This window comes from Bubalus kerabau, chromosome 19 (assembly GCF_029407905.1).
Source record: "Bubalus kerabau isolate K-KA32 ecotype Philippines breed swamp buffalo chromosome 19, PCC_UOA_SB_1v2, whole genome shotgun sequence".
In the NCBI taxonomy this organism is placed as follows: Eukaryota; Metazoa; Chordata; class Mammalia; order Artiodactyla; family Bovidae; genus Bubalus; species Bubalus kerabau.
This window is the reverse complement of record NC_073642.1, coordinates 23899834-23971748: the sequence shown is the minus strand read 5'-3', so window position 1 is coordinate 23971748 and position 71915 is coordinate 23899834. Positions and strand designations below refer to the sequence as shown.

The following is a 71915-nucleotide window of genomic DNA, read 5'->3' as shown; positions in this document are numbered from 1 at the left end:
AGCAACAAAGCTTTAAATTTTGATGTAGTCCCGTTTATCTATTTTTGTTGTTGTAGCTTATGTTTTTTTGTGCCATCTCCTAATCCAAATCATGAAGATTTATGGCTACAGTTTCTTCCAAGAGCTTTATTTTAGCACTTAAATTTAGGTTCCTGATAAATTTTGAGTTAATGCTTTGTAAACATTATATGCTAGGAGTCCAAGTTCATTCTTTTGTATGTGCATATTTAGCTGTCCTTCACCATTGATGAAAAAACTGTTCTTTCCCCATTGAATTAGTATTGTCACCCTTGTAGAAAGTCAATTGACATAGATATATGGATTTATCTCTAGACTTTCAATTCAGTTTCATCAATCTGTATGTCTATGCTATGTTAGCACCACATTGCTGTTGTTGTGACTAAGTCATGTCCAACTCTGCAATCCCATGGACAGAGTGAACTGCAGCCTGCCAGAATCCTGTCAATGAGATTTCCCAGGCAAGAATGCTGGAGTGAGTTGCCGTTCCCTTCTCCGGGGATCTTGTAGACCCAGGGATCAAACTCACATCTACCAGTTCTTTACCGCTGACCCACTGGGGAAGTCCATGTTAGTACCTAACTGTCTTGATTATTACAGTTTTGTAGTAAGTTTTGAAACTAACATGTCTGAGCCCTCTAATTTTGTTCTTTCTCTGGATTGCTTTGGCTGTCCTGGGTCCTCTATATTTCCATATGAATTTTAGGATCAGCTTGCTAACTTCTGCAAGGAAGCTGGGGTTTTGATAGGGCTTGTGTTGAATCTGTAGATCAATTTACTGTCACGTGAATATTGTCTTTTGATCCATAAATATACAATGCCTTTTCATTTATTTAGGTCTTCTGTAATAGTCCTTGTGCTTCCCTGGTGGCTCAGATGGTAAAGAATCTGCAATGCAGGAGACCTGCCTTTGATCCCCAGGTCAGGAAGATCCCCTGGAGAAGGGAATGGTTACCCACTCCAGTATTCTTGCCTGGAGGATGCCATGGATAGAGGAGCCTAATGGGCTACAGTTTATGGGGTCACAAAGGGTTGGACATGACTAACACATTTTCTTTAATGTCCTCAAAAAAGACTCTCTGTAGTTTTATACTGTTCATTTTTTAAAACTCTTCTTCCCTCTATGATTAACAGATTTGGGACTTTAAATTCATATAACATGGGTCTGTTTCTGTACTCTTATTATACTCCACAACTCATGTCTATTCTGCACTGATGCTGTACCGTTTTACTTACAACAGCTTAGCAGGATGCTTTGACATCAGATAAGGAAAGTCTTTCTATACTCCTAATGATATGTTTTTCTAAAAATCTCTTGTCCTTACTCTCCCATATGAATGTCAAAATTATATGAATTTCTGAAAAAAGAATTCTACAGCAATTTGAATTGAAAGTATGGGTTCCAGTTCATTTAAGGGAATGGGCTCCTTTATAGCACTCAGAGTGCCTTTACTTGTACAGATTTTCTGTTATATGTTTCAACAATATGTTCATTTTTCTTTATGGGTTCTGTGAGGATTAGTTTTGTGTGTCACTTCTCACCCATACCTGATCAGGTGACATTTTAATGAGATTTTAGACTTGGAATTGATGTTGAAATGGCTTAATAATTCTGGGGATGTTGAGATGTGGTGAGTGTATTCTGCACATGAGTAGGACATTAATTTTGGGGGCCAAAAGGCAAATTTTGGGAACCAAAATTTTTTGGACCAATTTTGGGGACCAAATTGTATCCCCTCAAAATTTATATACTGAAGTCCTAACCACCAACGTGACTATATTTGGAAACAGGGCCTATAAGAAGGTTACAAGTTAAATGAAGCTAAAGGGTGAGCCTTCATCCCATAGGACATGTCCTTACAAGAAGTGGAAGAGACACACAGAACTCTTTCTGTGTGTACAAAGAGAAGAGGTTATGTGAGGACGGAGACAGAGGAGCCTGGTGGGTTAAAGTCCTGTCCATGAGGTTGCAAAAGAGTCGGGGAATCATTCACTGGGACCTGACCCTGAGCAACTTGCTCCGCAATGAGAACCAGGTGAAGATTTCGGACTTAGGTCTGAGCAACGAGTAAAACCCAATAGAGAAGCTCGATACCTTCTGCAGCACTGCCGCCTACATGCCCCTGAGCTTGTCCTGGGGCGGAGCTGCATGGGCCCACCTGCGGACATGTGGAGCCTCGGTGTTTTCCTACAGTCATGGTAACCAGGTCCTGCCCCTTCCAGGGACATGATTTCTGGCAGCTCTGGCATAGAGTGCTCATAGGGCAATATCATGTGCCCCACACTACCTATCATCTGAAATAAGCTCACTGGCAAATATGCTCACCCTCAACCTTGTAGGGTTTGTCAACAGAGGTACTTTAACTGATACTTGGAAGCATCCATGGGTTAAGATGGGCCGGGAGCCACTCCTGCCACTCTGTGAAGAGGACTCGGGGGTGACAGCGGGGATGATTCTGGGCTCAAGGTGGGACCAGAGCCTGCACTTGAAGGGACCCAAGGTGGGATTCCAGACCACTGTTGTGAGGCCCTCCCTCCTCTTCCAAGAACCTTAGCAACTGAGAACTCCAGTCTCCAAGCCCTGAAGCGTCCACCCTCCTACTGGCCTGGCTATTCCTGTGGGAGACCATTCCAGGAAGGAGACAACCCATGATTCACAGGAGAAGACCACTGAGCCTATCACCGCCCCACCCTGCCCAGAGGCAAGGGCCGTCACCTTGGGGCCTCCCCCTCCACAAGTGGCATCAGCGACAGCTGCGACACCTGCGGCGCCCACAACACCTGCGACAGCAGCAGCACCCAAGACACCAGCAGCACCCGGGGCACCTGCAGAAAAGCCTCAGAGGGAACCAACTGACCCGTGAGTGTGGCCAACACCCTCAGAAGCTCCTCCCAAGCTGGGTAGCCCCACTCCCCAGCCACTCCCTAGAAATAGAAGGGGCTGTCTGGGAGAATATGAAATTTTATTGTGAAACATTTCTGTTGCAGGCTCCCAGTTAAGAGGCATAAAAATACAACAGTCCCAGAAACGACCCCTGGATGACTAATGGAGACAAAAGGTCAGATCTGCCAAGCTCCCTGGGACCCTGTCAAGTGGACTATGATTTTCAAATCCAGCACCTCCATGGACTTCAGAAACCCTGGCCAGCTAGAAGGATGCTCTGGAGTGGCCTGGGCGACCATGAGGCATCACCCTGGCCTGACCACCCCTCCTCCCCTGCTGAATAAAACTTCACAGACTGAACTATCCCCCCAGGGCATGTCCCCCTTCCTCCACAATCCCCCTTCGATGTTGGTGGTGGAGGGGCTAGTTTTTGCCAACTCCCTGGTTCTTCATAGTTTTAATAAACTTCATTTCTCCAGAAAGATGTATCACCCTCAGTTCTATATTCTCTCCAGTTAGAGAAGTGTGTAGTCATGTAGGACTTGGAGTTAATGACCTAAGAATTAGCACAATCATTCTCAAGAGAGACAATTGCTGCACCACAGAGCAGAAATGCAGAAAGAGTGTATTATCCTCCTGCACTGACAATACTGAACATTTTCAGAAGGGCCAAGGGGAACTTTTGATCTCTGCAGCCTGAGTTAATCAGGACCGGGAGGTCTAGGATAGAATAGTAAGTCCCCTGAACCAGCCAGTGTGCAGTGTGGTCAGCTCCCTGTGCAGATGAGTTTCCTGAATGTCCTGTAGGAGTTGGGCGCTCTCCTCTCCCCTGTGGGGTGTGGCCCTGATGGGTGGGGTTTTGTTAGAACATTGCTTCTGTTTTATGTTTTGATGTTTTGACCTCATAGCATGTGGTATCTTAGCCCCCTGACCAGGGATGGAACCCACATCCCTTGCATTGGAAGGCAAATTCCTAACACTGGACTGCCAGGGGAAGTCCCTTTTTTGATGTGTGGGTTTGACTGCAGGGACTGGAAGATTTGAAAACACTACATTTGTCAGAACTACCTAGTTCCTTCGTTCAGAGTCCTGACTCTGAGGATGCACACTCTCAGTGGCAACCCCTGCACCGTTCTGTTGGCTCTTGTGCGCTTACATGTCACTTGCCAACTGCGGAATCCTTCACCACAAGACACAGAGCACTCTGACCACATGCCCATGAGCCACCTAAGAACAAAAACTACAGGAGCTTAGTAGGTCAGACCCTATGGGGACTGTCTTCCAGAGGGAAAGCCCATCCTAGCATTATGATTGTTTCAGGGCCTACACACACATATCTGGGAATGGGCAGCAGCACATATAACTCCCAGCCATATTCTCAGATTTCCTTTCACTCAGAAGCAACAGAATTGCCATGTAGAGACAACAGCATGGAGGTGGGATAAAGTCATCCTCAGGGATACAAAAGCCATCATCTGTGTGGCCTCAGAGAGCAGAGCTAGGGCAAAATTAGGTGGAAATTTCAAAAAGGTGGACTTCAACTCATTGAAACCAAAGGGAAGGAAAAGAAAGCACATATGTGCTCCTTCTTGTTGTTCAGTCGCACAGTTGTGTCTGACTCTTTGCGACCCCATGGGCTGCGGCCCTCCAGGCTCCTCTGTCCATGGGATTTCCCAGGCAAGAATACTGGAGTGGGTTGGTATTTGCTCCTCCAAAGGATCTTCTCAACCCAGCAACTGAAGCTGTATCTCCTTCAGCTCCTACACTGATATATATAAAATAGATAACTAATGAGACCCCAAAGTACAGCACAGGGAACTCTACTCAGTGCTCTGTGGTGACCTAAATGGGAAGGAAATCCAAAAAGGAGGGGATGTATGTATATATGGGGCTGATTCACTTTGCTGTGCAGCAGAAACAAACAAACATCGTAAAGCAACTATACTCAAAAAAAAGAAAAAGTAAAATAAAAGATGTTTCTGCTTATAGAGTGAACAAGGCACTCTAGTGAAAGTCTCTCAGTCCTGTCTGACATTTTGCGGCCCCATGGATGCTCTCCATGTAATTCTCCAGGCCAGAATACTGGAGTGGATAGCCTTTCTCTTCTCCAGGGGATCTTCCCAACCCAGGAATCAAACCCAGGTCTCCTGCATTGCAGGCGGATTCTTTACCAGCTGAGCCACAAGGAAAGCCCAAGAATATTGGAATGGGTAACCTATCCCTTCTCCAGCGGATCTTCCTCACTGAGGAATCAAACTGGATTCTCTGGCATTGCAGGCAGATTCTTTACCAACTGAGCTATCAGGGAATTCTGAAGGCACTCTAGGAAGGAGACAAAACTCAGGAGGCTCCTGCCGAGGCATTCATGAGGAATGACAATGACAGTGGTAAACTGACAGGAATGGAAGCAAGTGAGAGGAAAGGGGGGTGGGTAGCTTAGGATAGAGTCATTGTGATCTGGAACACTAGGGGCAGATCAGATTTGGTGGAGATTATGAGCTTGATTTTGAATACCTTTAAAACTATTGATTTGTGTCATTTATGACACTGAAAGGTTATTAATGGTTTTACTCTTGGGGGTGAGGATGATACTACTCTAACGGCAGAAAGTGAAGAGGAACTGGAGTCTCTTGATGAGGGTGATGGAGAGTGAAAGAGCTGGCTTAAAATAAATAGTTAAAAAAAAACAAAACAAGATCATGTCATCCAGCCCCATTACTTCATGGCATATAGAAGAAGAACAGGTGGAAGTAGTGACAGATTTCCTCTCCTTAGGCTCCAAAATCACTGCAGATGGTGACTGTAGCCATAAAATCAGAAGATGATTGCTTCGTGGCAGGAAAGTGATGACAAACCTAGACAGTGTTGAAAAGCACAGACATTACTCTGCCAGCAAAGATCTGTATTGTCAAGGCCATGGTCCTCCCAGTGGTCACCTATGGTTGTGAGAAATGGACCTACAGAAGGCAGAACACCTAATAATTTATGCCTTCAAACTGTGGTGCTGGAGAAGACTCCTAAAAGTCCCTTGGACAGCAAGGAGATCAAACCAGTCAATCTTGAGGGAGATCAACCCTGAAAATTCATTGGAGGGACTAATGCTGAGGCTGAATCTCCAGTTTTGGTCATCTGATGTAACAGACAGCTCATTGGAAAAGTCCCTGATGCTGGGAAAGATTGAGGGCAGAAGGAAAAGAGAGTGTCAGAGGGTGAGATATCTGGATGGCATCACCAATGCAATGAACATGAACTTGGGCCAACTTGGGGAGATGGTGAGAGACAGGAAGGCCTGGCGTGCTGCAGTCCATGGGGTCACAAAGAGTCGGACACAATTGGGCAACTAAACAACAACAACACCCTAGGGGTAGAGTCTAAGGAATGGTGATTTTCACAAGCACCTCTTGTGATGCTGGCCCGCTGCCGTATCTCCTAGGTGAACCCTTGAAGTCAGTTTCCCTGTGCTCTTAAGGTCCATTGTGAGTGCAGGGAGCAGGTGAGGGTGCTAATTAAGAGCTACTGCTGCTGCTGCTGCTAAGTCGCTTCAGTCGTGTCCAACTCTGTGCAACCCCATAGATGGCAGCCCACCAGGCTCCGCCATCCCTGGGATTTTCCAGGCAAGAGTACTGGAGTGGGGTGTCATTGCCTTCTCCAGGTAATTAAGAGCAGGAACTCTAAAATCAGAATAACCCAACTTGAATTCTGTGTAGCCTAGAAGACCTTTGCCAACTGTATAATAGAGAATGAACAACACTGGAGACATCCCTGGAGGTCCAGAGGTTAAGACTCTGAGATCCAGTAAGGGGGCTCGGGTTAGGGAATTAAGATTGCGCATGCAGCTTAGTACAACCAAAAAAAATTTTTTTAATTTTAAAAAAAAAAAAAATGAATAATCTCAACTTGATAGGTGACTGTGAGGCGATTCACATAAACTACTTAGCTAAGCACCTCATACAGTCCTTGTAAAACAAATGTTAGTGGTTGAGTTATTCAGTCCAAATTACTGTGCATTTTAAAACAAGTGAAATGCTGGTAGCAAGCAGAGAAGAGTGACTGCAGACACCTCGGGGAGGGGGGGCAGTCCCGGATGTTACAAGGGTGGAATGCAGCTCTTCCGTGGCTTCCGGAGCTTGTCACAGAAGGCCTTGCTGACTTCCTGCCCATTGGCCGGCCATCAGGCACTGGGATCTCTGAATTTGGGCTTCCAAGTGGCTGCACGTGTCAGAACAATGAGTTCAGTTACCAAGCTCCCAGAAAGTGTCTTCAGAAAGAAAAGGAATGTCACAGATGGCCACTGGAGAAGAAGGGATGATGGGCTGGAGATGACCTGGCTAAAGACCACCATGAGCTGCTTTCTGATTAGTCCCCCGTCAACTTCTTTGAGTAGCACACAGAGAATCTGCCATCAGATGGTGCAACTGCTGCTGCTGCTAAGTCACTTCAGTCGTGTTCGACTCTGTGTGACCCCATAGACATCAGCCCACCAGGTTCCCCTGTCCCTGGGATTCTCCAGGCAAGAACACTGGAGTGGGTTGCCATTTCCTTCTCCAATGCATGAAAGTGAAAAAGTGAAAGTGAAGTTGCTCAGTCGTGTCCGATTCTTAGCGACCCCATGGACTGCAGCCTACCAGGCTCCTCCATCCATGGGATTTTCCAGGCAAGAGTACTGGAGTAGGGTGCCATTGCCTTCTCCAAGACGGTGCAAAGGGGTCCTTTAAATCTCATTTTCCCTTGACTAGCTCATTGTAATACCTGGCAGGGGTGGGGGTGGGGTGGGCAACCAGGATGGAGTCCTTGGACCATAGCCTGGGAGAGGGGCTGTCTCAGACCAGCTGGATCTGCCAGCAAAGTCCCAGAGAAGGAGGAGATATTCTGTGCAGTGGGCCAGCTCCTGAGGACTCTCTAAGCAGAGACAAGAGGACAGAAGAGGAGGGTCTTCCCAGGGGAGGCCCTAGTGGGTTCTCTTTCTCAAAAGTGGATCAGACCAAGAGAGATGAAAGATGATTTAGCAGGGATTAGGGATTAAGCAGACAGGTTCATTATATATTTCAATTCCATTCTTACTTCTCCACTAATTCTTTTTCTCAACTTCAGATGAGTCCTAAAGCTGAATAAATAATTTGTTATGGAGCCCTCTGGAAAGGTGAAAATGGGAGTTTCCTTTAGAAAAGTTGAAGCTGACCACCTCCAATAATCCCAGCTTGTTTTCCTTTTAGTCCTTGTTCCAAGCAGCCTTTCCCTTCCTTTTGACACTGGGTAAAAAGATGAGATAGGACATGATGAAGACCGATTTGTGTATGATCACAAAAAGTGCCAGATTTTCTTGTAATAATCACAAGTAAGTAATAGCTAACCAGCTGTGTCCACAGCTGTACTCCACTGAGTACACCTATGCCTTTAACTTAATTGTTTTCCGGTGCTTCCTTTTGATTTTGGAATATTTGTCCTAAGAATCATATGATATCATTTGCAAAGTAGAACAGAATGTATTTTTAGCTGCCCCCCCACCCTAGTGAAAGTGAAAGTTGCTCAGTCATGTCTGACCCTTTGCAACCCCACAGACTATACATATACAGTCCATGGAATTCTCCAGGCCAGAATACTGGAGTGGGTAGCCTTGCCCTTCTCCAAGGGATTTTCCCAATCCAGGGATCGAATCCAGGTCTCCCACATTGCAGTTGGATTCTTTACCAGCTGAGTCACAACGGAAGCCCCAAAACACAAAAAAAGATCAACAATTCACTTATATAAGAGCTTAAGAATGAGATGATAAAACCACAGAATAAAATGGGAAACTACAAAGCTGAGGAAACAAACTGTGAAACATAACATCGTTAAAAACTAACTCAGAACCAAGAGAAAAAATAGAAGAAACGTGGCTGAAGGTCCAATTAATGACACAGAAACAAGATTTGGAAGTGAATGCAGTGTTTGAGAGAGAGAAAGAAAAGTTTTAAAGCAATCAGAAGGGTGAACAGAGGGCTGGGCTACAAAGGACACTTCTGGGTGATGGAGATGTTCTGTATCACGAATGGGACTGGGGTTCTGTGGTCAGGTCCACCTGTTAAAACTCATCACTTTAGATTGACACAGCTTTTGTTTGTAAACAATACCTCTCTAAAATCAATTTTTAATGTAGTATTTAGAGATAAAATGAGAGAGAATCCAATATTGAGGATAGCTGGATTATTCAAGTAGAGGTTTCAACACATGAAACAGAAAAAAAAAAGTTCATAAATAAAATATGTGAAAAATGTGCCTAAAATACAGCCTGGAAAGGTTACACTGTCTTCTAAGAAAAAGTGATACAAAATGATTAACGTAAAAACCTAGAGCTTTCAGCAGAATGCCCTCCCTAAAGATACCCACACCCTAATCCCTAGAATATAGGAATATGCTGTTACATGGCAAAAGGGATTCTGCAGATGTGATTAAGGTTATGGACCTCAAGATAGGGCGATTATCCCAGTGGGCCTAATCACACAAGTCCTTAAAAACAGAAAGAATTCTCTGGCTGGAGTTAGATGCAGCAGAACAAGAGGCAAGAGTGAGAGCATGAGAGGTACTCAACCCGCTGTGGCTGGCTCCAGGATGGAAGGGGCCAGGAGTCAAGGAATGCAGGAGGCCTCCAGAAGTGGGAACAGCTCCCAGCCAAGAGCCAGCAAGGAAATGGAGACTTCAGCTCTGCAACTGCATGGATCTGCACTCTGTCAACTGTCTGAATGCCTAGAAGTGGATTCCACCCTGGGTCTCCAGAGAAGAGATTAGGCTGACAGATGCCGTGATTTTAGCCTGGTGGGACCTATAGAAATCACTGAATCTACTGGGTTTCTGACCCACTGAACTGTGAGATAATACATTTGTGCTGTCTTAAAGCACTAAGTCTATGTAAATGAATGTACTAAAAAATTAAGACTTTGAGGATGGAAAAAAGAATTGTATAAGCATCTAAGTACAAAAATCAAGTCCCTTATAAGAATAAAAACTCAGGTGGACTTCAGACTCAGCAATATTCAAAACCAGAAAAAGATGGAACAAAAGTTTTGAGAGAGAGAATTGGGGTCCCAAGAATATTATGTCCAGTCAAATTGTTATTCAAATATAAAGGCAATAATTTCCTGTCATATAGGAACAGTAATAGTACCAACCTCATGGGGTTTGGTAAGGATTAAATGAGCTATCAGAGTGAAAAGTTCAATAATTACAACAAAAATGACAACTAACATTCATTGCATTGTTATTTGTGTGAGATACTGTTCTATGTACTTCACATGTATTTTCTCATTTACTCATAGCAACAACCCCATTAGGAAGTATTATTATTACTCCCATTGTACAGATGAGGAGTGAGTTAAAGTTGCTCAGTCATGTCTGAATCTTTGCGACCCAATGGACTATACAGTCCATGGAATTCTCCAGGCCAGAATACAGGAGTGGGTATAGCCTTTCCCTTCTCCAGGAGATCTTCCCAATTCAGGGATCAAACCCAGGTCTCCCGCATTGCAGGTGGATTCTTTACCAGCTGAGCCACAAGGGAAGCCCAGAAATGAGGAAATTGAGGGTAATTTATCAAGGATAACATAGTAACTACCGGCATTATTTTACCCTGCCTCAGCAGTATCACAGATGAGAGATGGAATTTAAGATCATCCAAGGTAACAATGAAAGAATCCTAGGAAAATTTGAAAATAATATTTTGGGGCATGTATTTTTCTGATTTCAAAAATGAATAAATAAACACCAATATCCACTTGTTAAAATAATTCTTTGCTATTAAAGACAAAGAATGTAACATATATAAGTGAAAGGAAGGCATATTTTAGGAAAAATATTATCGGAAACAGAAGGAAATGTTACAGCATCTCCTTAAAATTTAATGACAATAAAATTCAAGGAAACGTTCTATAAAACAAAAGATAAATGATGAGACTAAAAAAGTCAGAATATGAACTTCCCTGGTGGTCCAGGAGTTAAGAATTTGCCTGCCATTTTAGGGGACAAGGGTTCAACTCCTGAAGATCCCACATGCTGCAGAGCAACTAAGCCCACGTGCCACAACTACTGAAGCCCGTGCACCTAGAGCCTGTGCCCACAACCGGAGAAGCCGCCACAGTGAGAAACCCGCACACCACAGCCAGACAGTAGTCTGCTCACAGCACCTGGAGAAAGAGCGCACAGCAATAAACACCACGGCAGGAAAAAAACAGGCAAAACACGGCCGGAAAAAACTCTCTGGCTTCATTGATAAAAGGCTAAAAAAAATACAGAATAATGCAAAGTTTGCTCTATGACAGAAGAAAATCCAAATGAAGAGTTGAAAATACATTCATGATAAGGACAGCAAGTGGTTTTGTTTGAAGGGGAGATGTGTGTCCAACACAGAGGAAAAAAACACAAACAGGCAAGGGAAGTATCATGTGTTAAAAACAGAGAAGAGAGTCAACAGAGAGTTGGTGAACCTTTAAAATAATAGAAAAACAATAGAAAAGAGGCACTAGTACAATACAAGAAAACTTTCATGCACCCAAGAAAGATTTGAATCTATGTCCTAAAAATTCTGCTTACCAAAATTTTTGAAAAGAAAATAATACCTGGACTTATTCTAGAAAAATCCTCTAATTTTAAGTATATGAAGAAAAACCTAATCTCTAAGTGGGGAAAAAAAAATAAGGCTCACAACAAAAGGATAAAGGACAGCTTAGGCACAAATATCTCCTCTTCATTATTCAGAGCCATGTGTTCAGATACATGTGTTCATGTGTTCTTTTTTAAGATAAAAAGAAGTTTATTAAACAAGAGTTCATACTTCTGCTCATTTGAGGGTATAAGAAAGGCATTCTTAAATACAGAGAGTCTTAGAGATTATGCCATCTATATAAGCTCCCAGAAAAAAAAAATGCAGAAAGATACACTCCCATTTAATGAGAATTTAATTTTTAAAATTACTATGGGAAGAAAACAAAAACAAAACAAGATTCAGTACTGCATGAACACTGTATTATCTTTTGTTTAAAATTTAAAAAGGAAATTTGACGATGGAAATTAAATGCCTTCAATGAACCCATCTTCTGGCCCCCAACTTCCAGCCCATCAAATGTGTCCTAAGGAGACAATTAGAGATGTAGAGAGGTGCAATTTGAGATTTGCTACAGTTTTATTTATCATAGTGAATAATTAGATGCAAATGGCAGACAGCCAGAAAGATCTTTCTAAAAATGTAATCATGATTACATCACTTGTTAAAAATCCCTAAATGACTCTCACTGCCTCCAGATGAAGTCCAAATTCCTTTATGAGCCATGAAAGGCCTCCAAGACTTGCCCACTTTCCCGGCTGCCATTACCACCTCCTCAGCCTCCAGCCCCCTCTCCTCACTCAGTACCTCAGTGTCCAGTGTGGTGGCTCCCATGGATTAGTTGGCCTACGTACAACCTCAATGCCTGACGTGCTGTTCTAACACCCATGTACATTTTAGGGCATCACTTCATGTACCAGCTCTCCCAGGAAGCCATCCCTGAGCTTTAAGCCTCACAACACAGCAATCCAATTGCTAAATTCTCTGTCTGCCCTATGAGACCGACCCAAGGATGGGAGAGCCTTGAATTCAGGTCTCCTAACATAAAATTGGAGCTCTTCCTCAAATCATAGGCCAGAGCACCACCATCCGCCACTTAGTAGATCTGAAATGCTAGGAGATAATTCCTTAATCTACACCTTTGTTTCCTTGTTCCCAAAATTAAGCTAATAATAACACCTCCTCATGGGGTCATTGTGAGAATTAAATCAGAATTAATCCACATACAACACTGAGGACACAGTCTGGCACAAAGTCCACAATATTAGTTGCTACTGCTGTTGTTGTGAGAAAAACAGCATAGCTAAAATATAACCTGATTCAATTTGAGCAAGTACAAATGGAGAGGCTAAAATGGCAGTGGAGAAAATATATAAAGTATTCTGAATCTGTCTCATTTCCTTGGTTCTTATACATGCAAAACAGGAGGGAAGGCAGCATGACTAAGGAAACTCTGAATCCCATAGAAACTAGGAAGGATATAGGGAAGAGTTTTTAAGACAATGATAAACCATATCAACTGTTGACACATTCTACAGCTGAAAGCTAAGAAGGTTAAAACTGCAGTTCCCCTGGCTTCACTTTATAAGCTGTAATTTTTATTTTCCTAATTAAAAAGAAAAGCCTTTTGAACACCCGCTGTCTATGTAAAGTCAGAGCTCGAGTCATGATAAACCACAGAGGCAGAAATATTTATCTTCTCCAGGCGGCTTTGGCAGACATTCCTCAAAGAATCCGAAATACAGCTATGTTCATCTTCTCACTCACTATCAACAGGCAAGGATCCCCAAACCACAACAGACAGGGGGAATAAAAGGATGAACTGGAAGCTGAGATATGTTGTGGTTTTGTTTGGAAATCAAGGGAATGACTAGAGTCAGAGTGGTGGGAGGAAACCATAAACTCCACACTAGACAGCGGGAACAGGGCAGAAACTACCAGGCAGCGTGAATTATAAAGGAAAACTGCAGAGAGACCACAGAGAGAGGGAGAGGCAGCCATTCAGGCCCAGGAACAGGTGCTGGAGAGGAAGAAGCAGTCCCACAGAAGGAGAGGGCAGATCAGCTTTGCTCAGTGAATGTGAACAGGAAGAGCCACCACCAAAGTCAAGTGCGGCTGACAGCACATGCAGGCTTGAGGATGAACATGGGGCCAGACCCTGCTGTAGCGTACACGATACGGCCCTTTTCCAGTTAGGTAAAACTTAAGAAAGAGCCTGGTTTCCCTGGTGGCTCAGTTGATAACCTACCTGCCAATGCAGGAGACATGAATTCAATTCCTGGGTAGGGAAGATCCCCTGGAGAAGAGAATGGCTACCCACTCCAGTATTCTTGCCTGAGAAATCCCAAGGACAGGGGAGCCTGGCCCAAATAGTTGCATATGACTGAGCGACTAAAACCACCACCACCAAGAGGGACCCTAGAGATTATCTGGTACAATAGTTACCAAATCTGGATGCATCCCTGCCTTCTCTGGTCACCCAGGGTGTTTGCTAAAACATGCTGCTGACAAATCCATAGAGATGGAAGTAGAACAGAGATGACCACGGGCTGTAGGGAAAGGGACAGGGGATCGGGAGTCAGTGCTTCCTGGGTACAGAATTTGTGGTGGGGATGATGAAAACTCCTGGAGATGGATTGTGGCGAGGGTTGCACAACAGTGTCAATGTACTTAATACCAGTGAACTGTACATTTAAAAAGGGTTAAGATGGTCCATTTTAGGTTATGTATATTTTACCACAATTGGACCCACTCCCAGAATGCCTGACTTAGGTGAGGTCCAGAAATCTGTATTTTAAATAGCACCATGCTGCTGCTGCTAAGTCGCTTCAGACAGCAGCCCACCAGGCTCCCCCGTCCCTGGGATTCTCCAGACAAGAACACTGGAATGGGTTGCCATTTCCTTCTCCAATGCGTGAAAGTGAAGTTGCTCAGTCGTGTCCGACTCTTGGCGACCCCATGAATCGCAGCATGCCAGGCCTCCCTGTCCATCACCAACTCCCGGAGTTCACTCAGACTCACGTCCATCGAGTCAGTGATGCCATCCAGCCATCTCATCCTCTGTCGTCCCCTTCTCCTCCTGCCCCCAATCCCTCCCAGCATCAGAATCTTTTCCAATGAGTCAACTCTTCGCATGAGGTGGCCAAAGTACTGGAGTTTCAGCTTTAGCATCAGTCCTTCCAAAGAAATCCCAGGGCTGATCTCCTTCAGAATGGACTGGTTGGATCTCCTTGCAGTCCAAGGGACTCTCAAGAGTCTTCTCCAACACCACAGTTCAAACACATCAATTCTTCGGCGCTCAGCCTTCTTCACAGTCCAACTCTCACATCCATACATGACCACAGGAAAAACCATAGCCTTGACTAGACAGACCTTTGTTGGCAAAGTAATGTCTCTGCTTTTGAATATGTTATCTAGGTTGGTCATAACTTTCCTTCCAAGGAGTAAGCGTCTTTTAATTTCATGGCTGCAGTCACCATCTGCAGTGATTTTGGAGCCCAGAAAAATAAAGTCTGACATTGTTTCCACTGTTTCCCCATCTATTTCCCATGAAGTGATGGGACCAGATGCCATGATCTTTGTTTTCTGAATGTTGAGCTTTAAGCCAACTTTTTAACTCCTCTTTCACTTTCATCAAGAGGCTTTTTAGTTCCTCTTCACTTTCTGCCATAAGGGTGGTGTCATCTGCATATCTGAGGTTATTGATATTTCTCCTGGCAATCTTGATTCCAGCTGGTGCTTCTTCCAGTCCAGCATTTCTCATGATGTACTCTGCATATAAGTTAAATAAGCAGGGTGATAATATACAGCCTTGACGTACTCCTTTTCCTATTTGAAACCAGTCTGTTGTTCCATGTCCAGTTCTAACTGTTGCTTCCTGACCTGCATACAGGTTTCTCAAGAGGCAGGTCAGCTGGTCTGGTATTCCCATCTCTTTGAGAATTTTCCACAGTTGACTGTGATCCACATAGTCAAAGGCTTTGGCATAGTCAATAAAGCAGAAATAGATGTTTTTCTGGAACTCTCCTGCTTTTCCCATGATCCAGCAGATGTTGGCAATTTGATCTCTGGTTCCTCTGCCTTTTCTAAAACCAGCTTGAACATCAGGAAGTTCACGGTTCACATATTGCTGAAGCCTGGCTTGGAGAATTTTGAGCATTACTTTACTAGCATGTGAGATGAGTGCAATTGTGCGGTAGTTTGAGCATTCTTTGGCATTGCCTTTCTTTGGGATTGGAATGAAAACTGACCTTTTCCAGTCCTGTGGCCACTGCTGAGTTTTCCAAATGTGCTGGCATATTGAGTGCAGCACTTTCACAGCATCATCTTTCAGGATTTGCAATAGCTCAACTGAAATTCCATCACCTCCACTAGCTTTGTTCGTAGTGATGCTTTCTAAGGCCCACTTGACTTCACATTCCAGGATGTCTGGCTCTAGGTGAGTGATCACACCATCGTGATTATCTGGGTCGTGAAGATCTTTTTTGTACAATTCTTCTGTGTATTCTTGCCACCTCTTCTTAATATCTTCTGCTTCTGTTAGGTCCATACCATTTCTGTCCTTTATCGAGCCCATCTTTGCATGAAGTGTTCCCTTGGTATCTCTAATTTTCTTGAAGAGATCTCTAGTCTTTCCCATTCTGTTGTTTTCCTCTATTTCTTTGCACTGATCGCTGAGGAGGGCTTTCTTATCTCTTCTTGCTATTCTTTGGAACTCTGCATTCAGATGCGTATATCTTTCCTTTTCTCCTTTGCTTTTCGCTTCTCTTCTTTTCACAGCTATTTGTAAGGCCTCCCCAGACAGCCATTTTGCTTTTTTGCATTTCTTTTCTATGGGGATGGTCTTGATACCTGTCTTCTGTACAATGTCACGGACCTCATTCCATAGTTCATCAGGCACTCTATCTATCAGATCTAGGCCCTTAAATCTACTTCTCACTTCCACTGTATAATCATAAGGGATTTGATTTAGGTCATACCTGAATGGTCTAGTTGTTTTCCCTACTTTCTTCAATTTAAGTCTGAATTTGGTAGGTGCTTCTAAAGAAAGCAATCTGAGGACCACACTTTAAAAAGTGGTATTGTGGGGACTTCCCTGTTGCTCCAGTGGTTAAGACTCTGAGTTTTCAATACCGGCAGCACAGGCTCCATCCCTGGTCTGAGAACTAAGATTCCACATGTCGTGTGGCATGGCCAAAAAAAATTTTTTTTATAGTGGTATTCTGGTTGTCAAAAACAAACCTTTCTCTTTTAGAGCTACACACTGAAATATTTATGAATGAAATGATATGCTCTCTGAGTGTGCTTCAAAAATGTCCCACTGGGGTGGAGGCAGCGGTGAAAAAGAAACAAGAGAGGCCCTGAGGTAACTGTTGCAGTTGAGTGACAGATACATGGGGGGTTGTCACACTGTTCTCTTTCATACAGGCTTGATATTTTCTATAACAATCAAAAGAAAAAAAAGATTTTTAAAATCCAGGTGGAGGCCATTCCCAACAGAGAGGAAAACATGGTTAAAGCAAAGGAGGTGAATGGCAGCTCATTGCAGGCAAGAAACAGCCAACAGCAGCGAGTGCTGGAGCACCCCATTCCAGTCTAAGCAGGAGGCGGGGGGTGTGTAGTCAGAGATGAGGCTGGGAGCCAGGAAGGGTGATACCCCGTTATGACTTGTTGGCTAGTGAATGAGCGTAAGTCTTCGGGAAATACTGAACATTGTAAGGAAAGATCAGACTTGTGCCTTAACCAGACTACTCTGGGTTAGAGGGTGGATTTGAGGGGATCGAGTGGGGAGCAAATCAGAAGGCTGTTGTAAGTGTCCTGGTATGTGATCTCAGGACCTGAACAAGGATGGCAGTGGGGATGGAGAGAAGGAGCTGCAACAGAGAAAGATTTTAGTAGATATGACTTCACAACTCAGTAGTTAATTACAGACAGGGGAAATATGAGCAAGAGGCAAAGAATGATGGCAAACTTCTAGTCTAAGGAACTGACAACAAAGCCTGGAACCATACTTGCATGGTTGAGATTCAATCAATGAGTAACTTGTGTTCAAGCAACTTTCTCCAAGGGGAGTAATTCTACCATTAAATTATAGAACTACTGTTCCTGGGCCAAGCTCTGTTCTCATACATGCGAGTCCCTGGGCACTTTGCATTTCATGAGAATGACAATCGCTCTTTATCTGGTCATCCAGGAAGGGTGTGGGTTTAGGAGCTAGGATAGGCTTGTTTTGAAGGGTGTTTAGAGCCTTGCAGGATCTTGGGAAATCAAATAGCTTCCTAAGCACTGACATTTATTTCATAATTTTTTAAGTTACAGTTCATCCAAATCTTGCAGCCAAAAAAAGCATGTGAAAACAGAAAAATAATATCTGAAAATATCTGATTGCCTTGTGATTCATAGGGGATAAGCCTAAACCACCCTTGAAATTGAGGGACTACTGAATATTGGCTCTCAGATCTCATCATAATCAATGATGAGCAACTTTTTAAGAATTTCCAGAAGTATTTTCAAGTTCAGTGACTTCTCCTGAAGATTGCTAGCTGTAATGATTTAAAAATCACTAACTGATAAACACATCAATAAAATTTATTAATATCCACATAGCCAATTTGTATAGAGCCAGGCATAACAGAGTCTAAATTAATAAGATGGGATTCCTATTTTGCAGTGCAGTTGATGACACAAGTTACACAAGATAGGGGATAATATAAATAAAAATTTAAGCTATATGGTCAGGGCTTTGGGGAATAAATACTGATATATAAATCATCACTTCAGTGAAGGATTATTTCATAGTTCTGGCCTATGATTTCTTAATCTGTTCATAGAAGTCAGTGTTTAAATAAGGGTCTTTACTCCAGATGAAGCAAAGTGTGAATTTCCAAAGCAGTCAAATTTAATCCTTCAAGAAACAAATAATTTTTTGAGTCAACTTCTGTTTGAGATCTCTGAAAACTGAATTCTACATTACAAAACATTCTAAAATTTCTGCCTGAAAAATCAGAGTATATGGAGCTATGGTAGTCATTAGGAATATTCATAAATAGTTTCTCCCTTCAGCCCTTGGAGGACTGCACTTTCCCACTCACTTGGAAATTAAATGTGATCATTGACTATCTTTGGCCAACGAAATATGAGTCTAAGTATCTCTGTCACTTCTGTTAGAAGCTTCAAGGGTCAGCGTGTAAGTCACACATTTCCCTCCTCGATACTGTACTTATTATGCAAAATGTGTGTGCAAATAAAGCCTCCCTCAGATGGGGTCTCTGAGACATTCAAGGGCAGAGACCCCTGCTGACCCACACTGACAAAGTAGCATGAGCTAAAAGTTATCTTTAGTTGTTTTAAGCTCAGAGTTTTGGGGGGGTTGCTTATTACTGAAGGAAAACCTAGCCTGTATTATATTGGAATTCTATTTAACTATTAATGGACAGAGAAAGGTCTTTAACGTCATGGTGTTCTTTGAAACTGGACACTTCACATTAAAATCTAGATTTCTAGTGCCTGTTGACAAAAAACCTGACATGTTTATACACGGTTGATCCCTTGGGCACATCAACAAGCAGGTATATACGCTCCAGCTCATGACAGCCCTCGTGACTCACTATGACTATACCTGAGCAGTCTTCCTCCCTGAGCGGGGTGTAGATATTTCAGTTTCAACCTCTATCCTAAACTGTCTAAGCATCACACACCTATTGTGCTGACTGTTGTCTACTAGAATTGCATCTCATTTCCAGTTACAAACTTCAGTGATACTTGTAGCAACACAAAAAGTACAAATATCATCAATACAGCACAACAGTTAAGAAAATAGATTTTGGAATTCAGTTTTCTAGGTTCAAATACCAGCTCTACCATTTTCTACCTGTACCATCAGGGCAAATCACTTAGCCTCTTCAAATTCCAGTTTCCTTATGAACAGAGTGAGGATGACTGTCCCAGCTTCAGAGCGTCTGATGAGCTAACACAGTCAAGGGCTTAGACAGTGCCTGACCCCGAGTAAGCATCCAGTATGTGTTGGATGGTGTTCTTTTTACTAGAAACAGAGAGTGATTTCTTCGTTTACCCAGTCGTCAAGGAATTCAATAAACCTGAAAGATACAATGGACTTGTTCTGCAGATCTGGTTCCAACCATGTCCTGTTTCTGGTAGAAATCAGGGCCCCAAAGCAGAAGCAAATTCCACTGAGTTTTGTTGTCTCATGCTAGATGCTGTGCTCACTCTCATTGTAGGTTGTTCCTAGGAGCATGGTGACACACTCATGTAAAAGAGCAAACTGTAAACACACTTGCAAAGATTGTCTGTAGTCTTTGCCAAGTGAACACCAGTGCTCAGTTCACTGATCCCGAGGCAATCAGAGAGAATCACAGAGTTTACTTTTCTCCCATTCTGACAACTGTGGACGGCCATGGCCACACTGTCCAGGAAAGGGAATTTATGTGAACACTATCCCGCAGAAGGAAAGATCCTGAATTCAACTGAGAAGCATGTGAGTCACTCCTGAAGAAGTGCATACAATTCTTTTGACCTGAATGGCCTTGCCAGAAGAGCACTCAGCTTTCAACAAGGTAGCATCTGCCCCAAAAATCCACTTGTCCAACAGACTAACAAAAACATGTTAAGAAGCACACGTTCTACCTTATTTTTTTTTTCCTTTTGGATCCTAGTTCCCCAACCAAGGACCAAACCTGCGCCCCACCCTCTGCATTGGAAGCATAGAGTCTTAACCCTTGAACTGCCAGGAAGTTCCCAGGAATCACACATTCTAGAGGGACTAATTCAGCACTGAAAACAAGCTTTATCCTGTGCACCTGCTCAGTCACTCAGTCGTGTCCAACTCTTTGTGACCCCATGGACTGTAGCCCATAAGGTTCCTCTGTGCATGGTGTTTCACAGGCAAGAATACTGGAGAGGATTGCCATTTCCTACTCCAGGGGATCTTCCTGACCCAGGGGATTGAATCCAGGTCTCCTGCACTGACAGGCAGATTTTTTTACCACTGAGACACCTGGGAAGCTCTCTTGTTATCCCAACTTAACCTATTATTATCTGCTCTGACCCCATCTTCCCCAGATAATCTGCCACACTGCCACTTGAGCGACCTTCCCAGAGACAATTCCAACCAAGCTATTTCTTATAAAATTCTTCACTGGCTCCTCTTACAACTTTGAGAGTCAGTTCATGATTGGTTTCCACCTACGTCTGCAGCCTCAACTCGTAGCATTGTCCCACAGGTATTTTTTCACTTCAACTCTACAGAATGAGTCAAAGATGCTTAAACACACCTACTGTCACATCTCTTTACAAACTCTATTCTTCTGCCTGGTAATCTCTTCCTCATCTTGGTTTATGTAACTTTTACTCAAGTCTTCAAAGCCTCAGTGTCCAAACATTACCTGGATTGCATTGCTCCTCTTTAGCCCAGACTAAATTGTTTTTAGTGAATCAACAATTCACTATCAAAAACTTGGAAAACTAAAAAGTATAATTTCACTGACCAAAAATAGCTGCTATTATTATTTTGTGGAAAAGCCCAAAAGTTAACTGGTGGTTATAAAGGGAAATCATTGACAGCACATACAATAAAAGAATAGTCAAACTCCAACCTTTGGGAAGATTAGTCAACAGTAAACATCAAATAAGATGGTTTAAGAGTAGAAGAGAAAAAAAGAGTGATTGGTTAGGCCACCAAAGGAAATTGGCTAGTCTAGTTTTGGGGTAAAAAGGCAAAAGTGGGAGGGGGAAGAAAAGTGAAATGTGAGAAATTTGATAGAAGTACCAGGATAGAGGACATGTAAGCAAATACACTTGGTGACCACAACATGAATTCAGGAAGGTGACACTGAGAATTGTGGTGTCATAAAGAGAAACAAACAGAAATAGCAGTTTGAATAACTAGTGGATCTGGGAAGAACAATACTAGTTCATTTGAGAAAGGGTGAGGACTGGAGGAATTCCCATGGTGTATTGGAGGAATCTGTGGAATCTCCCAGAATGGTAATCAAATTTGAACCAGAAAATTCAAGATTTGAGGTTGAGACAGAAATAAAGGAGAGACCAAGAGATATGAACAACCTTTGCATTTTCAAATAGATAAGACTCATTTATTCAACCAGTTTTAACCGAGGACCTTTGATGGGGACAGACATTGTGGGAGTACTGGAGTATGGCAGTGAGTTGAAATGCACAAGTTAAAAAGATAAAGCATGTCACGGTAGTTCAAAAGACAAGATCCAACTATGTTGTCTGAGGGTAGAATTGACTCAGCAATGGATTAGATGTGTAGATTGAAAGAGAAGAATCAAGAATTATTTTTAAAATGGTACAGATGAGGCTATCTGCAAAACAGAGACAGAGACATAGAGAACAAACCTATGGAAGCCAAGTGGAGAAAAGGGGGTGGGGTGAATTGGGAAGTAGATATTGACATATATACACTACCATGTATAAAATAGATAACTAATGAGAACCTACCGTCTGGCACAGGGAACTCTACCCAAAGCTATGTGTGACGTAAATAGGAAGGAAATTCAAAAAGGAGGGGATGTATGTACATGTATGGCTGATTCACTTTGTTGTCCAGCAGAAACTAACACAACATTGTAAATCAACTATACTCCAATAAAATTTATTTTAAAAAAAAGAATGACTCCAAGGTTTTGTGATGAGCAACTGGAGGTTGTTTTCTAGATGAAGGGATGCAGGAAAGAGAAGCTCATCTGATGAGCAAGACCATGACTTCCTCTAAGCATATGAAGTCAGAGGTGCCTGGCAGGGTCTGACACTTAGTAGATGGTTAGGGTCATTTGCTACTGTTACTTCTGTTTTTATTATGAACATAATAGGGTAGATGGAATAGTAAGCATTCACTATGTTTACAATTTTTTCCAGTGATCAAAGGAATGGAGTAGAATTCGATCTTTTCCCTACAATCCCCACATTGTCTCAGCAACCTGTCATAGTCCCCTGAGTTCTCACCCCCATTACAAGCTGCAGGGGGTTATACCTCAGCCACATTCATCACAGCTCTGCAAAGTCCACTCTGGAAAGTTTACTGGAGTACAATCACACTAATTACTTAGTAAATAAGTCATTGCTCCCACAGGCCTCAAACGATGAATTTAACAAGAGAATTTAGAGAACCTATCGATACCAATAAACCAGTGGTTCTCAAAGTGGGGTCCCTAGGCCAGCATCAGCAGCATATCCTTGGAACTTGCTAGAAAGCAAATTTTGAGACCCTCTCCCAGAACTTTTGGGTCAGAAGCTCTGGAATTAGGGCCCAGAACACTGCTTTTAACAAGTCCTTCAAGTGATTCTGATGTACTTTCAAGTTGTAGAACCACTGATCTAGAAATATCCACAAGTCATACATTACAATCTTTTGACTTTATATGGGCAAAATGATGTCCAAAATATGGACATCATTGTAGGCTGAACACTGCTGGGCTCAGAAGTCTTCCGCATCCAGAGGGCAGTCCTGAGGCAGAGAAAAAGGGCCACAGGCACATCGCAAGGTGAGCTGGGCCAGCGCAAGGCTGAGCAAGTTTTCCCAAGTCCCGAGAGCAGACCCCACCTGCTTCTCTCCAAGGTCACTTCATTCCTTCGATTTTTTTTTTTTTTTAACTTCAAAACAGAATCTTCACTGTGGAATTCTACTGGTACCTCTCTGATTACGGAGGGGATCACCTTATTTATTCTGATTATTTTTCCACTCAGGTAGTTTTTTCCAGATAATTAAAGCTTACCCTATATAAATGGCAAATTCTGCTCTACTTCAACCATATTGAATATTAATTTTCAAACACATTACACAACCTCCTTCTTTTTGAAACAAGGGGAAATGGGATGTTTTTTGAGTTTTCCAGGTGACCTAAGGTCTTCATAGGAAATATTAATCATCATCCATGCTCTCAGGAGCCATTTCAATGTAAATGATTATTAGCCATTATTTTAACTGGCCCCGAACTGCTGCACTAATGTGGGAACTTGTGTTTGTTTCACTGTTTTTGTCGTCTCGTTCATCGCTCTCCTCTCTGGCTCTCAGGCCTCCAGCCATCACTCTTTCTTTACTGGTACTCAGTGCCTGCCTGGCACTGGCTCTAGAACATAGAGAGATAATATAGCTTTTTCAAATCCTGTCTACAACAAAAGCAAGTAAATGCACCCAAGGAGCTCTCATACTAATAGTAAAAAGTGTTTGTACAAGACTTGATAACTCAAAGATCATCTTCTTTAATTGCTAACCGATCTCATCACATAGTTCCAAAGATACTGAATGACAAAAACATCACTTTACTCTTCAAAACTGAGCACAGACTTCCCAATCAATGGGAATGAATTCACTTTCCAATTAAAGGAAACAGATACAGAAAGGTAATATTTTTTTTCGTATTGTAAAAGAAATAAATGTTCCCTGTAAAAACTCTGGGAATAGTTTCTATTTTAAAAAAAGAATAAATAACAAAGATTCTTATACATATATCTTTGAACAAACATTTTATTTCCCAAGGACAAATTTCTGGAAATAAAATTTCTGAGCAAAAGGGTATATTTCATGAGATTTTTCAACATATGACCTCATTGCCCTCCAGGAAGGTCTTATTATTATCATCAGGCAACCTAAGTTCCCTTTTCTCAGTACCTCTTCTCAGTTTGGATATAATTTTCTAAAATTTTTTCTAATCATAAGTATTAAATAGAGTTTTTTTTTAATTTCAGTACTTTAATTTGCTTTTATTTCTTACATAGGTTTAATATCTTTCCATGTAATTTGCTTTTTTGCATTAAGTCTTCAAAATTTTCTCGTTTTCTGCCCTTCATTTGTTTATTGGAATGTTTGTGCTTTTATTATTTTAACAGGTAAAGCTATTACATTTCATACATTTCATAGTGAAGTTATCAATTCTTTGTCATCTGTACTGGAAATATTTTCCCCATTTAATTTTTGGTTTTGGTGTTTTGTGAAGTCAAAAGTATTACATTTTTATGTAGTCAGTTCCTTTTAAGCTTTCTTTACTAATGAGATATGCTTTTCCCACCCTGACCTGAAAACAGATAAATACTTAAATATATTTTTCTAGTTCTTTTATAGTTTAGTGATTAAGTGTAACTCTTTACTCCATTTGGAATTTATTTTGATCTATGGGGTAAGGTAGAACTCAAACTTTATTTTTCTGCAAATAGTTATTAACAGATTACCAGCCAGAATTTTAAAATATAATTTCTTTTATCCCCTTTTCCTACTTTATTTTTGTATTTTACTGTGTTTATGCTTTGGGCCTTCATAAAGTACCTCAAATCCTTTTTGAATGTAGGTAGGGAATAAATTAAATATAATTAATAAGCTTTCCCCTGGAATTAGTTGTATTACTTTATTGTGAATCAATCTAAAATCTTATATTGTGTCCACATTTTTCTTTGCTTTAGCAAGATAAACCCTTAACCAAGGTCACACCTATGGAAGAAAGAATCAAATTAAAGAGGATTAAAATTGGATGACATTTTTCTCTTGGAGTAAGGGCTTTGTCTTCCATCTAGCCATAGAGAAGACTATCAGTAATAAAATTGTCTCACCTCCACTTTTCTCAACCATGGCCAATTTTCTCGATATCTGAGTCTTTGAAATCCAAACCAGAGGGTATAAGAGAGCAGGGTGAAAATAACTTCCCCTGCATCAGGCTCACTTACCATCCTAAGCATGCTCCAGGAACTTAAAGTGCTAGCTGTCTGACTCTTGAATCTTGAACATCTTAAACCCCCCAAACCAATCAAGCTTTACAAAATCAGCTGTGTTTAATTAACAGAAAGCAGCTAAGAAGGAACTTATATGCAGAGTACATCATGAGAAATTCCAAGCTGGATGAAGCACAAGTTGCAATCAAGATATTCAGGAGAAATATCAATAACCTCAGATATGCAGATGACACCACCCTTATGGCAGAAAGTGAAGAACAACTAAAGAGCCTCTTGATAAAACTGAAAGAGGAGAGTGAAAAAGTTGGCTTAAAACTTAACAATAAGAAAACTAAGATCATGGCATCCGGTCCCATCACTTCATGGCAAATAGATGGGGAAACAATGGAAACAGTGACAGACCTTAATTTAGGGGGCTCCAAAATCACTGCAGATGGTGACTGTGGCCATAAAATTAAAAGCCGTTTGCTCCTTGGAAGAAAAGCTATGACCAACCTAGACAACATATTAAAAAGCAGAGACCACTTTGCCAACAAAGGTCCATCTAGTTAAAGCCATGGTTTTTCCAGTACTCATGTATGGATGTGAGAGTTGGACCATAAAGAAGGCTGAGTGCTAAAAAAATTGATGCTTTTGAGCTGCAGTGCTGGAGAAGACTCGAGAGTCCCTTGGGCTGCAAAGAGATCCAAACAGTCAATCCTAAAGGAAATCAGTCCTAAATATTCATTGAAAGGACTGATGCTGAAGCTGAAACTCCAATACTTTGGCCACCTGATGCAAAGAACTGACTCATTGGAAAAGACCCTGATGCTGGGAAAGATTGAAGGTGGGAGGAGAAGGGGACAACAGAGGATGAGATGGTTGGATGGCATCAACCAAATTGGTAAGCCAGTTTATAAATATAGCCTGATTCATCAATTCTTGATGCTGCTGCTAAGTCACTTCAGTCGTGTCCGACTCTGTGCGACCCCGTAGACAGCAGCCCACCAGGCTCCCCCCTCCCTGGGATTCTCCAGGCAAGAACACTGGAGTGGGTTGCCATTTCCTTCTCCAATGCATGAAAGTGAAAAGTGAAAGTGAAGTCGCTCAGTCATGTCCAACTCTTAGCGACCCCATGGACTACAGCCCACCAGGCCCTCCGTCCATGGGATTTTCCAGGCAAGAGTACTGGAGTGGGGTGCCATTGCCTTCTCCGAAATTGCGGTATGGTTGACATTAATTCAGTCAGTACAGAACACTTCTATCACAAAGATCCCTCAAATTGCCTTTTACAGTCGTATTTCCTTTCCACCCACCCCCACTTCTTCTTTAATATCAGGCAATTGCTGGTCTGTTCTACATGTCTATAATCTTTGCATTTCAAGAATATTACATACAGTTCCGGCAAGGAGCGCGGTGAGAAGCGGATGGCGGCCTTCAACCCGGAGGTCCTCTGGCCTCTGGTGGGCAGGTGAATTAGGGGTCCCCAGGCCGGGACCTCCTGCGGGCGGGCGAGCCGGGGGCCCGTGGGCCGGGACCCGAGGTGGGTAGGTGAACTGGGGGCGCACTCACTGGGACAGCTTGGGCTGTGTCTTGCGGTGCCCCAGAGCTCTCACCACCGCCACCCACTGGAAGCCGCAGCAAACCTCACCCTCACCTCTGCAGCCTAATGTCGGCGGCCGCTCAGAGCCCGGATCTCGCTGACCAACCCACCCGGTTTCTTGGCCCAAGGCTGCATGGTTTAGGCCAAGCCTCCGCCAGGCCCTCACGGGTGGGTGTGAACGCCCTGGACCCGCGCGGATCCGGTACCTGAGGTGACCGCTCACGCGTGGAGACTGACGAAGACCTTAACGGCTCGGAAGGTGAGCGGAGCCACGGTGGGCAACGGGTAGAAATTAACGGTTCGGCAGTTGGTGGTGGTTCTACCAAGACCTTGAAGTCGAAAGATATTAATAGAAATGGTGGAATAACTTACCACACGCAGCCAATAGGAACTAACCATCGCCCTTTGGGAAGACTTCCTGTCCATTTATAGAAGGCCTATGTCTATAATATGAAAAAGCTGCTCTCAATTTTTCATTCAACCTTGCAAAAGGAAACTCACGCTATATCTAGGCCTTCTAGATACGAAGAGGTTGCTCAAGTATGATAAAGTCAAGTTAGAAAATCATATATCTTGTAAATGCCCCTTTTTTTTTTTAAACCATGGAAAAGACGTATCTTCTGGAAATAATTTTTCTAAATGGAGTTGTTTGACCACTGTAAAATAGTAAAAAAGTTATAGATTAAAAGTCACACAGACTTGATGCAACAAAGAGTGTCCTAGATGCATCAACCAAGGTAGAAATCCTAAAGGAAAAGACTGACAAATTTAATTACATTAAAATAGAAACACACATAGCATTTTCTATCTCACCTATAGATAAAGTGATAAGTATGTGAATATCCAGGCTTCCCAGGTGGTACTAGTGGTAAAGAATCTGCCTGCCAATGCAGGAGACATGAGAGGCCATTTCTATCCCTGGCTCAGGAACATCCCTTAGAGAAGGAAATAGCTACTCACTCCAATAGTCTTGCCTGCGAAATCCCATGGACAGAGCCTGGCAGGCTACAGTCCATGCAGTTGCAAAGAGACATGACTTACTGACTAAACACCACCAACAAACGTGGATAGCCACACGAAAATGCAGCGATAAAAAGCACAAGAGTATGGGCTGGAAGAAAACCCACCAAAATGCCTCTAAGGATGGAGGGAACAAGATGAGGAGTGAAGGCTGTTAGGGAAACACACAAAAGGAATACCAACGGAACATTTTATTCTCCTCCCACCCCTCCCATAAAAAAATCTGACACAAACATGACAAAACATTCAATTTGATGAAGTCAGGTGGTGATGAAGTCAGAATGGATGTTAGCTTTCTCCGAATTTCTATGGATTTTGAAATTTCTTTTTAAAAATTTGGGGGTAAAAGGCAATAATTAGAGAAGAATGTAAGCTTTACCACATTTAATACAGGTAAGTGTGTCCATACCTAAGAAGGGAATCAGAGGTTAATTAAAATGTTAGCAGCCGCTACCTCTAGGTCGAAGGATACTGAGCTATTTTATTTCTTTCATATTTGTGTCTCTGCATTTTGTAAAGTTCTTTTGTAAAGCCAACACTTTAATATTTTAACTGAAAACAAGCAAGCAAACAAACAAAACCACATCCTGTTGACATACAGAAAAGTTCAAGTCAGACAGGACTTCATAGGTGAGTTCTACATTAGAGGCCAGGAGAGTTTATGCAGGAAACCCTGACATCTAATAAACTGAAGCAAGGGACTCCACTAGATATTACGCAGATTTCCTTAAGCCTTTAGGCCAAGTTACCTCATCCAACCAAAAAAACAAAAACAAAAACAAATTAAGAGTGGGATCTGTAGAAAGGACCTTCAAATGTGAAATGAAGAAATAGTGACTCCTAGCAAGGAGGAGGTTTTCCAATAATTTTTACCCCGTCTCACCCATCAGTGGGTTTCTGGCTTCTTACCAAGTCATCTATTTATAGCACAGTAAGCAGCCCTTCTGGAGGCAATATTTCAGCAAGAGTCAAGTGAAAAGAAAGTATAAATATCTGGCAACTGACCAAGTCTGTCATTGGGAATAAGGGCTAATTAGATCCATATTATTTACTGTTCTAATCAGACCACTGTTCAGTTCAATTTTCTATGTCAAATGTCATCAAACAGGATTGTGTCCTGTCTATAACAATATAAAATAAATATTTTTATTTATTTATTTTTAATTTGAGAACTCATCTCTCTCTTCAATTATGTAGAATTATCAGATATCTCTTCAAATATTTCTACTCTTACTCCAGCTGGTCTCTTTTTCTTTAGCTCTGGTTTGCTAGAATATATGAAGCTGTCCTCCATATCTCTTAGTTTCACTCTAGAATATTTATATCTGTCTCCGCCTGTCCCTGCTGTGTGCATGTGGCTTCAGATGCCAGTGGAGTGGTGTCCACAAACTTGCACCAAACTCTTTTGTTCAACAGGCAACACTAGAGACGCATAGTTTATCACCAAACCATTGAGAAGAGCCCACTTCCCTTCTTATAATCCAAACGCTTATTACTATGGGAAGGATTAGATCACCTTTTGTATTTCTATGAAATAATTATTTAGGATGCTATGTAGTAGGTTAAAAATTGTTGACCTCTATGTAGTGACATGGAAAAATGGCTAAGACATCTTAAATAAAAAAGCAAATACAAGTAATGCATACAGTTGACATCATATGCACCTATACACACATACAATGTATGTGTATGTGTATATATACATATGTGGAGGAGGGCATGGCAACCCACTCTAATACTCTTGCCTGGAGAATCCCATGGACTGAGGAGCCTGGCAGGCTACAGCCCATAGGGTCGCAAAGAGTCGGACACGAGTGAAGTGACTTAGCATGTATATATATATATAAACTTTAATTGATATGCCTATTAGTCAGACTGCACAATTTAGAGCCAGCCATCACCGGAGAATTGATGTTTGCAAATTGTGGTGCTGAAGAAGACTCTTGAGAGTCCATTGGACTGAAAGGAGATCAAACCAGTCAATCTTAAAGGAAATCAACCCTGAATATTCATTGGAAGGACTGATGCTGAAGCTAAAGTTCCAATACTTTGGCCACCTGATGTCAAGAGCTGACTTGCTGAAAATGACCCTGATGCTGGGTAAGATTGAAGGCAGGAGGAGAAGGGACAACAAAGGATGAGATGGTTAGATGGCATCATTGACTCAATGGACATGAGTTTGAGCAAACCCTGGGAGACAGTGAAGGGCAGGGAAGTCTGGCATGTTGCCGTCCATGGGGTCACAAAGAGCTGGACACGACTGAGTGACTAAGCATAGAACAGCACAAACCCACCCTCATGCTCAGTAACTCCCTGGAAATGCTCACAGTTCCCTGGTCGGGGAACTAAGATCCCACATGCCACACTGCATGGCCAAAATAAAAGTAATAACCAGACAGTTTGGCAGATGGGAGGTTTAGAGATCAGGGAAGCACTCATATTTGTTGAGTACCTTCTGTAAACTGTGCTAAGAGCTGCTTATCTGTTATCTCATTTTGCTCTCTTGGCCATTTATATGGCAGGCCTCATCTCCCTCTTATAAATGAGGAACCCAAGGCTCTTAGAAAAATAATTTGTGAGGAATCATCAATAGTGTTGCCACAAGAACATACTATGAAGTGGAGAAGACATCATTTAGGCCCTAAGGAGAAATGTTTACTAATGGAGAAAATTCTTAAGCATGTGGTTCTCACCTAGGAAAATTTAGCAACCTCCTTTTTGGTCTCTAGAAGTATTAAGCTTATTTTTGTGATGGTTAAAGAATGGTTCTGCCCAAAGACAGAGGAGTTGGACACATGAGTTTGCAAAGTTTCTTCTAAGTCTTACGATACTATAATTTGGTGTTTTTATGATTTCAGATGTGTTCTTGTTTATTTCCTTTTCTTAGGGTGGATAATATAAATGCAGCTGTGTTGGATTGGAAAGAAAAGATTTGTATTCTAAGTGAAGAGGCCAAAATAGGAGCACATAGAAAACCAATGATCTTTCTCCATCCTAGTGACTGTGGTGGAGTCCTTGTGGAATTGGAGCAAGCCTGATGGATAATCCACAAGCAACTGATTGCCCTGAAAAAGTCTTATCACAGTGTGCTTTGACACTGAGTCCTTCCCTGCTTCCATCACTGAGAAGTCAGAACTAAATTACGGAAAGGGATTTTTTTTTAAAATTATATGTGTATATATACATATATATACACACAAAATATTTGCTGATTACTTTGGATTTTTTCTTAATTTGGAGAAAACTTTGACTACTGAATACTTATGGAATATTATTAAAATCATATTCATAGAAACAAATTATTCCTGTTCTGAAATGGGGTGATTGGGTACAGTGTGTCTGCTGTGTGGAAGTGGGTGCAGGATGGAGCCATAGAGGACACCTGACAGCTGCATGGCCACGTATCTGGGACAAGGGCTTCCTAAGGATGTTATGGAGAGTTTGTTTAGAGCAAACTATTTAAGGATAAGGAGTCTTTACCTCAGAATTTTTGTTCTTCTGCAGCAGCGCATGTTCACAATTTCCTTATTTTAGGGGCTAGTGCTGGATTATGAACAGGAAGTTTTGTGGCAAAACTTGGTGTCTAATCTAGTGGGTGCATGGATAGGTAATTTTTTTTTAAGTTGGTAGCCATAGAAAATTGGAAATATCAAAGGAACATTTCATTCAAAGATGCGCACAATAAAGGACAGACAGAACTGGTAATGACCTAATAGAAGCAGAAGAGATCAAGAAGAGATGGAAAGAATACACTGAAGAACTGTACAAAAAAGATCTTAATGATCTGGATAACCACAATGGTTATCCATTAACCACAACCACAGTCTCTCATTCAGAGTCAGGCATCCTGGAGTGTGAAGTCAAGTGGGCTTAGAAAACAATGCAGCCAATAAATCTAGTGGAGGGAATGGAATTCCATTGAGTTATTTAAAATCCTAAAAGATGATGCTATTAAAGTGCTGTGCTCAATATGTCAGCAAATTTGGAAAACCTAGCAGAGGCCACAGGACTGGCAAAGGTCAATCCTCATACCAATCCCCAAGAAGGGCAGTACTAAGGAATTTTCAAACCACTGGACAATTGCACTCATCTCCCATGCTAGTAAGGTTATGCTCAAAATCCTCCAAGCTAGGCTTCAGCAGTAGACAAACCAAGAACTTCCAGGTATTCAATCTGGGTTTAGAAAAGGCAGGGGAACAAGAAATCAAATTGCCAACATTTGCTGGATCATAGAGAAAGCAAAGGAATTCCAGAAAAACATCTACTTCTGTTTTATTGACTATGCTAGAGCCTTTGACTGTGTGGATCATAACAAACTGTGGAAAATTCTTAAAGAGATGAGAATACTAGACCGCCTTACCTATCTCCTGAGAAACCTGTATGCGGGTCAAGAAGCAACAGTTAGAACACTATAGGGAACAACTGATTGGTTCAGAATTGAGAATGAGGTACCACACAGCTGTCTGCTGTCACCTTGTTTATTTAACCTATATTCTGAGCACATTGTGAAAAATGCCAGGCTGGATGAGTTATAAGCTGGAGTCAAGATTGCTGGGAGAAATATAAACAACCTCAGATATGCAGATGATACCACTCTAATGGCAGAAAGCAAAGAGGAGCTAAAGAGCCTCTTGATGAGAGTGAAGGAGGAAAGTGAAAAAGCCAGCTTAAAACCCAACATTAAAAAAAAAATCACAGTGATTGTAGCCATGAAATGAAAGATACTTGCTCCTTGAAAGAACAGCTATGAAAAACCTAGACAGTGTATTAGAAAGCAGAGACATTACTTTGCCAACAGAGGTTCATGTAGTCAAAGCTATAGTTTTTCCTATAGTCACATTTGGCTATGATAGTTGGACCATAATGAAGGCTGAGCCCCGAGGAATTGATACTTTCAAACTGTGGTGCTGGAGAAGACTTGAGAGTCCCTTGGACTGCAAAAAGAATAAACCAGTCAATCTTAAGGAAATCAACACTGAATATTCATTGGAAGAACCAAAGCTGAAGCTGAACCTCCAATACTTTGGTCATCTGATGCAGAGACCCAAGTCACTGGAAAAGACCCTGATGATGGGAAAAATAGAAGACAGGAGGAGAAGAGGATGACAGAGGAAGAGATGGTTGGATGGCATCACTGATTCAATGGACATGAGTTTGAGTGAGCTCTGGGAGATGGTGAAGGACATGGAAGCCTGGTGTGCTACAGTCCATGGGGTCACAAATTCGGACACGACTGAGCAACTGAACAACAACAAAGATCATGGCATCCGGTCACATTACTTCATGGCAAATAGAAGGGGAAAAGGTGAAAGCAGTGACAGATTTCCTCTTCTTGGGCTCTAAAAAATCACTCCAGATGGTGACCACAGCCATAAAATTAGAAGACAATTGCTTCTGGGCAGGAAAGCTATAAGAAACCTAGACAGTGTATTAAAAAGCAAAGATATCACTTTGCCGACAAAGGTCCATATAGACAAGGCTATGATCTTTTCCATTCCAGGATGTCAATTCCAGACATCCTGGAATGTGAAGTCAAGTGGGCCTTAGGAAGCATCACTACGAACAAAGCTAGTGGAGGTGATGGAATTCCAGTTGAGTTATTTCAAATCCTAAAAGATGATGCTGTGAAAGTGCCACAATATGCCAGCATATTTGGAAAACTCAGCAGTGGTCACAGGACTGGAAAAGGTCAGTTTTCATTCCAATCCCAAAGAAACGCAATGCCAAAGAATGCCCAAACTACTGCACAATTGCACTCATCTCACACGCTAGTAAAGTAATGCTGAAAATTCTCCAAGCCAGGCTTCAGCAATATGTGAACCATGAACTTCCAGATGTTCAAGCTGGTTTTAGAAAAGGCAGAGGAACCAGAGGTCAAATTGCCAACATCTGCTAGATCATGGAAAAAGCAAGAGAGTTCCAGAAAAACATCTATTTCTGCTTTATTGACTATGCCAAAGCCTTTGTGTGGATCACAATCAACTGTGGAAAATTCTGAAAGAGATGGGAATACCAGACCAGCTGACCTGCCTCTTGAGAAACCTATATGCAGGTCAGGAAGCAACAGTTAGAACTGGACATGGAACAACAGACTGGTTTCAAATAGGAAAAGGAGTACATCAAGGCTGTATATTGTCACCCTGCTTATTTAACTTATATGTAGAGTACATCATGAGAAAAGCTGGGCTGGAAGAAGCACAGGCTGGAATCAAGATTGCCGGGAGAAATATCAATAACCTCAGATATGCAGATTACACCACCCTTATGGCAGAAAGTGAAGAGGAACTAAAGAGCCTTTTGATGAAAGTGAAAGAGAGTGAAAAAGTTGGCTTAAAGCTCAACATTCAGAAAACTAAGATCATGGCTTCCAGTCCCATCACTTCACGGCAAATAGATAGGGAAACAGTGGAAACAGTGTCAGACTTTATTTTTTTGGGCTCCAAAATCACTGCAGATGGTGATTGCAGCCATGAAATTAAAAGACGCTTACTCCTTGGAAGGAAAGTTATGACCAACCTAGACAGCATATGAAAAAGCAGAGACATTACTTTGCCAACAAAGGTCCGTCTAGTCAAGGCTATGGTTTTTCCTGTGGTCATGTATGAATGTGAGAGTTGGACTGTGAAGAAAGCTGAGCACCGAATAATTGCTTTTGAACTGTGGTGTTGGAGAAGACTCTTGAGAGTCCCCTGGACTGCAAGGAAATCCAACCAGTCCATCCTAAAGGAGATCAGTCCTGGGTGTTCATTGGAAGGACTGATGTTGAAGCTGAAACTCCAATACTTTGGCCACCTCATGCGAAGAGCTGACTCATTTGAAAAGACCCTGATACTGGGAAAGATTGGGGCAGGAGGAGAAGGGGACGACAGAGGATGAGATGGTTAGATGGCATCACCGACTCGATGGACATGGGTTTGGGTGGACTCCAGGAGTTGGTGATGGACAGGGAGGCCTGGCATACTGAGGGTCATGGGGTTGCAAAGAGTCAGACACGACTGAGTGACTGAAGTGAACTGATGATCTTTTCAGTAGTCATGTATGGATGTGAGAGCTGGATAGTAAAGAAGGCAGAGCACCGAAGAATTAATGTTTTGAAATTGTGGTGCTGGAGAAGACTCTTGAGAGTCCATCGGACAGCAAGGATATCAAACCAGTCAATCCTAAAGAAAATCAACCCTGAATATTCACTGGAAGGACTGTTGCTAAAGCTGAAGCTCCATTACTTTGGCCACCTGATGTGAGTAGCTGACTCATAAAAAAGACCCTGATGCTGGGAAAAACTGAAGGGAAAAGGAGAAGGAGGCGGCAGTGGAAGAGATGGTTAGATAGCATTACTGACTCAGTGGACACGAATCTGAGCAAACTCTGGGAGATAGTGAAGGATAGAGATGCCTGGCGTGCTACAGTCCATGGGTTTGCAAATAGTTGAACACATCTTGGCGACTGAACAACGTGGTACTCATAAGCAAAACTTTTAAGATAACTGTTGCTGGGAATGACCACAAGGCTGCTGGATTTTCTAGTGCCCAACTGTGGTTACTCTGGAAATGAAAGCTTTATGAGAGTTTTCATTCAAGGCTGTAATTTAGTGTGGAACATACCTGAACAAATATCCAAAAGCTTGTGTGTTCTCCCCTAGCTTTCTTTTTAAAATTAATCCTTATTCTATATTGTAGTAACAGTGATATACAATGTGTTGTGGGTGGCAGGTGAACTGAATGTGTTTTCAGTTTTACATATATATATATATATGTATGTATTCATATTTGCATTTTTCCTCATGGAATTCATTACAGTGTGTTCACAGAAATCCTTTGTTATACCTAGGTCTTTGATGATTACCTTTTTTACATGCAATGATTATATTTGCTTACTCTAATCTTCTATTTTATCCCTTTCCACTTGCTTTCTCCTTAATAATCAGAAGATTGTTTTCTAGGTCTCTGAGTCTTCCTGTTTCTCAGTGAATAAATTGGTGGGTGTTTATCAATTCCAGCTATAAATGATATCTAAAGATATATATCTTTTTCTGATTTTGAGTTTCTTCATGTTGTTTGATCATCCCTAGTTTTATCAATATTCCTGAAAATCACATTATGTCATTTTCTTCTGGCAGAGTCATGTTCCATTGTGTACATAGGTCTCTTTTTCTTTATCCATTTATCTCCCCATCAATATGTTTATTTCCATTTTTTGGCTGTTGTAAAGTGCAGTCCAGTGCATGCTTGGTTGCACATGTATTTCAAAATGTTTTCTTCTCAAAAATTCCTTGGAGTGGTTCTGCAAGATCTTCTAGTAGCTTTATTTTTATTTAGGTGTCTTAGACACTCAGTCGTGTCCGATTCTTTGTGACCCCATGGTTTGTAGCCCGCCAGGCTCCTCTGTCTGTGGGATATTCCTGACCCAAGGATCGAACCCACTTCTCCTGTCTCTCCTGCATTGGCAGGCAGGCGCCACTCGGGAAGCTCTTTTTGTTTATGGACATAATGCAACTCAACTTACTTAAACATCTACAGTGGAAACAAGTGCTGCCATCTGCTGCTTCACCAGTGTTTTGCAGTCTTGGGTTTTTCTCCACTGTTTGCTCTCAATAGGTGAGAGAGAACTATTCTTGTTATTTCCTCTGATAGAGGGTAAGGAGCATCACGCTATCATTTCCTATTAAAAGAGCTGCCTGAGTGACTCCTGTACACCAGGATCTGCACTGAGCACTTGATACACATTCTCTTTTTTTTTTAATATAAATTTATTTATTTTAATTGGAGGCTAATTACTTTACAATATTATAGTGGTTTTGCCATACATTGACATGAATCTGCCATGGGTGTACATGTGTTCCCCATCCTGAACCCTTCTCCCACCTCTCTCCCCATACCCTCCTTCTGGGTCATCCCAGTGCACCAGCCCTGAGCACCCTGTATCATGCATCGAACCTGGACTGGTGATGATAATATATGATTATCATATATTATATCATATATTATCATATCATATATTATCACATATGATAATATACATGTTTCAATGCCATTCTCCCAAATCATCCCACCCTCGCCCTCTCCCACAGTCCAAAAGACTGTTCTATACATCTGTGTCTCCTTTGCTGTCTCGCATACAGGGTTATTGTTACCATCTTTCTAAATTCCATATATATGCGTTAGTATACTGTATTGGTGTTTTTCTTTCTGGCTTACTTCACTCTGTGTAATAGGCTCCAGTTTCATCTACCTCATTAGAACTGATTCAAATGTATTCTTTTTAATGGCTGAGTAATACTCCATTGTGTATATGTACCACAGCTTTCTTATCCATTCATCTGCTGATGGACATCTAGGTTGCTTCCATGTCCTGGCTATTATAAACAGTGCTGCGATGAACATTGGGGTACACGTGTCTCTTTCAATTCTGGTTTCCTCAGTGTGTATGCCCAGCAGTGGGATTGCTGGGTCATATGGCAGTTCTATTTCCAGTTTTTTAAGGAATCTCCACACTGTTCTCCATAGTGGCTGTACTAGTTTGCATTCCCACCAACAGTTGCCACACATTCTCATTTGCTTCTCACGACATCATATGAGAAAAGTACTATTATAAGACCCATTTCACAGGCCAAGAAATTCATGTTTTAAAAGGTCAGTAAGTAGTGGGAAGTCGAATTTAAACCCAGGTCTATCTCCCAAGCCATAAAGTTGGGAAACTATTTTGCTGGGTCCCAAAATAACATGTCACCATTTTCAAACTTTACAATAAGACCCTGAAAGATACTTTGCCAATCTGTATTTACTGCAAAATATGAGCATTTTCTATTTTTTTAAGTGTAATTACTCCAGTATCCGTCCAACAAATTGTGATAATTTATTTGAGTTATCAAATGGTCCTTCTTTTAGGCCCACATAAGTAGTACTTTAATTTGCAAGAAAAAACTTTACCTGGAAATAGACAACCTTATAGGATATTAAAGAGCCAGATCTTCAAATGCAGTATGTTTTAGACAAATCTTTTCCCTTTCAAGTCCTATCTGCTCCAAATCATCTCCTTTTTGCTTCCCTGTTCCAGTCATTGAGATTCAAAACCTGAAAACTGTCCCTTGAACTAGACAATGCATCATTCCTAAGACAGCATGGTGCTATAGTATCCTAGCTCCAAAAGCTACACGGCTCATTACTCTTGCCTACTTTGTACACCTGAAAAATCCATTTTCCATCTTCTCCATTGGCAAAAGCTAAGACAACATTGAATTTTTAAATTCAACTTTACTAAAACCTGAAAGAAATTAAAGAGAAAATAGGAACAAGTATAAACATTAATAATGGGTTTCCTGCCATTTGGATCATAGAACACCCCCTCCCCTTTTTTTTTTTTTTTTTTTTTTTTAACCATTTGCAGTATCTCTTCATGGCTTCCCAGGAGGTACAGTGGTAAATAATCTGCCTGCCAATACAGGAGATCCAAGAGTCCTGGGTTCGATTCCTGGGTGGGGAAGATCCCCTGGAAGATGAAATGGTAACCCACTCCACTCTTGCCTAGAAAACTGCGTGGACTGTGGAGCCTGGCGGGCTACAGTCCGTGGGGTCTCGGAAGAGTCGGACACGACTTAACGACTGAGCATGCATGCAGTAGTTCTTCAGGTCTTTCCAGGAAGAAGGAGTCGTGCTCCGGCTAGCCAGAAGGCGTCGCCCTCGTGCCCGAGCGGAGGCTCAGGCCAACGGGGCCACGCGCCGCTGCTGCATGCGCAGGCGCAGAGGGCTCTTCCGGCGCCTGGCTGGGATGCCACTGTTAGGCTACGGGTTGAGGCTGCTCGAAGCTGGATCTGGTTCTCGGGCTGTCACCCGGCTCCCTTTGGGCGACATGCCTAAGAAATGTGGTGCGACGAACAAGGCCAGTGGCAATTCCTGTGGCCGCGGGAGGGTGGGCCGTAGGAATGCTGGTTGAGGAGCGCGGGAGAGAAGCGGGACACGCGGGTGGGTAGAAGCTCCGCTAACCGCTTGTTGTCTCCGAGTCCCAGGCCTCCTTCTCCCCACCCGACTCGGCTGCGCCGCAGGCCACCCGGAGAGGTCGAGCACCTGGGCCGGCGTCGCGCGTGCCTCTCCCCGAGCGGTGACTGCCGCCCCTCCGGCCTTGCTCTCGCACTCCCAGGCTCGCGCTTCGTGTTCCGGCAGCGCGGTGTGGCCTGTACTTCCCTGGGAGGCTCTCGCCAGCGTTCAGTCCCCTTCCCTGCCTCGACTGTCTTCCCACCCCTCCGTCGGGAACCCACTTCCCATTTCCCTTCCACTGTCTCTGCAGGGCCGATTTCGGTTGGTTCCTAAGACTCGGCTCTAAATTTGCTTCCTGCTGGGAGCTTCCCCGGCGTCCCGAGGCCGAACTGCCTCCTCCTTCGCTGCGCGGTGATGCCCCGTGGGTGTGTGGTCGGCGCTCCTAGCACAGTGTACCAGTCCACAGTCCGGGCTCCTTGAGGGCAAGGGCCATGTGTCCTTATTCGTCTTTACTCATCCTTTGCCTCCACACCCCCCTGGTGCGCAGTTTATGTTTGTTGAGTGGAAAGTTCCTAGTACAGCTTCTGACACATAGTTGTCCTTTAAATCAGCTTCCCGGGTGGCTCAGCGGCGACGAGTTCGCCTGCCAGTGCAGGAGACAGAGATCCGATCCCTGGGTCGGGAAGATCCCCTGGAGGAAGAAGTGGCAACCCATTCCAGTATTCTAGCCTGGGAAATCCTATGAACAGAGGAGCCTGGCGGGCTACAGTCCATGGGGTCAGAAAGAGTCAGACACGACTTAGCGGCTAAATAACAATAAGTCCTTTAAATACCACTGTTGTTCTTTTTTTCTCCACCCCTCCCCCCTTATAAACACGTCCAGCCGTGGTTGTTCACAAACGTTTAACTTGTGCTGCTTGAAATACAAAGATAAATAATGAATAGTCGCTGCCCCTGAGGAATGGGAAATGCAAAGGAACCGGCTTTAAGGTTTACCAAGGCAGGGAAAAAACAGTGGAGTTGATGGGGAGGCTTTGTGGAATAATTGATTTGAGCAGTGAAAGATGTTGGAAGACCATTCTAGATGACCAGAAATCCTTGGACATGACTAATCAGCCTAATTTGCCTTGGTTAAGGGTGAAAAGGAATCCTGGCAGGATCAAATGCGTGGGAAAGTGTTTTGTAAACTGTGAAGCTGTAGTGTGGTTGTTCTTGTCGTTTTAGGGTAAAAACCAGAGCAAGGAACCAGAGAGACCACTTCCTCCCTTAGGTCCTGTGACAGTTGATCCTAAAGGCGGTGTCAGCATAGCCATCCATGCCAAACCGGGTTCCAAACAAAATGCTGTGACAGGTATACTTGGACCCTGGGGTAGGGATCTTGTATGAAGGACTCAGTTGTCCCCTGCTCCATCCTTCTTTTGCCTTAGTTTGCTGAAAATTTATCCTGTATGATCAAGTGTATTATTCACGTCTGCAGTTAGAGGCTCCTCCATTTTTAAACTCTGAATTCTAATTTAAAGGTATAATCTAGTGCTTAAAACTGAATATGTATATATTTAAAGCATACCAAGTTAGATGAAAAACCACTGAACACTGTCTTTTTTTATATTTTATTAGCCAGTATTGTGGTGATCAGTTCAAAATACAAATATTGAATCATTATGTTGTACAGCTGTTATATGTCAATCATACCTCAGATTTAAAAAAGGTATTTTAGAAAGAACTTATACAGAAACGTATGTAGCCTAGATGATTCTTAGTTTGTCCTATTCCAAAAGTAGAAACATTCAGAGAAAGATGTTTAGGTTATTTTTTAATGATCATTGGTCCAAGGAGGGAGAGAACCTGATGATCAACACCTGTGTGAGCTTGTTTTCAGTCCAAGCTATGCAAAATATTTCTGGGCCCAGTTCTTTCATCTGTCAGATGAGACAGTTGGCCTGTTAGAAGCTTTTAAGCTATTTCCTGGACCCCAAAAGTTGCCTTAGGGTTCTCTATGGTGGGCACAGGTGAGGTAAGCAGAGAGGACTCCTGAGAACTGTTGACATTTGCTTTAAATGTTGGAATTTCAGGGGAAATTGAGTGGAGGTAGGGGATTCTGGGTGGGGGAAAAAGTTTGAAAAGCATTGATCTGAGTAGTCTTGATTGTCTTTGTCACCCACTAAAGCTCTGTATTCCAATTTTTTAAATATTTTGAAAACAAGACCTCAGAATTGGGGTGCTGGGCCTAGTTTGTGCTTATGGCCATGTTAGTGTAGCTGTGTGTTGGCTGTCCCCTCCTTAGCCAGCATTTTCTAAGTAGTCGCTGTGGACACTATCTCTACATACTGTTGGAATACCATGTTTCATCAGATATAATTGGCCATCAACTGTAAGGTACACACGGTACTTTATGTACCAGTAAGACAGACAAAATCCACATCAACTAAATGTTTTCTTTCCCATCTAACACCTGAATTTCAAAGATACTAAAATGTGGAAAACTGCATCATAAAATCAGTGACAGGATAGGAGAAGGGTTGTTCTACTGTCTCATTCCTGTGGACTGTGGCCGTGTTTACACAGGCGAGATGAATGAGTATGGAAATGCCTGGGTAACCCCAAATGCAGGACTAGCTCAAGCTCATTTGCAAACTGCTTTGAATATATACTCCTCTCAGAAATGACATGGAGGACTGCAGGCAGGTTGCTCTTTATGAAGGCTGTATTGATGAGGAAGCCTGAACCACTTCAGAAAGCAGTGTTCATTGTCCCTGGATTTCAAAGCATGAATTCAAATTTATTTTTGAATCACAACATCACTTTGTAGCTATGTGACCCTGAACACATTACTTCTCGGTTCCAGTTTCCTCATTTGTAAAATGGAGATGATAAACTATAGGAATAAAGTTATTATTGGTAAAGCCCTTAAAATATGTTTGTGTGCCCTTAAACTTGGTGTAAGTGCTATGTAGCTGTTAACTAAATAAATACATTTTAAAAACATCAAAAGAGGCATTTCACTGAGGTGAACCTAATGTGGTGCTGCCACTTCCCTAATGAGGAAACTCTGAACAGCCCTGTACAATCTGTGAGCTACCTCATTCACTCATTTCTCAGTGACTGCTGGGCTAAAGCCCAGCTCCCCTGACTCCTTGCCTGGGGCTCTTCCTATCAGACCAGGCGCAGTTTCCAGCTCCTAATTCCAGATTATTGCCCAGGACTCTGTGGGTCCACCTTGGTCAGCAGGTGAAAACCAATTTTCTTCTCTGGGTTTCTATAAGGGCAGTGGCATGTTTATGTTCCCTTAACTGATGAGCTTCATCATTCTTCATTCAGCAGTTATTCACTGAATCCCTACTGTATGCCAGACAAATGCAAATGCTTTTACAAAATATCCCCACTTCATGAAGAAAAGGAACTCTATAAGGATCTGTTCTCATTCCAGACGTGACAACCGAGGCTGTGAGTGTAGCCATTGCCGCACCTCCGACAGAGGGAGAGGCTAACGCGGAGCTGTGTCGCTATCTTTCCAAAGTCTTAGAACTCAGGAAGAGTGATGTGGTTTTGGATAAGGTAGGCCTCTCTTTCTGTCTCTCAACATCTTTGAGTACTACATCAGTCATTACTTTTAAAACACCAATTTTTTTCTTTTCAAAATAATTGAAAAACCAGTTGTTTTTAACTCTCGTATACATTTAATCACCAAAAATCTATAATTCTTCCTAGTCCCCTTCCTCCCAAATGCCTTAGTCCTTCTGAGTTCATGCCTGTACCTGCTCTGTCAGATTAAACTTGCTTGTCTCTTCCCTCAACTCATCACCTTAGTAGAAACATCTAAAATGGTTCCTGTTGTTTGTAACCTCCATTAGAGAGTCCATCAAGCACATCTGGTCCAGCATGTCCTCGCTCACTGGGAGACACTCATTAAAGAGATGGCTCATACAAAGTCATTAGTCCTTCTGCACTGGAAGGGTCTGCACTAGAGGTGGTGATCAGAATCACCTGGGAATGATTTCTAAGACACGGGTTCCTGGGCATTACCCCAGACTTACTCAAATAGAATCTGCAAGAGTAAGACCCACTCAAGTTTATATTTCTTACAACTCTGCTTGTTTTCCAGTGCTATATTCTGTAGCTCCCATCCAGGATCCAGTGGGCACTGAGTCATTGATTAGTAGGCTTCCCCTAAGCAGGAAGTGGCAACCCACTCCAATATCCTTGCCTGGAAAATCTCATGGACAGAGGAGCCTGGTGGGCTGCAGTCCATGGGGTTGCAAAGAGTCGGGCACGACTGAGCGATGAACACTAACACCTAAGCATCCATATGATCAGGCCACGCCCCTCCGCATCTCCTCCACAGCAGGTCGTTTCTGATTTTCTGCCAGCGCGCATGCCCTAACATCTGCCTAAAAGCCCTCCCCATGCTTCCACCTGTACAGCTTCTACCCATCTAGATAAATACCTGCTCAGAATTTACTTTCTTTAAAGGATATTCCTAAACAAATCCTTCTTATAGTTGTCTTAATCGGTTGTGGGATCATAGCACTTGGATATGTGGTCACTTTTTGTTTGAAATTTTTCAGAAATGTGTAACAGTATAGAGAATAGCAATCCTATATTTAGAATTATTTTTAATCAAAGTTTATATTAAATTGCAATATTTGTTTTGGTAATTTAAACAAAAGTATTACTTGAAAACAGAATATTGTACGTCCAGATTCCATACTCATTTTGAAAATGCCTAATTTTTATTACTACAGAATTGATGTGTGAAGGTAAAACCTCTGGGGAATTGTAAAAAGAAAAAGAAAAAAAGTACTGAACCGGAATCTGTCTTTGGATAGACCAGAAATGGCTAGGAGAAAGCAGCACTAAGCTACCAGGAAAACTAGCCCACCTGTGACAGCCCCACAAGGACACGGTGGCGTATCCTCAGCAACTGAAGTCTGCTGTCACTAATAGCATTTGAAAGTTTAGTGCGTTGTCCTGACACCGATTTTTCCTTTTGGTCCAGGGTGGTAAATCTCGTGAAAAAGTGGTGAAGCTTTTGGCCTCCACACCTCCGGAAGAGATCTTGGAGAAATTGAAAAAGCAAGTTGAAAAGAAATAAAAGCAAGAAATGAAAAGTACGTCCTTGAGAAACTTTTTTTATTGCTAATGATGGAGAGACTGTTAAAATACACTTAAATACACAGAATGTGTAAATATATTTAATAAGAACAGGACTCAAAAAAGAAGTATGAAGATTAAAAGTACTGGACATGGAACTTAGGTTCTTTAATCCCTGATCCCAAACAGCTCGAGACATGTTACTCTGTTTTCACAGAATTACAGAGTACAGAACTGGAAAGGATATTTAGGATGACCTGATTCAGCCCCTTTCATTTTGTGATGAGGCTTCTGACTTCAGAAGTTGAGAGTCTTCAGGATCACTTGGTGCAAGATGGCAACTAGAACTTAGATCCTTTGGCTTCTAGCTGAATGCAGTTTATCCTGGTTGTAAATTAAAATGGTAGTATTTCCACAGCAATTACTGGAATTCTGGGGACTGCCTTCTAATCCAGTTTAAAAGTGACAGAGGAAACCTGTCACGCTGCTTCGTAGTGTCACTTTATATTTTAAAATGCTTATGTAAATGGCTTCCCTGGTATCTTAGCTGGTCAAGAATCCACCTACAATGCAGGAGACCCTGGTTCGATTCCTGGGTCAGGAAGATCCACTGGAGAATGGATAGGCTACCCACTCCAGTATTCTTGGGCTTCCCTGGTGGCTCAGCTGGTGAAGAATCCGCCTGCAATGCAGGAGACCTGGGTTCGATCCCTGTGTTGCGAAAACCCTGGAGAAGGGAACAGCTACCCACTCCAGTATTCTGGCCTAGAGAATTCCATGGATTGTGTAGTTCATGGGGTCACAAAGAGTCAAACACGATTGAGCGACTTTCACTTTTATGTAAATGCAGCATTTTTTTGTCTTTTTAAAATGCTGTTGAGCATTTTGTTAAAAAGAAAGAACAAATCAAGACTTGCAATTTAGAGAGTTCCCTGGCAGTCCAGTGGTTAGGACTCAGCACTTTCACTGCCACGGCCCAGGCTCAATCCCTGGTCAGGAAACTCAGATCTCATGAGCGGAACACTATCAAGCAAAGAAAAAAAAAAAGATTTGTAATTTCATGTTAATATTCCTCTTGGATGGTAACTCCAGTCATCAAATCTGTTGTCCTTATGAATCTCCTAAGATCTTCAAAAGAAGACAGAAGATCTGGAAACTATTTTCAATACTTGTGAAAGCCTGTCCTGTCAGAAGTCATATCTATATTGAGGCTTCAAAAACTAATAATAAGTATCTTGTTTTTAAATGTTCAATACAAACTATAGTAATTAAGGTAATCTAAATAATTACTAACTTTGCTGATGGAAGAGTTGATTTGCAGTTGTCTGCTTTGTCTAATAAGTACATGAGAAAAACTTGATAGACAAAAGTTTTTAAAAATATAAAATCCACTAAAAGGACCAATAATAAAAATGATGGATGGTAAAAGAACTGGGAGCCACTTGTCCGGTACAACTTATTTTGTTGAGAGGAACCAAGGACAATCAGTGCAGTGGCTCATCCGAAATCAGAGTAAAGGGCAGAGCACAGGCTGCACTCAGCTCCCTTCACTTATGCCGTCTGCCCCCAGATGTGCTCTGCTTTACGTGGTCTTGGCTTCAGAATCCTTTCTGTTCTTTTTCAACACTATTCTGGTGTGTGCGTTACAGGCGTTTTTTTACTTGTGGTCTTTACATGAATCCTTGTTTGTTAGGATGCTTTCCCTGATAAGTAACAGAAACCTAACTCATCTGGCTTAAGCAGTGAAGGGATTTATTAGCTCACATACCTGAAAAGTCTCAGAGGCAGGGTTTACTTAGGGGTTGGTTTGACTCATCAACAGTTCAGTGATGTCATAAAGGACCCACCTACTTTCCTTCCTGACTTACTTCAGCAGTGCCAGCTTTACCCTCAGGCCCACTTCCTTCTTGGAGGCAAAAAGGCAGCAGTTTTGGGCTTCTCATCCACCTATCCAGTTGGAAAAAGGGCCTCTCATAAGAGCTTTGGTATTTCTTTTCCAAAAGCTCTCCATCAGCTTCTCCTTGTATCTTAGCCCAGATCAGGCCACACGAAGTTTCTAAACCAGCCCCTATTGTCAGAGAATGCCAGGTTGTAACACAAGGTGCCTAAACCAGTGACTAATGAGGAGAGTTACTCTCACTGTTTTACACTAATCAAGGTCTGTCCTAGAGCTGGAGATGGGCTCAGCCGAAACAGAAACAGGAGAGAGCAGAGAAGGGGAAGTACTTGAATGCAAATTAGGAAAAGTTACAGAAATAGGAGTCTGGATAGGAGTAACAGATATCTACCAGAATCATCTATTTAAATAGCCATATTTTAACATAGGAACGTTTTTGCCTAGTCACTTTTTTTGAGAAACGCACCGTATCTTTTGAAAAAAGAACATCCAGTCATCAAAAGCGGTTGCCAGAGGTAGTAACTGGTCCAGGAGCTGTATCTGGGGACATGATTTCCCTTTCTTCCTCAGCGAACAAGGTTGCCTTTTAGCAGTCTGTGCTCTCCTGACCTGCACAGGGCTGTTCCCCATTAATAACAATCACAGCTAAGGCCTGGGTACCTTGACCTGATGTGAAAGTGTAGTTAATTTAGCTTTCTTCAGCTGGACCCTGTTCTGCCTCCAAGAACATTAAGACAGGCCCAGTGACCTAGGACAAGGATACAAAACCCCCACCCCTATAACATGTGTCAGATAATATGATTATAGCTCTGCCTTCCCCCCATTAAATTTAAGTGACTGCTGTGTTTCTTATCCTATCTGTTGTCCTGAGGGTCCAGCCTTTCAGGCAGCCCATAAACAAGGTCTGAAAGATACTTATCCAACTCTGGTGATTATATCATGGTGGTGGTCTAGCAGTGCATATGTAATCTATCATCTTCACTTTAATACATGATAATTACTCTTGCAAAAATGATTTAATTAAGAATAGTAAATTAATAACTTCGGTGCCTGCTGCTTGCCAGACACTGCTAGGTGCTTTGACTACACTACACTGACTAAATTGGAGGCAGAAACAGGGAGCTTGAACTCCCGATGGCCATGAGCTCCTCCTCACTAGTTTGCCAGCTGGGGGATTGAGAGAACCAGAGCATGCGGGTGGCACCTTTACAGTGCTTAAAATTCCAAACAGCTAAAGACTCACTAAAGAGCCTCTTGATGAAGGTGAAAGAGGAGAGTGAAAAAGTTGGCTTAAAGCTCAACATTCAGAAAACTAAGATCATGGCATCTGGTCCCATCACTTCATGGAAAATAGATGGAGAAACAGTGGCTAACTTTATTTTGGGGGGCTCCAAAATCACTGCAGATGGTGATTACAACCATGAAATTAAAAAACAGTTACTCCTTGGAAGGGAGACTATGATCAACCTAGACAGCATATTAAAAGGCAGAGACATTACTTTGTCAACAAAGGTGTCTGTCTAGGCAAGGCTATGGTTTTTCCAGTGGTCATGTATGGATGTGAGAGTTGGACTATAAAGAGGGCTGAGCACTGAAGAATTGATGCTTTTAAACTGTGGTGTTGGAGAAGACTTGAGAGTCCCTTGGACTGCAAGGAAATCCAACCAGTCCATCCTAAGGGAAATCGGTCCTGGGGGTTCATTGGAAGGACTAATGTTAAAACTGAAACTCCAGTATTTTGGCCACCTCATGCAAAGAGCTGACTAATTTGAAAAGACCCTGATGTTGGGAAAGATTGAAGGCAGGAGGAAAAGGGGATGACAGAGGATGAGATGGTTAGATGGCATCACTGACTCAATGGACATGAGTTTGGGTAAACTCCAGGAGTTGGTGATGGACAGGGAAACCGGGAGTGCTGCAGTTCATGGGGTTGCAAAGAGTCTGACACAACTGAACAACTGAACTGAAAGACTCACTTTAGGAGGCAGTCCTTTTCTGGGCTTCAGGCCGCCAGCATCCCCCTCTTACATTCTGGACATTCAGTTAGGTAGTTCCTTAACCATAAAGTAGAACAGAAATGTTAGAACCCATCATGGGCCCCTACTTCAGACTTTCTTAATGCCTGTGACTAGAGACAAAGTTTATAAGGCTAGATTTTCAGTTTACATCCAAAAGGTGGCACCATAACGCAACAGCAGAAACCCACACACAGTTTAAAGAAGGGAATAGATTCTCAATTCCTTCTGAAATGAGTTAGGAATCCCTTTCTGTTGTGCCCGACTACCAATATCAGAATCTCTGGTCCTTCTTGTCTGGTCTCCTCAGAGACATTCCTTAGACTTAATCCCCTGACATTCTGGGTTTAGCACAGACCAGAGTGTGGCATTATTAACCAGGGCCAGCTGAGTACTCGAGAGTGTGGGTCAGCGCTTTGGTGGAGCCAGCAAGGTCCCAAGTGCCTCCCTTAACTTTGCAGCTTTCAGATATCCCATCTAGTCACTGTCTTTGAAAACAGAATTGGGCTGAACAACTGACAAGGAATTAAAAGGATGCCAGTTTATTAACTGGAGTGAAGAACACACCTGCCAAATAGAGTGTGTAGTGGGATCCTCTAGTGACTACCTTGTCCCTCTGGGAAATCTCTTCAGAGCCTTAGGTTTCCCCAGACATACCTGAGGAATTGGAGCACCGTGGAGGATAAGGGAGCAAGTCAAGTCCACAGAACCCGAAGCCTTTAGTCCGATTATAGAACTGTGATGCCAGGACAGTTGCTGCTAGTCACATGTGGATCCTGAGCACCTGAAATGTGGCTAATAAAATCTAAAAAGCATCACAGAAATAAAGGTCCTATTGAAAACAACACAACAGAGAAGAGGCTGAAAATATGACATGGAGTTTAGAGGGCAGGATAAAAGTGAGCAAAGAAAGGAAAATGACAGATCCAGAAGTCAGACACAGGAAAACCAACACATAGCAGGAGGAGAGAACCGAAGAAATGGAACAAAGATTTGAAGATACAATCAAAATATTGGAGAAATAAGATTATTTTACAGAACGAAGGTGTCCCAGGTGAAATATGACAGTGATCAGCAATGAAACACAACCCAGTAAAGTTCTCTGAAGGTACAACAGCCTTTGGCCATCTAGATAAAAAGTTGAAGTCACAGGGAGGAAAAGAGAAAACATACCTGCAGACTCACATGTTGCTGATGGGAATGTAAATTTCTGCACTTCTTTAGGAAATGCGGTATTTATTAAAATGAAGTAATACAGGTTTTTTAACCCAACAGTTCTATTTTTGAGACCACCCCAACAGAACACACAAGAGCGTCAGAGGATATATGGATAAAAGCAACATGGCATAGTTAGTAGAGGCAAAAAAGGAAACCAAAGTGTCTACCTATTGGAGAATGGTCATATAATCAATGGTATATCCATACCATACCATGTCATGTTATTAAAATTAAGTCATTAATTTTTAATCTATGGCTACTTACCTGGAGTGATGGCTGTTATAATCTGTTGTATGAACAAAGGATTATACACACGTGTGGATTTATATATATATAACCTCAGTTTAATAAAGGAAAAACACATAGACCAAGTTTATATAAATTTGTGTGGGCCTGGTAAAAGAGACAGAAGCATTCACAACAGGGCAGAGTCACTGGTTAGGTGCAGATTATTCATTTGTCCAGTTTTACTTTTTACAGTATTATTTTGTATACACACAAAACATATTAGTGAAGGAAACTTTAAAAAGAGAAACACTAAAAAAGCTTTGGACTTTATCAGTTAGAGCAGTTTTATTTACCTCTTTCAGACAAAGAGGCAGGAGATCCTTTAGTGAGTTAAAAGCACAGTATAAAAAAACCATGAGATCATCATCACATCGTCCCCTGAAGGCATCTCAGGAGAAGTCACTGAAACCCAGAGAAAACCTAACTGGTAATTAATACATGGGGCTCTCCATACCCCCTGGGGCCAGGAGTGAAAACAACTGAATTAGCCCATGAGTACACAGAGACACTGGAGATCTGTGAGCTGCACTTTTTGTAATCACGTCAGCCCAGAGGTACTACTTCTGGAAGCACAAACCTGATGCTGACTGGGCACTGAGTCTGTGCCCCACCCACTGATGTTTACTTTGCACAGTGCTTTCACTTAATCCTTCAAGGGGGTGATCCAATCACTTATGAGCAATTTTGATGAGGAACAACTTGTCTTCATTAACCTCCTCCCATGCCATCCCATAAATCTTAAAATCTGAGGGGTGTTATCCACAGCTCATCCCATTTTCCAGTCTGACAGCATTGATTACGAACTACTCAGATAAGCATGTGTCTCTGGCACATGCAGGCCTCAGCAGTGTTACCAGCTGCTGAGGTCACTTCCTCTTCAACCCTGGTATATTCTCAGCAGTCCTACTGACTGAGACCCATGCAGCCAGCATGGCCCTCCCCTGCCATCTCCACAGCTCATGGGATCTCTGCTACCATCCCTATTTTCCCCAAGAGCTGGTCCCAGTAAAAGTGTCAGACTAGAAGGTTACCTTACAGCTGAATGGTATAGTCTACCATCAATTCTTCAGCGACTGTGCAACCCCATAGACAGCAGCCCACCAGGCTCCCCCATCCCTGGGATTCTCCAGTCAAGAACAGGCCCCAAAATAATTTGATGTAGCAAGACCCAGGAAAATATGTTTAGCTATTACAGCATGTCAAACCGAATAGGTCTGAATTCTTAAGTATTAATCTAAAAATTAATATCATTAATTTCTACAGATGTCAAGAATATTTACTACTGTTGGTCTTAATTCAATCTAAGTTCAAAACTGGAAAATTTTTTAAAGCATATCTAAGTTTATAAATCTAAACAGAGGAAACATTCTCTGAGTGACCTATATAATTAGATTTTTCACACAGAATAAACCAAAGCCTAATGTATTTCAAAGTTCCCATTTATATATATTATTTATCAAATATAATATGTATTTAATATGTATTTTATTGGGCTCCAAAATCACTGCAGATGGTGACTGCAGCCATGAAATTAAAAGATGCTTACTCCTTAGGAGAAAAGCTATGACAAACCTAGAGAGCGTATTAAAAAGCAGAGACATCACTTTGCAGACAAAGGTCCGTCTTGTCAAAGCTCTGGTTTTTCCAGTAGTCATGTATGGATGTGAGAGGTGGACCATAAAGAAAGCTGAGTGCTGAAGAATTGATGCTTTTGAACTATTGTGCTGGAGAAGACTCTTGACAGTCCCTTCGACTGCAAGGAGATCAAAGCAGTCAATCCTAAAGGAAATCCTGAATATTCATTGGAAGGACTGATGCTGAAGCCCCAATACTTTGGCCACCTGATGCAAAGAACTGACTCCTTAGAAAAGACCCTGATGCTGGGAAAGATTAAAGGCAGGAGGAGATGGGGACAATAGAGGATGAGATGGTTGGATGGCATCACCAAGTTGATGGACATGAGTTTGAGCAAGCTCCAGGAGTGGGTGTTAGAGAAGCCTGGCATGCAGCAGTCCATGGGGTTACACAGTCAGACACGACTGAGTGATTGAACTGATATCAAATAAGCTTCTTTGGTTAAAACACAGGACAGTGAAAGAAAAAACCCAAAGAAACTTTTCAGTGAATTTATATATATATAAAATATATATATATATATAATACGTCAATTTATCTACCATTACCAGAGTCAATGCTTTCACACATAGCATTTCCAGCTAACTAAAGTTTTCTAACAAGCCACCTCAAACTGGGAGTATTTATTTCCTAACAAGAACAAAAATTCCCTTTCACTACAAACAGGAGTGCTAATTAAAAGAAGTGAAAGGTCCAGAGCATAGATTTCAATACATAGCGAAATCTGTGTTTGAGTTGACTGAATCAAACAGAATACAAAGTCTAGGGAATTTTTTAAGGTGTTAAAAACTATTCAGAAACAAAGGGTAGTGCTTTCAATAGAGTTCAAAATTAGTGATATCAGTAATCTTCCGGGTAAAAGATCATTTCCTTCCTTTTTGGGATTCTAAACTTAAAACTGACATTTCATTACCCTTAACTGTCATAAAGTTTTATATTTGCTTTAGGGGAATAAAATACAAAGGGAACATTACATCCTTGTCTGTTGAGCATTATGTTATAAGGAATGCAGCTTTGGAAACCAAAACTATGCTGGGAATCTTACTGGCTTTCTTATATGGTTTCAAGAACCTAGAAACTATTCTTAGAGCAGTAACCCACGGTTATTATACTCTGGCTGTGCTTAGTTGCTCAGTCGTGTCTGACTCTTTGTGACCCCATGGACTATAGCCTGCCAGGCTTCTCTGTCCATGGGATTTCCTAGGCAAGAATACTGGAATGGGTTGCCATTTCCTCCTCCAGGGCAAATCCTTCTAGCACTCAAGAAAAAAAAATTTTTTTTTCCTGTCTTAAATCTCTAGTAAACTGATCTCAAAGGATACTAATTTGATGTGTTCCATAATCAACATTGTAAAGCCAGTGTCAATTTCCAAACAGCAAATGCCAGTAATTTTGGTTCCACTTTGATATAAACTTTCTTTCTTATTTTTGGCCACACCGTGGGATCTCAGTTCCCTAACCAGGGACTGCACCCAAGCCATTTACCTAGTCCTAACCACTGGATTGCCAGGGAATTCCTGTCTTCCATATTTGAAGCATTTATTTTCTGAAGGATACAATGTTTTGTTCTTTTGCTAATCTGTATAATAATACATCTAAGGAAACAATCACACATCTTTGGTTCTCAATCTGCCTACCTCATATGGGATTCCCTTGTAGTTTAGTTAGTAAAGAATCCACCTATAATGCAGGAGCAAAGGGTTCAATTCCTGGGTGGGAAAGAACCCCTGGAGAGGGAAATGGCAACATACTCCAGTATTCTTGCCTGGAGAATCCCATGAACAGAGAAGCCTGGTGGGCTACAGTCCACGGGGTTGCAAGAGTCAAACACAACTTAGCGACTAAACCACTACCACATCCTTTATATCAATACTATGCTTTCAGTTCAGTTCAGTCGCTCAGTCGTGTCCGACTCTTTGCGACCCCATGAATTGCAGCACACCAGGCCTTCCTGTCCATCACCAACTCCCAGAGTTCACTCAAACTCATGTCCATCGAGTCAATGATGCCATCCAGCCATCTCATCCTCTGTCGTCTCCTTCTCCTCCTGCCCCCAATCCCTCCCAGCATCAGGGTCTTTTCCAATGAATCAACTCTTCGCATGAAGTGGCCAAAGTATTGGAGTTTCAGCTTTAGCATCAGTCCTTCCAATGAACACCCAGGACTGATCTCCTTTAGAATGAACTGGTTAGATCTCCTTGCAGTCCAAGGGACTCTCAAGAGTCTTCTCCAACACCACACTTCAAAAGCATCAATTCTTAGCTGCTCGGCTTTCTTCACGGTCCAACTCACATCCATACATGACCAAAACCATAGCCTTGACTAGATGGACCTTTGTTGGCAAAGTAATGTCTCTGCTTTTTAATATGCTATCTAGGTGGGTCATAACTTTTCTTCCAAGGAGTAAGTGTCTTTTAATTTCATGCTTTACAGTTTATCAAATTCTTCCCTCTCACTGATTAAACAAATACTTAGGCAGCACCAATTATATACAACTGAGGTTTTAATGGTCACGGGCTTTCATTTCCATTCTCAAGCTCTTATATGTCCGGTCACTTGTTTTTATGATAACCCTGTGAGAGCGACAAGCATATCCCCATTTTTGCAGGTAAACAAATAAGCTCAAAGTTTAAGTGCTTGCTTTTCTCAAGATCGGATACCTTCTAAGACAAACTTGGAGCCAAGATTCCTTACGACTTAGTCTATATGCTATTACAAGAGACTACCTATTTGAGATGAATTTCACTTGACACTTATTTTTTTTCTTCTCCCCTTTTCAATGATCCTTAAGTTGCTTTGATGTTCTTTTCTGTCTCTCCCACATGAAGCAGAAACCATGTCTTTTATTTTTTCCTGATTTTAAATACACAGGGAGCAGTCTGATATAACCACTATTTACCAAAAAAAAAAAAAACCACCACCACATAAATTACCCATGCTGAATGCAGAAATAACCCATGTTAAAGGAGGACTCATCATATTTCCAAGAAGAGTTGATACTCAGACCATATATTCCCTATTGTATCACTGTGAAAATATTTAAGTACTGTTGGAAAACACTTTTCTTCTGAGCTTTCTGAGAGGCATCCTCCCTGGTCCCTTGGATCCAAAGATCTGCTGCTGCTAAGTCACTTCAGTCACGTCCGACTCTGTGCAACCCCATAGATGGCAGCCCACCAGGCTCCCCCGTCCCTGGGATTCTCCAGGCAAGAACACTGGAGTGGGTTGCCATTTCCTTCTCCAATGCATGCAAGTGAAAAGTGAAAGTGAAGTCGCTCAGTCGTGTCCGACCCTCAGCAACCCCATGGACTGCAGCTTTCCAGGATCCTCCATCCATGGGATTTTCCAGGCAAGAGTACTGGAGTGGGTGTCATTGCCTTCTCCGATCCAGAGATCTAACTAGTGTCAATAGCTGGCACAGCAGACAGCCCCCAGGATCCTGCTCCAGAGGTGTGACCCAACAGGTCAGTGGCTGTGCTTTATCAGTTGATAAAGCAGGTATTTTTAATAACCCATCTGCTTTTGAGTTCCCTGGTGGCTCAGATGGTAAAAAATCTGCCTGCAATGTGAGAGACCCAGGTTTGATCCTTGGGTCAGGAAGATCCCCTGGAGAAGGGAATGGCTACCCACTCTAGAATTCTTGCCTGGAGAATTCCTTGGATGGAGGTGGCTGGCAGATTGTGACCCACGGGGTGACAAAGAGTTGGACACAACTGAGTGACTAACACTTTCACACTTCACTTTCATACCTGCTTTCAGAAAGGATCTTGGGATATAGCCAAGCCATTGTTAACTCTCTGGGCTAAGTACTCTGTAGTATAAAGACTTATCTTAGTATACCGGCACTGGCTTGTTTCCTACTGATGTAATGAAGAGGGGTATGGGGAAAACCCTTATCTTATTGTTAACATTTTATTTATAGCTGAGTGTGAGTACTTGGTTTATCAAATCCTTTCTAATAAAACAGTTACCTGAAAGGATGGCTTTGCAGGAAGTGTGTGTGGAGAAGAGAGTTAGATCCAGAGCATATAGGAGAAGCGTATCTGGAGATGTCAACCTCTAGAGCAGATTGCTAAGAAAGAAGGCAGCAAAAGGCAGATTCAGAAAGTTGGCTTTTAATATCTTTGACCTATCATGAAACTTGTGCTCTTAATATTACTCTTAAACCAAATGAACTTTCAAGAGATATGAGGACAGAGCAATAAAGCTCATCTCACCGTATTAATCAATGGACTAACTACCAAAATTTGAGGGAAAATACTTACAAGTATTTTATTTGAATAAAACCATTATAATGGCCATTAAAATGATGGGAAATATGGTGCTCATTCTGAAAGGAAGTTTCAGCATCACTGGATTTATAAAAGAGGCAGCAAAAATGCACATCTGGAGGTGAAATAACATTGTAAACTCAACCTACATTAAATACCATAAAAGTAAATAGAGTCAAAATACAGCATTATTTACACATAACTGAGAAGAAAGGGAACATTACAGAGTTAAACTTTTGCATAACGTGTGATGTTTATGTAAGCAAAAGCCTTAGAGTTTGTGTAAAATGACTGTGTGCTTTAATCCCACCCACCACTAGACTTATAAATAAGACACTGAAACAGACGGATTCCTTCCTGATTTTATAGCTTTATTCTTGATATCCCTCTATAAAGAGACCAAAATGATTGTGAAGATGACTCATACCTGTAGAGTAACTACAAAGTTCCACATTCACATAACAACAAAAGCCAAATGAAATATACTACAGTTGTTTTACCTTTCAATTACTACTGGGTACAACACATCATAAGTAGCATAGTGGTGCATTTAGGAGCTGATTGTACTCCCTGTGTAAAATTTTAGGAATGCGCACAACTGAGTGTAGGGATACTTCATCTTACAAATTAAAAGCAAGCATTTTCTACATAAAATTTTTATTTCTGTGTAAAACAAAGACAACTCCTGAAGGTCTAACAAGGAAAATTATATACAACATTCAAAGCACTATTAAGTCATGAAACAAAGACGAATCTGAGGTAGAAGTCAAGCAATATAACCCACAACCTTTTTAGGGGAGTATTTATTTCCAGCAACCATCATGTCTCTCCAGTAAGAGCTAATTTTTTAAAAGTCCCAAGTTCCAAAATATTAACAATCCATTTTCTACAATCAGATGTAAAACTAGGACCAACAAAAGATACAATGTAAACTTTTGTCATGTTAACAGAGTAAATAATTTTACTAAAAGTTGGTGACACTTCTATCAGTAGTAGCCATAGGGAGGCCTTTGGTTGTAACCATAGTGTCCATAGTGATGCGGGTAGTAAGGTTCTTGTCTGTGCTGCGGGTAATTGTTACCCCAGGATCGTCCATGCCATTGATTGGATCGATTGTCACTTGGCCACCCCCGTCTGCTATCCCTACCTCTAAACTGTCTGTTATCTTGCAACCTACAACAAAACAGAAATATTTTTATACTTCCCTTAAGAATAAAAACACATGAGAAATCTAGCCTGGTGCATTTCATTTCTCAATCTAATACTCAGTAAACAAAAGAGTAAAAACCAGTTTTATTTAGAGTGTTATTGCACCAGGTATTCAAAACTTTCCTAAAATTCAGATCCAGTATTATACTGGATAGACTTTGCAGAGAAGAGGTAAACTATAGCTGCAAACTCAAAACAATAGGATGGTTCTGAAGCAAACTAAACCTATTCAGTTGTTCAAAAGCAGTATGGTAATATTCCTTTTATCTATTTTGAGGTATTAAATGGAAGTAATTTCCATTGTATAAACTTCTTTCTAAATGGAAACCAAAACAATACCTTCTTTATGGAATTTAATGTAAACGTTTTGTAGAAGACCCTAGGTTTTTAAAGCATAATTGCCAAGAAAATATTAGTCCAGAGAAAGAATATTAAAAAAAAAAAAAAAAAAAAAACCTTTAAAATACACATACACATGGCTGCATAGCAAGGGGAAAAAAAATATAGTGCTGACAAAATATTAAAGCAAAAATTTATCAGGGACTTAAGCAGTTACTAGGCACTCAGTATAGCACACTGAACAAAAACACTGATGCCTGCCCTCACGGGCCTTGGGGGCTAGATGATTCGAGCTGTCCTCTCCCAGATCAGCCATCTGCATTTACTCTTCTGAAGTAATACATACCGATTGCCTCTATTTCTCAGGCTGCCACCAGCTCTGCTATTCCATTCTTCAACAATCGGAGGAGACTCAGGAGGGCGTTTTAAGTATTCTTGGTATTCTTTGTCATCTTCTGTGAATCTACTGGCAAACATCTCTTCAAAATTTGGAACAGCTTCAGAAGTGTCAGTCATTCTGAAATTCTGTACAGGTTTTTAATATGTTTCTATTAGAATTTTTTTTTTTTAAGTAACACCATCTTTACCAGATAGTGAGAAAATAGGAAGTAAACACTTTTAGGCAGAGTATGTGTAAAGCCCTTGTGTACCTTTAAACTTAAGACAGGCTAGATTCAATTCAGTGTTTCTTCATTACTATAACAGAGGCACTGTGCTAACTAGGAGCCTGGGATACAAAGATGAACAATATATCATGAACCTTGCCCACAAAGAGCTGAGGTCTGGTAGAATAGACAGTTGTGGTATAAATATAAAGGGAGGAGCAGCAAATGTCAAGAAATGAAGCTCTAAAAGTGGGCAAAAGTCAAATAGTGAAATACTTTGTATTTAATGTAAACAACTCTGCTTTTTCTGAGGCAAAGGGGTGGTTTAAGCAGGGAAGTCTCAAGAGCAAATTTACCATTTAGAAGGATCACTTTTCTATTAATAACACTGTAGAAAACAGATTAGTGAGTTTAAGGGCAGATTACTGCAATAACATAGGTGACATGGTGAGGATTTAATCTGAGGCACAGACTGTGAAAATAGTTTTAAAAGAATTCCAAGAGGAATCAGTCACTGAGTAGATGTTATGAAGAGAGGAGGGGATAAAGGATAACTCCTAGGTTTCTGGCCAAATAATTGGTCAGGTTATGGTATCACAGGAACTAGAAAGTGAAGGTGGGTGAAGATCCACACTGAGGTAAGTTAGTTATGTATATCCACATGAAGAGTCAGTTCACAGTTTAAATATCTGGGACAGAGAACTGGGTGGACAATGAATGCAATGGGATACATCAATTTTGCTGGTGGATAATGCTGTGAGAATGAGACTCCTCAGGAAGGCTATGGAAAAAGAAAAGAGTATCAAAAAACAATCCTAGAGAACATCACCGTATAAAGACAATAAAGAAGGGATAAGAGAAGAACCCAAGAGATTATCATAGAAGGCAAGAGATTAAAGAGTGACAGGTCATCAGTGTTGAATAGTAACTGGAAAGAACCAAGAGAAAATTAATTCGATTTAGCCATTAGGAGCTGAATAGAGTAGCAGGGATTAAAGCAGGACTACAATTAATTAAGAAGTAATTGGAAAGTAAGGAAATAGAAATCTACACCCATTAGTCTATACTAAGCTTTCAAGAGGCCTGGCTGGAGAACACACAAAGGGCAGTAGCTAAGGGCTTACTGGAAGATTATCTCTTTTTCCCCAGACTAAAACACCTGATGGTTGGTGATAGGAAAATAAAAGAAGAGCCAACAAAGAAAGAAAAAGACTGAAAATACAGTGAAATGAAGTGAAGTCGCTCAGTCATGTCCAACTCTTTGCGACCCCATGGACCGTAGCCTGCCAGGCTCCTCTGTCCATGGGATTTTCCAGGCAAGAATACTGGAGTGGATTGCCATTTCCTTCTCCAGGGGATCAAACCCAGGTCTCCCGCATTGTAGGCAGATGCTTTTACCCTCTGAGCCACCAGGGAAGTCTCTGGAAAGACAGACAAAAAGGCCTTTAAACACAGAGCTATTAAAGTCGAGGGTAATTACTATAGAATGGTATCTAATATATTTTCTTTTTTTCTCTAATACATTCTTATTCTAGGTGTTCTGACACATGAAAAGAAGTACTATAAATATTATCTAATAGCTATGAAAACAGAAATTTTTTTCAGCTGAGTTTTCCAGGGCAATTATGGATTCACATTTGAAGCCATATTTACCCAAATTTTCAGAGAGCTCCCTACCTCTGAAAAAAAATTTGACTTAGGCTGCAGAAGGCCTAATCCTTGAGGAATCAAGGAAGAAAGAGTTCACTTCTTTTTATCTTCAACCAAGATCTGGAAGCCAGCCCTGGAAGTATTTTGGAGGTAGCCCCCGATGCCCTGGGGCTTCCCTGATAGCTCAGCTGGTAAAGAGTCCACCTGCAATGCAGGAGACCCCGGTGTGATTCCTGGGTCAGGAAGATCCCTTGGAGAAGGGAAAGGCTACTCCAATATTCTAGCCTGGAGAATTCCATGGACTATATATAGTCCATGGGGTTGCAAAGAGTTGGACAGGACTGAGCGACTTTCACTTCACTCAATGTCCAGTCCGTCCTTGATGCAGTCCCATCCCCTACCTTTCCTAACCTAAACCCTATCTTTCTATTCTTTGCCTCAAGACTTGTTTTATGATGTGGGGCATATATGACATCATATTAAAACTTTAAAACCAAATCTCTCTTATTTGACATCTAGAATTATTTTTCTTCCTTTATCAATTCAGTTATAATAAAAAGCTTTTGTCAAAGAGATGTGATAGCAGAAGACAGCTTTTTCATTAGTTTGTCTTTCCTCCAAACTCCTCAAAACTCATGCGAATATTTATAATACTACTGTTGTCCCAACGAAATTAAACAAAGATTATATTTTGGATTAAAGAAACAGTATCTAGATGTTTTAACTTCTAGGCATTAGAGTATGTCTTATTAAATACTAATGTGTCTGAGATTGGCAAACAGCTGTCAAATTCTCAAATCCAAGGTACAGTTTAAGATAGATTCAGCAAATTAAAACCGTGCCTCAATTTCTTTAGGAATCACTGGAATCACCAGAAAGATGACCCATACCTAACCAGAGGGGTGATAAAAATCATAAGGCAAGGCAAATGTGCTACTGTATTTAATGTTCTCCCAGGATCCCCCTCCCACAAATAAGCAAATGTTTATCACCTTTATCATTACTGGTAAGGATGAAACTTAAATAGGATTTTCATTGATCCATGCTTTACTCACCTCAGGGATTTGAGGCGACTGTTTTGTTTAATGTTTAGATTGTGTAGATCTGTGGGAAGAAAAACAATAAACTTTACTCCTTGAAAGAAACCCTCAAATGGTGTGTGCCGCGGGGACGGGAACCATAAGGATCTTTAAGTTAATTAAGTGGTAGGATTAAAAGACTTCCGACGCTAATTTGAAAGAGGAAATTGGAGCTTAAAGTGCTACTGAAGAGCTAGCTAGAAGAGGCTACAAGACTTGTCCTCTGGGCCTTCAAAATCAATCCGAAAGTGAATAATAACTAGACAAAGCATGTTCTTTTCTGTTAAAAACAAACACAACAACAACAAACAAGGTAGATGTGTACTCGAGGACGGCTAGTTTTTAGGCCCTAAATAAAACCACACGGAACTTTCGCTGTGGGTCACTAACCTCGGAAAGGACTACGCAGAATGGGCAGTCATGCCCTGAGAGATGAACCCAGAGAATTAACCGACGAAGACACCGACTGAGAACCGCTGCGTTTCTCAGTTCTCTCTCGCAGCTTTGACTGCTGGGCTCCTTCTAAAACACCTCGGCCCCAGGCGCGAGGGAAATTAGAGGCCATGAGGGGGATGCGGCTTCTGGTTTCGCCAAAAAGTCCGGTCCCAGAACTGCAGAGCCCGAGGACACCTCGCCGGCCACTCAGTTCGGCCTGCCCGCCCGACTCCCTCCTCCCTGCGGCCCGAACGCACTCCTCCACCCAGGACTGTGTCTATCCCGCTCAGGGCTCCGGATGCGCACGGAAACCTACCTCCAGTCCAGGGCGCTGGCACAGTACCTCTGTGTACACTCCTTCAGCTCTCCCAGGTAACAGAGCCACTTCGGCCAGAATCCGACCGCCCCCTGACTTCCGCTTCCGGCGCGCTGAGGCCAAGGCAGGCCTGTGAAGTCTCGCGGGATCTTCAGGTCTCCCTGTGCATTTTTCCCAGTTTTCTCAATGCTGCTGGCTTGTGCGGGGCTCTGCGAAAATAGTTGCTGCTCCTGCTAAGTCGCTTCAGTCGTGTCCCACTCTGTGCGACTCCAGAGACGGCAGCCCACCAGGCTCCCCCGTCCCTGGGATTCTCCAGGCAAAAATACTGGAGTGGGTTGCCATTTCCTTCTCCAATGCATGAAAGTGAAAAGTGAAAGTGAAGTCGCTCAGTCGTGTCCGACTCTTCAGGACCCCATGGACTGCAGCCTACCAGGCTCCTCCGCCCATGAGATTTTCCAGGCAAGAGTACTGGAGTGGGTTGCCATTGCCTTCTCCGGCGAGAGTAGTTAGGTCGGGCTAAAAGTGTTGATGCTTTCCGTGCGCTTCCAACTGGCCTGGTGACTGGCAGGAAGAGACGCATCGCTGTATTTTGAGCCCTCTTGATTTGGAGCCGGCGACGGCTAGGGACAAAAGTTCTGGAACTTCTCAGCTGAGAAGGGCGGGAAAAGCTGCTTTCGGCCGCCTGCGCCGAGTCTGCGTGAGGAACTTGAGGCGATTGCCGGCCGAGTAGGCGCGAGGGGATCCCTTCAGCGATACTACACCCTTCACTCCTGCTCAGGCGAACCTCAGTAGTAAGATTTCTCTAGTCCGTTTTGTACCTGTTTTTACCGAAACACGGCCCCGCTCTGCTCCAGCTTAAGTCGTCAGTACCCAACTCCCTTCGGGAGTCTTGTCCGTTTCTTCTGTAATGTTCGTAGGTCTATGCTATGCTGTGCTATGCTAAGTCACTTAAGTCGTGTCCGACTCTGTGCGACCCCATAGACGGCAGCCCACCAGGCTCCCCAGTCCCTGGGATTCTCTAGGCAAGAAAACTGGAGTGGGCTGCCATTTCCTTTTCCAATGCATGAAAGTGAAAAGTGCAAGTGAAGTCGCTCAGTCATGTCCGACTCTTAGCGACCCCATGGATTGCAGCCTAACAGGCTCCTCCGTCGATGGGGTTTTCCAAGCAAGAGTACTGGAGTGGGGTGCCATTGCCTTCTCCGTCGTAGGTGTATAAACGCTGACTATTCCGCAGAGTATTTTGGCCTCCTTCCTCCCGAATTGCTTTCCAGAGTGGCTCCCTCATTTCTTTAATACTCTCATGAGTTTCCAGCTTGGAAACAATGTTTCAATTTGATGCCATTTCTGTTTTCCCCATTGATACTGACCAGCGTTTTTGGCCTTTCTCAAGCAATAGAAATTGGCTAGTGACAAGAAATTCAGGGGAGGCTCTGTAGAGGCTCATGTCTCTATCTTGGGATGTTGAAATTCTATCCTTTAATTAAAGCTGAATGAAATAATAGCTCCATCTAGAAATAAGTTTTCCTTTTACTGAATGTTCATTATGCTTTGGAAACCATTCTTAATCTGTTCATTCAGTATCAGTTTCTCAGTTGGAACTTCTATTTATGTACAAGTCTTTTCTCCCTTCTAGACCATAACCATTCATTTCTGCATCCTGAGTGTGTAACGCAGTGCTTTGTATAAAATAAGCACTCAGTAAGTGTTTGTGGAATGAATGATGAACTGTGAATGTTCCAATCTACGTTTTAGAGACATTACCCTAGCTCAAGTGTGAAAGATAGTATGAATGGGAAGATAGGATAGTCTTGGTGTTGGGTAATAAAGGTGAAAGCAAAAAGACCAAGATTACAATAATTGATTGGTATAGTAGTCAAGTGGATGATGGGAGAAAAGGATCAGGAGGAATCTGAAAAGACTCCAATTCTTTAAGTCTTGGAAATTGTAACTGAAAAGGGATGTGCATAGCATGTGTTGGTTTTAAAACCAAAATGAGCTCAGAGCTCAAAAAAGATTTTTAAAATTTGAAATAGTAGTGAAATATTCAGAAGAAAAATCTTAGGGGGGTTTTAGAAATACAGGACTAAAGCTGATGAAAGAGAAGCTGTACCTAAATAGGTAAATGTGTGAGTCATCCGTGAAGAAACAACAGTTGAAAACATCAGGGTATATGATCTTTCCGAAGGAGAAAGTATTTATAGAGAAAAGCGGAAGGCCAAACCTACAGCTCAGGAAATAACCCATATTTAGGAAGGGGGAATAGGAAATAATAAACTTGAAGGGGAAATTGGAATAAAGATGGGTAGCAATGTAATAGTTGAAAAACTCAGGTAAATGCTTGCCTGGTTGGTATCGGCAGAGACGATATTTGGGAAATCAGTTTTTGAGTCCAGCTTTCTGATTTCCTTGTGACTTTATTATAGTGTTATTTCTAGGTAATGAGAATTTACATAGAAAAGAGTATATTTCTTTTCTTTAAATTCCAAAACTGCACTTAGGAGCTCCTAGGCTTCAGAGAGTTTCTGTGAAAAACTGGGGATGCCAGCCAATTTTAAAATTAAACTATTTATGCACATAATATTTTCTCATATTCTGATATCTTGTCAGTTACTATATTTCACTTTCTGGCATCACTGAGAAATAATCTGTTCCGTGAAAGGGAATTTTCCAGTTAACTGACAGCCTTTAAGCATCAAAACTTGTTCACTGTGAACCACTTCTCTAGAAATATACGTAAAATATAGTACTTATGTTCACTGGAACCACTTTTCTAGAAATATACGTAAAATATAGTACTTACTTCTGTACCGTAACCAGAGTAAGTGGGCCATAATTTAATCTTTGCTTGGCAATTAAGGATAATTGTTACAGCATCAGCTGCTTGCCCAGTGGCTCAGTGGTAAAGAATCCACCTACCAGTGCAAGAGGTAAGAGTTCAATCCCTGAGTCATGAAAGATCCTATGTAGAAGAAAATAGCAACCTATTCCAGTATTCTTGCCTAGAAAATCCCAGTGGTCAGAGGAGCCTGACTACAGTCCGTGGGGTCACAAAGAGTCAGACACGACTTAACAACTAAATAACAAAAGGAATAGCAATTCTATTCTGCTGGGTAGTAATGTGTTTTGGGCCTGTTAATACCTATGGAAAAAATTACCTTTTATTAGTTGACTTTGCTGTTTCTGTTATTACTGTTGTAGCTCAGTATTTTATCTTCTCATAGCTTTATAGATTGACCTAATTTGAAGCTTCACTTTGACCCAGAGATCTAGAGGCAAACGCTTTAGCAGAAGTCCCAGGGGGAATTGTAGCAGCAAAGAGTTTTCTGAGGCTGTGAGTGAATTTAAGACAATAATCATTTCTTAAATGATTAAACCGGAGCTGAAGAGGCAATATAATTTATTCAAAGGAACAGCCAGTAAGTGGCAGAACAGGATTTGGATCAAGTCTGTGATACTTAAGAAGGCCTTGCTTTTTCCTCAGTGAAACACTGTTTTCTCCTTTTCATTCTCTACTGTACAAGTCTCGAGCCACATTAAACAACTTTGCTGCTGCAACACAACCCGGACTCTTCCTCTCCACAGTTGATGTGGAGCTCCAGAAAAGAGGAACTCCTGCAACCTCCCCACCAAAAAGTGAACTCCACATGGTACCTGTTTCCTCACATTGCTTACCTTAAAAAAAAAAAAAAAAAATGTCTTGAAGTTGTATTTCATAAGCAGAACCCAAGTCAAATGGCTTGTCCCTGGCTTAAAGGAAGACTCGGCCAGTGAACTTCTAGTATCATCCTTGGAGAGAGAGTGTCATCAGGTAGTAAATTGTCTGAACAGAAAGATATTCAAAAGATGCTGGGCAGCCCAGAAATATGACATTTATTCACTTTAGCTTAATCACACTTTGCCTTGTATTATGGTTCATTATATATATATATAAAATCACAAAATTGAAGTGGTGAAAGGATCATCTGGTTGAATGCTTTTTTTTTCCCCCTCTTAATAAACACCCCCAGAGATTAAATGACTTCTCCAAGGTCACAGAATTGATCAATGACAGAACTAGACCTATAACCTACAGGCATTCTTCATTAGTTTGACATCTTTTTGAGTGTTAGATGCCAGGTACTGTTCTAGGCCCTGAAAACATCAATGAATAAGGATAAAAGCCCTGCCCTCATGGAGCTTCTATTTCTAGTGGGGGAGATAGACAATTAAAAAAATGAATATGTATGTGCTATGAAGAGTAATTAAGCACAGTAAGAACACAGAGGGTAACAGGCTGCCGCTTTGGTTAGCATGGTCAGGGAGTGTGTGCGTGATAGTTTTCGTCTCAGCCCATTTCCTTATATGGTGGAGTCCCTCTTTTCTCTCCTATCATGAATATAAAAATTGAATACTTTGTTTATTTTTAACATCCATACCATTCACAAGGGAGTAAAAAAATCTCTCTCTCATTTCTGGGGCAAGGCAGATTTGCTGAGTTTGTAGTTTCATAGACTGTGCCCAGTGGCACAATTTAACTTCTGTTTCTATAGCTTGAGTTGGAATTACGGGCTCCTAAACGTTCTTTCGTCTTTATATTGTGTTATTCAAACCCATTCCCCCTTTCCACCCCACCCACTCTACTGCATCACAAACACACCAGAGCACAAGGGTTGAACTCAATAAATAAGTTCCCAAAAGAGAATTTAAAAATTATAATCTTCCACTCATTTTTTCTGACCTGCAGAAAATCTCATCATGTTTCCCTGCTCTGATTTTATCTTCTGCAAAATGGGAATAATAACCTTTGCTGATTGTCTGCTTTGTAAGATTCTTGTAAGAATTAATCATTGCGTGTATAAAGCACTTTAGGCGCCAGTGAAGAAAGATGCTATGTAAATTATAATGATAAAGTTATTATATGTTACATAAAGGTTTAATCTCCAAAAGAGAAACATTTCAAGTTATAGGAGGCATTGGTTTAGAGCCACATTTGTACTCCTGTGGCTTTAATTACATGGAATGGTTTTTATCAGAGATTATAGGATCTTAATCCAGTTCTCCACCTCAGGGTCGGCCTCCCACATCCAGAGTCCTTTGTCTAGGGGCCTTTATTCAGGACACTGCAGAAAGCAACCCAGTGTTTGTTTCAAGTTTGCTAGCTATCTGAGTATTTCTAATTATCCTAGAAGCCAGTTGATATTGTTAAATAAATCACAGAAGGAGAGATAAGCAATCTTGGGGATGACAGAACTATGAATTGGTCTTAGTAGGTTGGACTTAAAGTCTTTTCCAGTTCTAAAGTGTGTGATTGTGATATGAAGGTGTTTTTTCCTCCTTTTCCCTAATGTTATATGAGTTAAGGATACAAGCTATGTTTTCCAAGTAGACATAATTTCTGCCTATTTCTATTCCATTTGACAGGCCCATCCACGGCTAAATGATGGCTCTAATCTTCATTATCCTTCCTTTGTATTTTCGGTGACTGTTTTCTCTGTGTGCTCCACCATCTAGCTCTAGTCATCAGTGCTTGGTCCTGTCCACCTCTTCCTCAGATGTGTGTATTACCCTTAGAAAGGACCTTGGAAGTGTGTGGAAAGGCCAAGAGGCTTGTCCACAATTTACTGTCAGCCGCTCCTTCCCCCTAACACCATACTCTCCCTCCAGGTACTTTTCTAGAATGTTTTCCAGTGAAGTGATGCTCACAGTTTTGAGTGTTCAATGCATTTTCCAAGCACTGGAAAGAGGCATGAGTAAGTCAGGATCTCTGTCCGAGGGTGAACTGCTGCTATCTTACCCATTAAAAAAAAAATTTTTTTTTAACATTTATTTGGCTGTGCCAGGTCTTCATTGCAGCGCATGGAATCTTTAGTTGTGGCATACAGATTCTTTAATTGCAGCATATGGGAACTAGCTCCCTGACCAGGGACTGAACCCAGGCCCCCTGCATCGGGAGTATGGAGTCCTAGCCATGGGACCACCAGGAAAGTCCCTTACTCATTTCAAGAGGGAAAATCTCTAGGTCCCATTCCTGGGTTTTGGTAGGCTCACTGTCCTTGGTGACAGGTGGCATAATCTTCCATTTTGTGAAGCCAGCCTTGCCTGGTCATCTTTGAAAAGAAAGGTACAAAAAAGCCCCATTTTCAAACACATATTCAGGCAATGCAAATGTCTTCAAAACAAGTGAGTTAATTCTAGGGAGTAGAAAGAGGACCAGGCAAGGAGTCAAGAAACTTGACTAAATCAAACTATTACTCTGTAGATTATCATGCAGATCACCACCTCTCTGGGCCTTGGTTTTCTCATTTTCTTATTTTGCAGATAATATTGAGGTTTCAATATCAATTCCCTTGATTTCCAAATCTCACAGGGAAAGACCTCTGCTGCAGGGTGACCTCTTTCTGCCCCCTTTCACCTTTTGTCTTCCAGTCTCTTGCTGCTGTGTCTTTGATCAGTGTCCCCTCAGCTCTGCTGAACATCACTCCTGTAGTTATTCCTTCTCTTCTCTGTTTTCAACTCTCCTTCTGTAATGGCTCCTCCCACCCCCACCACACCATGTAAACTTGCTCAAGTTTCTCCAGTCTCAAAACAAAACTGATACCCTGCCTCAATCCTGTGTCCTCCTATAAAGATCTCGGATCTCCTTTCCCCCTCATGGGGCACATCTTACAAAGAGTGCCCACAGCCTCAGCATTCTACCCTCCCCTCTTTTCTGTCCACTGCAGTCAGGTTTCTGCCCACAGACACGCCACTGAAACCACACTGGCAAAGTTCCCCAGACAAAGTTGACCTAGGGCCAAGTTCAGCTGCTGTTGGTTTAAAATCTTCAGTTTATTTAATATCTGGGAAGCATTTGACACTTTTATCTCCTCCCTCCCTTAAACCTTCTTCTCACTCTGTTTTCAGATTTCTCATGATTCTTCTCTGCCCTGGATTGCTGTTTCTTTCTCCTCGGCTGACCCCTTATTCCCCTACCCATGGCCCCCCACTCTGCTCTCCTGGTGTTGCCCTTGGAGACTCAGACTCTTCTATGACTTCAGCTTCCCGCTCTGTGCTGATGACTCAACAATGGATATCCCCAGACATCCATCATATCTGAGCTCTAGACTTGGAAGTATTGCTGCATGCTGGAAATTTCTATCTGGATGTCCAGCAGACATCTCCAGCATGTATCTTAATGTGAATTCTTCTTTCTTCCTGAACCTGTTCATCTGCCTCTATCTCTGTTTTCAGAGAATGATTCTTTCCAGTTACCCACATCAGAAACCTGGAAGTCACCCAGGACTTCTCCTTCTCTCCCATCCTACCCACCCAGGCCTTCCCCAAGTCCAGTGGACTTCAGCTCCTGACCATCTCTTCTATTTATTCACTCCTTTTTTCTTCCATCATTCTGTTAGTTCTGACCCTCATCCCTTCTCATGCAGACCAGGTGATGGCCTCTAACTGGTCCCCACATATAGTCAGTGTATTTATCACAATGTATAATTTGTTTATGTGCACTTAAATGATACGTTCCTTGAGAGGAAGGCTCTATCTTTCATGCCTTGAACATAGAATCTGGCAGCCCATATATATGAACATTTTATGAATAATGTTCAATAAATGTTTATTGATCTTGCCCCTACCTTCTTCTCCATTGTATGTTAGACTAATCTTTTCCTACTTCCTCCCCTCTTAGTACACACTCTACCTAGGTAAAGACTCAGCTCACCTCCTGAGCATAGCACATGTTCCCCAGACACCCGTTTATCACGGCACCTGCATCACCTCATTGAGTCTGTTTTCATGTCCATCTTCCCTGTGAGTATCAGTGCCGGGAGTCTCTGCCTTGCCAATACCTAGCCCCGGGACTGACACACACGAGGCAGTGAAGAAGCCTTGCGACTGTGTGAATGAAGGAGTCAGACTTGCTGAGCTTCAAGTTCTCCAACTCCAAACCTATACAGTTTGACACAAAAACTGACATAATCTCAAAGTTTTCTCCCAGCAGATGGTCAGAACAGTTGAAACACCAATTCAAACAGTTGGCAAATACAAAGGTAAACATTTAAGAAAGTGAGTCAGAATGAAGGTGAATCCTCCAAAAGGAGTGAGAACATTGGCAAAACAGTGTCTCCATGTAGTCACAAGCACCCCCTTTGCATCTGATGGTGGGTTCCATATGTTCCTTTCAAGGCGTGCGACACATATGCCTTGACAGCTTCTCAGGAGGGTGGGTGACAACCTACTGATGACTAGACCCCAGTGGCTAGAAATGAGCTGAAAGCGTGTTATTTCTCTGGAACAAAAATTAATTTTTTTCTTCAGCATTTTAATTTGCTCATTTTTGTAAACTAAATACAAACTTTACTCATTTATTTAATATTTGTTTCTGTTCAGTTAGAACTCTAGGAAAAATCCCTAAAGACTCTTAAGATTTGCGACTTATTTTTTCACTCCACAAGCATTTATTAACACCCTATATATATTTCTAGGCTCAATGTTGGGGGAGTGAAAAGATTTTTTAAAATGTAAAATACAAATCTTAAGATCTAATTGAAGAATCGAGCAGAGGATATGGATGTAGATATGCGTAATGTAAAAGCGCGCATAGTAACCTGATGGAGGGCAGGAAAAGGTAATTCCAACTGGATATTCAAGTACGAGAGGCCTCAGAGTAGAGACAATATCAGCTCAAAGGGAAATCAACCAGGAGAAATTTACTGAAGGTGGTGAATCTCCAATAAGCACAGAAACACACAGAGTATATGCATTGCTGGCAGTAGCACCTGTGTGTAATTTGGATTTGAGGGGTAGAGAGGATGGAGACTGGCCATCCTTCTGTCGAATGCTCTTCAGAGAAAGACTCTGAGACTGCTCCATCTCCCCCTTCAAGCCACCTTGTACTACTCCTCTCTCCCAAGTCCCCTCGGGGGACCCCTGACCCACTGTCATATTTGGGGTATGAGTTGTAATCCTGGCTCACTTGGGGAAATGCACGTCTCCCTTCAGAATTTTGCATGTTCCAGTTAGACATTGCAAGGACTGACTCCGTTTTCCCCAGGGCAAACAGGAGTCGGTCCCCACCCGCAGGTGGGTGGGCATCTCCACAGAAGTCGTCAGCATCTGCAGGTGGGGAGACTAGCCAAGAGAGAGGTTCAGTTTCCTAATTTCTAAAATGCAATTATGATAATCATTTCCACAACCTACAATGTAAGAATGAACAAATGTCATTTTTTCATCACTTTTCCAGACCAAAGGAGAACACTCTGACTTGGCTGATTTGAATAGTAGAAAGAGGTTCTGATGCAAACATTTCACAATAGTCCTGGTAAAACAGCCCTGTCAAACTGTGGACACCTCTACTGCTACTATTTATTGAGTGTTTACTACAGGCCAACCAGCTGGGCAACACTTTTATGTTACCTCATTTTATCCTCACAATAACATACCAAGGTAGATATCTCTTTAAAAAAATTTTTATTACATATTTATTTTTTTGCTGTGTAGCTTGTGAGATCTTAGTTCCCCTACCAGGAATTGAACCTGTGCTCCCTGCAGTCGAAGTACAGTGTCTTAACCAGTGGACCACCAGAGACGTCCCTATCTTCTTTAAAAAAAAAAAAAAAAAGCAAGGCTTAGAGATGACAGATAATTTGTCCAAGGCTACACAAGCAAACAAGAAATCAGGTTTGACCTCAACTCTCCTATTTCCATAGAAGGAACACCAGAGAACTGGAAGAACGACATATTTGAGCCAGAGTGTTTTTTTGAGAAGTAGCTGTGTGACAGGCTCTGTGAGGAGAGAGTAGAATGCAGATGTTCAGTGGCACCAAAAGTTGCTTAAAGTCGTGAATCGTTGCTAACAGTCATGAATCGTACTCTTACAAAAAGTGACTCTTGTGATATGTCAGTTATGTGGGGGGAGGGGGGAGGGGGGAGGAAGAGAAATGATGAAAGCAGCTTTGAACCCACTTGAATATATGGCTAGCACATCGGTGAAGACCTGGGGTAACTGGCCATGGAGCACAGAAGAGAAGATTTCGGCCTAGAAAATGTGAGGAGTAGGAGTGAATAATTAAAATCTCTGTGTCCAAACACCTAACTCTGGGTAATCTGCCTGCTTGACGTACCCCTGGGAAAGGCGGCAGTCCTGACGTGAATAGTGGCTGTGCAGGAACAGCTGGCTCTGTCGCTCTCGTATCAGTCCTCTTCCACAGAAGAGAGGGTTTTCAGGCACTGGTTCAGACCTGCACTGACAGAGCCAGAGTTTAACAGCAAGAGCCACCAGTTTTTGATTCCAGGAACGCTTTACAGTCTATTTGAATTTTAAAATAAATTCCGCACAGCAAGTTGTTGCATTTAAACTGTCAGGTGTAGGCTGGCTAGCCACCAGGCTCAGGGTTCTCAGTGCCAGAATTACTGACATTTATTTAAAAATGGTGTCAAAGTAAAAAAAAAAGATACCTTTAGTGGTTTTGCCTTCCCAACAGCCTCTATCCGTCCCCTCCCCCTCTCTTTCTCTCTGTATGTGTATGTGTGTCTGTTTGTCTCTCTGTCTCCTGCTTTCTCTCCTCCACCCCCCTCCCTTGTCCCTCCTGCCTCTGACCACCACTTCTTCCCTCACCTAGTTCAGAATTCTTAAAGAGCCGAAGGACAGAATCCCCAGCATTAGAAACAGGAACCGTGCCCTGGTGCCCTTTAGGAAGCTGGCACAGCAGGAGGAAGCACTCCGAGCTCCCTCTCGCCTCCCAGAATGATTTTAATTACCTGCACCTGCAGTGTGATCCTGAGCCCACGCCTCAGCTGAAAAATCCAGAAATCAGAGTTGCTCACCAAGGATTGGCTCTGTTAACCAAGCTTATTTAACCAAACCACCATACTGGTTTCTTGTTAGATCAGATACCAGCTTGTTAATTCACAATGAGAAATACACCTTCCCTTCCATCAGTGACTCAGGGTGCCCCTTCCCTGGTGTCTCAGTATCTGGGCACCACTTGGGGCCATGGACTCTGGCCTTGCACCTCTGCATCCCTGGAACACAGTTGGTGCTCCATAAATATTTGCCAGACCGAATTGAATTTTGCCAGGGATAAGATGTGTGTATCTTCAGCCATTTGTAGTCAAACAGAACCTAGAGATATTTTTACCCCACATATTAGTTT

The 71915-nt window shown here is 42.0% G+C and overlaps 2 protein-coding genes and 1 long non-coding RNA gene across 3 annotated transcripts; 1 reads left to right on the top strand and 2 right to left on the bottom strand.

Annotated features, from left to right (window-relative positions):
* Positions 1-38461: 38461 nt before the first annotated feature.
* On the top strand, positions 38462-43858 carry C19H15orf40 (chromosome 19 C15orf40 homolog). Its single transcript, XM_055556002.1, has 4 exons — positions 38462-38652; positions 39972-40098; positions 42175-42302; positions 43744-43858. Exons 1-4 carry the CDS (start codon positions 38503-38505, stop codon positions 43837-43839), a joined length of 501 nt encoding a protein of 166 aa, XP_055411977.1. The 5' UTR covers positions 38462-38502; the 3' UTR covers positions 43840-43858.
* Positions 43859-55512: 11654 nt separating this feature from the next.
* On the bottom strand, positions 55513-60935 carry RAMAC (RNA guanine-7 methyltransferase activating subunit). The gene is made up of 4 exons (XM_055555535.1): positions 60796-60935; positions 60021-60069; positions 57057-57235; positions 55513-56335 (listed from the first exon to the last, which is right to left on the bottom strand). Exons 3-4 carry the CDS (start codon positions 57224-57226, stop codon positions 56149-56151), a joined length of 357 nt encoding a protein of 118 aa, XP_055411510.1. The 5' UTR covers positions 57227-57235; positions 60021-60069; positions 60796-60935; the 3' UTR covers positions 55513-56148.
* A 9744-nt stretch (positions 60936-70679) lies between these two features.
* On the bottom strand, positions 70680-71474 carry LOC129633675 (uncharacterized). The gene is made up of 3 exons (XR_008705212.1): positions 71378-71474; positions 70884-71000; positions 70680-70798 (listed from the first exon to the last, which is right to left on the bottom strand). It is a non-coding gene; the product is annotated as an uncharacterized LOC129633675 (long non-coding RNA).
* Positions 71475-71915: the final 441 nt, after the last annotated feature.

What these genes read in the sequence shown, in the direction of transcription:
- RAMAC (XM_055555535.1), bottom strand. Translation starts at nt 57,226, where the DNA reads ATGACTGACACTTCTGAAGCTGTTCCAAATTTTGAAGAGATGTTTGCC. An exon ending in CTGAGAAATAGAGGCAATCG is followed by an intron (nt 56,336 to 57,056) that starts GTATGTATTACT and finishes GTTTTGTTGTAG; the next exon opens with GTTGCAAGATAACAGACAGT.
- C19H15orf40 (XM_055556002.1), top strand. Translation starts at nt 38,503, where the DNA reads ATGCGCAGGCGCAGAGGGCTCTTCCGGCGCCTGGCTGGGATGCCACTG. An exon ending in AATGTGGTGCGACGAACAAG is followed by an intron (nt 38,653 to 39,971) that starts GCCAGTGGCAAT and finishes TTGTCGTTTTAG; the next exon opens with GGTAAAAACCAGAGCAAGGA. An exon ending in CAAACAAAATGCTGTGACAG is followed by an intron (nt 40,099 to 42,174) that starts GTATACTTGGAC and finishes TTCTCATTCCAG; the next exon opens with ACGTGACAACCGAGGCTGTG.